This window comes from Dama dama, chromosome 29, assembly GCF_033118175.1.
Source record: "Dama dama isolate Ldn47 chromosome 29, ASM3311817v1, whole genome shotgun sequence".
In the NCBI taxonomy this organism is placed as follows: domain Eukaryota; kingdom Metazoa; phylum Chordata; class Mammalia; order Artiodactyla; family Cervidae; genus Dama; species Dama dama.
In genome coordinates, this window is record NC_083709.1 from 31,321,259 (window position 1) to 31,393,173 (window position 71,915).

Consider the following 71,915-nt stretch of genomic DNA (forward strand, 5'->3'; position numbering starts at 1 on the left):
CCAGGAGCCACCTGCTAAGACTTTATTTGAATAAAATAATCTAATAAGAAAAGTCCAGGTTTCAAAACCATTATGTCAAATTCCAAACTCCACCTCCCTATCCATACCATAAACACCTGTGCAAATTGTATGTATTGAACCATTGCTTATTTTCCTATTTCACTAACACACGTTGTGCCTTTGTTTTCTATACCTTGCTGTTACAGTACTCTATATTTTCATTAGTTTATCATCTACCTCCAAATTTCTAGATGAATTGAGCAATTTACAAATTATCCTGATTATTTTATGTAATAAGCAAAATGAAATTATCAACTGGGAATTCTTTCTGAGAGTCTAAATGTGATGGACAAAATTAATAATTCTAATAATTATGAAATAATCATATTTAACTGTCCAGGATGATTCATATAGATTGCTCAATTAACTGTCACCATAAATTTGAGATGCATGATAGAAGACCCTTGAGAATTATAGCCACTATAAGAGATTGGATTACAAACATTTCAGTGAGTCTCTGTAGAAAACAGGCTTCCCTGTTGGGAAAGAATCTTTCAGTGGATAAAAGAATCCACGTGTCCATGCAGGAGAGGTGTGTTAGATCCCTGGATTGGGAAGATCCTCTGGAGGAGGAAATGGAAACCCACTCCAGTATTGTCTGGGAGATCCCATACAGAGAAGCCTGGCAGGCTTCCATGGGGTCACAAAGAGTCGAATGAGACTTAGCAGCTAAACAATGAGAACAACTGTAGAAAACACCAAGCTGACAGGGCTCTTGTGGATTTAGGTTAAAAATACTTAATGCTACCAAATTACATGAATGTGGGAAATGACTGGAAGAAGAGAAGACGACACTTGCTAACCGGTGAAACGTTAGGGATGGAGCAGAGCATCCCCACTGCCATCAGCAGGGAGACCAGAGTTTCAGAAATTCAGCACTTCACTTGGGTCTCAGTGAAACAGCTCAGGTCTTGCACTAAGCTAAGTCCTCCAAGCTCCCTTCGCTGCGCCCCAGCGGCCGGGATGAGCACCTGAACTCTGAGTAATGGACCAGACGCGCCTCCAGGTCCAGCGCCGCGAACTCCCGCGCAGGATCCAGGGGAGAACTGAGGAGTCCGGTCGACAATAGCCTTGACTCCGGCGGCGAGGCGCCGCCATAGCCCAGGAGCGCGTGTGGCCGCGGGAGCAGTCAGGAAACTTCCTTTTGGGTCCCACTGCCAAGGGGAGCTTTGCCACTACTTCGCTCAGATCCTTAGATTTCTGCACTTGCCCCCATGTCCACCCTCCCCTTCCTAGGAAGAGATTTTGGCCAGAGAGGTTTATCCCGGTGCCCTTTTATGCTGCGACTGATGGCTGGAAATCAGACCATGTTGTGAAGTGTTTTCAAATTCAGGATTGTTTCTGGGGAGAAAGACTAATTCTTTCAGGGATTCAGGGAAAAGGGAAAGCCACCTGAAGTCTGGACAGGAATCTACTAGATATTGGGACCCTCCAGTGGGAAGACTTGGGGACAAGACTAAGACTTAAAAGGAAAATTATTTCATTTAATATTAATATAAGTGGTTAATTTCTCTTGCAATATTAATTGGTTGAAAAATATTTCAAATTTTATAGTGAAAGTCGTTCAGTCATGTCTAACTCTTTGTGACCCCATGGATTTATACAGTCCATGGAATTCTCCAGGCCAGAATACTGGAGTGGGTAGGCATTCCCTTCTCCAGGAGATCTCCCCAACCTAGGGATCCAACCCAGGTCTCCCACATTGCAGGCAGATTCCTTACCAGATGAGCCATAAGGAAGACCAAGAATACTGGAGTGGGTAGCCTATTCCTTCTCCAAGGGATCTTCCTGACCCAGTCATCGAACTGGGGACCCCTGCATTGCAGGCGGATTCTTATAATTTATAAGTAATTATAAATAACTTAAAATTTAAGTCTTAAATTTAAGTCTTAAATATCGAGTTAAGATATTTTCTTTATGACCAAACCAAACTTTAGTTTAAGTTCTTGGCTTCAGTGTAAACAAAATCATCAGTAACGTTTTCAAAACTGCTTCCTAGCTTATCTCACTTCATTGCGTGAATGCTGCATTTGACTAACCTATGACCCAGTAACTATAGTAAATAATTAATTTCAGTTTACAAAATCCCTTTTTCTCTCATTTCTTTCAACCAAGAGTCTTCCCTAGTGGCTCAGACAGTTCAGAATCTGCCTGAAATGCAGATTCCAGATTCCATCCTTGGTTGGGGAAGATCCCCTGGTGAAGGAAATAGCAACAAACTCCAGTAGTCCTGCCTGGAAAATCCCATGGACAGAGGAGCCTGGTGGGCTATAGTCTATGTGGTCACAAAAGAGTCGGACTTTGCTTAGCAACTAAACAAAAAACAGTAAAAAATTCAAGAAGTTCACCTTGATAATATTTAATAAATAAATTACAGATTTAATGAAATAAAAATGTGAATGTATTTGCTAAATTTTAATACTATGTAAACAAAATATTTTATATGAAAAAATAAATATGAGGAGATAAAAGAATAAATATAACAAAATAAATAAGCAGACAATAACATCAGGGCAGTCTTCACTTCGGGACTGATGCACCTACAGCCAAAAAAATGTATATATATTCATTTACTACTGACAAAGTATTGGCTGAAGTAATTCAATAAATTTTGTGGCTAAAGCAGAAATCAGAGTCTTCTGAAATAACCACAGATGACTGTACAAAGATGACGGGGCATCTTAGTCAGTGAGAGTCATCTCAAGGTGAGTTCTGGTCTCCATCCATCATTCTTAACTTTTCTTGCAAGCTGGTTGATGAAGACAAGGATCTCATTATCTCCACTCTGATGATTTCCCAGGCGCAGTCGCTGTATTCCTTCTCTTGCAGGTAGACCTGGATGCTCTGGAAGTACCTCTTCACGGCCAGGGTGGGGCCCATCCTTCCCAGGGCAGAGTCTTCCTCTCCCATCACCTGCCCCAGGCAGGCATCCAGGTCGTCCAGCTGCTGATGGAGTCAAGTGCGGAGCTGCTCCAGGAGGGTGGTGTCCCAGGCAGCAGAGGAGCGCTCTGTGTGGAAGAGGTTGAAGCTCTGCTGGAGCATCTCGTGGAGCACAGAGATGGCCTGGGCCTCCTGCAGCTGGCCACCCTCCACCATCTCCTGGGGGAAAGCGAAGTCCATTCTGTCCTGCAGACAGAAGCGAGGGGAGAGTCTCCTCATTTGGCCCAGGAGCCTGAGGGTCTTCCTGCCAACCAGCACGTGGTTCTGAGACAGGTCACAGCCCAGGGATCCTCCCGGGCCGTAGCTGACCAGCACCAGGGCCATCAGTAGAGAGAGCACGAAGGCCATGGGGAAGATGAGGCTTCTGCTGGGCTGGCTGAGACAGTGTCTGGTGGAACCTTGAGGTAGGTTCTCTAATGCCATGCTTTCTAAGCAAGGCCATTAAATAGGGAACACAGTAGTTTTCATTTTCTAGTCATTTCTATACATTTTTACTTCCTTTTTTGACTTTCATTTTTGTATTCTGAATATGGTCAAAGAAACTGTCATCAATCTAAACTATTAATTTTATCTATTTCCCAATAACTTCAAATGTACCCGTCCAAATAGATATTTATCAATCAAATGAGAAAGGTTTTTGTCTTACATCAGAAATGATGTAGGTTTCTAAGTACAAACATTATCACTCTTTCTCTTACATATGTAAATGTAGCTCTTCTCTGTTCCATGAACAAATTTTTGGCCCTGATCCTTGGCTCAATTTCTGTTTCTTACTTTACTTAGGAAGGCAGGCTCTGTATTTATCAGGGATTTACCAGGTCACTCTAGCAAATAAACTCTGAAACAAACGCTGGGTTTTCTTTAGTGTTTGATTTAGAGAAGAGGCTGATTATTATGAGTCCATGAACTCCTCCCATGTTTCTCTTCCTTCTAGAACACGTCCCTGCAGGTCCATGTGGTTGTGCTTCAGGGAACCACGAAGTCAGGACTATTACAGACATCACGCTTTCTTTCCACCATTTTCATACTGGAGACCTGTTGTCCTTCGCTGGCTTGGCCATTACCCCTACCAGGAATTTTGGTTCTTCTCAGATAATATGGGTGGGGAGACTCTAATTCCAGGATAATTGTATTTCCCCAGCAGCACCTCACTCACAAGGGAGAGATCGCATGGAGCCACACTCTGTCCTCTAGAGTGACTGAGTCTCCTTACTCACCTGCTGAGGGCAGGCTCACCACAATCTGAGGACTCAAAAATCTGCTTTCTGTGGAGGGCTTGTTTATTTATTGGGAAAATAAATCGTCTTCCTGAACCATCAACTTTTCACCTGCAGTGTTTGTGTGAAGGACCCTAGTTCTCAGTGGTGACCTCCTCTTCTCTGACCCATTTCCCCAGGTGTCCAAAGTGTCAGCAAAGCTCAAATGCTGAGAGCAAAAGTGCATTTGTGCAAGTTGGTGGAGGAGTTTCCAACTGCAATTATTTTGCTTTTAGTATATAAACAATATTTACTCTGCCAAGTATAGTTTTTATTATTCAACTCCTTTACTTAAACTGTTCGACACTTGTTCTGCTCAAACTTTCTGAGCTGGAGGAAGGAGATTCAGTATCGGTGTTGTCTCTTATTGGAAGCTTATGTCACAAAATCTAGTGAGTTACAGTTGTTTATTCAGGCAGTTGATTCCACCAGGCATCTCTGTTCCTCTGTCTGTTCCTCTGAGAATGCAGGGCAGTGAGACCCAGCTTACCAGATCAGGAGAAATAATCTTCTTTCCTTGAGTATAATTTTTCATTTAAACTTTTTATATTCACTTAGTGACTTATTTTGGGTAGGCTCCGGGAGTTGGTGATGGACAGGGAGGCCTGGCGTGCTGCAGTTCAGAGGGTCACAAACAGTTGGCATGACTGAGTGACTGAACTGAACTGAACTGAGTGACTTATTGGACAAGATTTGTCTCATTGCTTCTGCTCTGGTTGTAATTCATGATGACATGAGAACAACAAAGGGAAGTAAAGAAAGGCAGAGGGGCTGCATCTCTATCACTTTCAAGACATTTGATTTTTTTGTTTCTCTTTGCAACTTTTCTAGAAAGTAAAATTGCACAGTTGTTTTGTGGGCAACAAGAAAACAAGGTTAAGTCTCAATGTCATGAATATGAAAGAAGGGAAGTGCTTTTCCCCTGACACAGTGACGTATTCTGAGTTAGAAAACTTCAGTGCAGCACAGCTGGGGACAAGTCTGAGGCAGAGGGAAACTATGAGGCCAATATGAACATCAGAAAGCCTGGGACATAACTGTTTCTTACAGAAGCTCGAAGAAGGACAAATCCTGGCTCTGACTGCCCTCAGCTTTGTAAGACCAGCCACCTAATTTTTCTTTCCTTTAATCAACGTGTGGTCAGTATAAGGGGAGAAGGAAGAAGTCACACTCACCAGCTCACAAGAGACAGGCAATCAGAGCCCCAGTTGCTGGAAAACTAATCCTATCTGGCAGGGTCGAGGAGACCAACCTTGCTGAGTATCTGCTTAGATGATAAATCCACTTGGGCAAAGAGAATATGCTTTGAAATAACTAGAATGAAAGGGAATTAAATGATTCCAAAAGATCCTGATCTTAGTCTAGCTAATAGTAATTATGATATTAAAAATAATAACTGAATTTTATTGATAACCAACTCTAATGATCTCCCTAATATTCCAGCTCTTGATACTATCACATTGATGGGTTGGGTTTCTGAGGGATTTTTAAGAATTTTAAAAATATTTATTTTATGTGTTTGTTTATTTGGCTATGGCATGTCTTAGTCGGTGTATGCTAGATCTTGGATCTTTGTTGCTTCATGCAGGATCTTTACTTGGGCCATGGGAAGTCTTGCTTACCACATGCAGAATCCCTGACCAGAGATCCAACTCAGGCTCCATGCTTTGGGAGCATGGAGTCCTGGCCACTGGACCATCAGGGAAGTCTCAAGGGGTAGGGTTTAAATATATGAATTTGGGGAACACACACATATTCAGTCTGTAACCTGGTAGTAAGGAGATGCCAAGGTATTGTGTTTATGGCAAGGATTCTTTAGGATATATTTCATTCTTGATATTATTGAGGAGTAAGAACACATTCCCTGAGGCTACCTTCACTTTTTATGACACATCCATCCTGAACTGATTACTAATTAAATGTTACAAGACCACTGTGGACATGATTACCAAGGACCTGCCAGACAAATTTCACAGACTATCAGTGTTTATCAAAAATGACAGTGACAACAACTACAAATTCCTTAGCCTTTGTGAGGGACTCACTAAATCCTTTCATAGTTGAAACTGAGTTAATAGTTCTATTTCGAAGAGCCTCCTGCTAAGACTTTATTTGAATAAAATAATCTAATAATGAAATGGCAAATCCAGTTTTAAAAACCTAATATGTCAGATTCCAAACTACTTGTCTAGACCATAACACCTGAGCACACTGCATGTACTGAGCCCTCACTTATTTTCCTATTTTACTTCTAATGCAAGGTGCACCTTTGTTGTTTCATACCTTGATGTTACAAATCTCTTATTTCCATTAGTTAACATCTACATCCAAATTCTAGATAAGTTGAGTGATTTACAATGTATCTTATTATTTTGTATAATAAGCAAAATGAACTTATCAACTGGTAGTTATTACTGAAAGTCTAAATGTGATTGACAAAATTAATAATTCTAATAATTATAAAATATTCATATTTAACTGTCCAAGATGATTCATATAGATTGTTTAATGAATCCTCACCATAAATTGGGGATACATGATGGACAAGATCCTTATGAGTTATGACCCCAGCAAGAGATTGGATTACAAACATTTCAGTGAATCCTCTGTAGAAAGCAACAAGCTGATGGCTCTTGTGAATATAAGTAAAAAAAAATACTTAATGCTTTTGAGAGGGTAACAGGCAGGAAGACCAGAGGTCTCCAAACAGAGGAAATAGGCTGCAAGTGTCAGACATTTTTTTATCTCTCTCTTAAGAGCCAGGAGGAAACAAATTAGTGTTGTATTTTCCCCCCTTCTCTATACAAATTTAAAAAGAGGTTTCTCTTCAAATTCTGTGTTGCCATAATGACACCTGGTTCCACCTGAACTTAACTTTTCCCAAACCTTGAGCTAACCAATGCATCTTTCTTATGGAAATGTTTGTCTTAAGCTGTTAATGCACTGTGTATTTACCCTAGACTCTGTTCAAGTCAGTTCCACCTAAAGGCTTAGAACCAACTTGACAAACCAGTATGTTATACACATACATTGTTCTCGTAATCTGTGTTAATGAAACTATATATTTGTTTGGAAATCTCCTTTCTTCAAGATTCATGTCAATTGTTTTATGGCCTGGGATGACTCACCTGGTGCCAATGTTATCTCAAGGCATGTTGTGAGTGAGGGGCCTGGTGCCATTCTCTGAGTTTTGAGACATTCCCTTTCTCTAATTAGCAGACTGCCGGTAGCTGCATAACATCTGGCTGAAGACTAGCAGGGGGACACTCTTTCTGCCCCCTTCTGATGTCTGTGTCAGTAGGTTTCCCTATCTCTTTTATACTTTAATAAATCTTTATTACACAAAAGCTCTGAGCGATCAAGCCTCATCACTGGCCTTGGATTGAATTCTTCGCCTCTAGAGGCCAAGAATCCCAGCGTCTTTTGTGGTTCAACAGCAACCTTTCATCTTGGGGGCTCATCCAAGATTCTTCAGGACAAGGTAAAGATGCTTGGAGCTCTAATTCTTTGTTCTCCTAACAAACTTGTTTTTTTGTTTTTTTTGGTTTTTTTTGCTGTACTTTACTAACTCTACAGTGTACTTGTGTGAATGAATGACACGCCCTGCACAAAGCAAGTGAGGAGCCCTGCTCTGCAGTTCCTTGGTGACCTCATATGGCTTATGGCAGAAACCCTGTCAGGGGTTTATAACGACCTGCCAATGAACTTTTCTGGTGGCTCAGACAGTAAAACATCTGCCTACAATGCGGAGACTCTGGTTCAATCCCTGGGTCAGGAAGATCTCCTGGAGAAGGAAATGGCAACCCACTCCCATGTTCTTGCCTGGAAAATCCCGTGGATGGAGGAATCTGGTAGGTTACAGTCCATGGGGTCACAAAGAGTTGGACACGACTGAGTGACTTCACTTTCTTTGCCAATGCCAAGAGGCACCCAAAGTCTCCTTTGGGGAGCGGCCAGAAATGGGCAAAGTGTGTGGACCAACCTCTCCTTTCTCAGTCAAAGTTTCTGGTCTCTTTGACCATTTCATAACCTCCTGGGATTAGAACTACTAACCTAATCTGTCAAATCATAGACTTTCAAGGGACTTGTGATCTATGCTGTTACTGTGTACTGCTTACTTAGGTCCCAAACTTGGATTGGTAGTCAGGAAGCGCCTAACCTCGCTAGGAGTTGGAAGTTTAGAAGCTAGGTGGAGCTCTACCTCCAAGAGCATCTCTGAGATTAAAGTTTACTCAGATTGGAAGTGCAATGGGCTTCTTCCTTTGGTAACTCTAGGTCTTAGTGGACCAGTGGAAGCTCTGCAGTGGCTTTTGTCCTAACTCCTTAGATATTCTTTCTGTGGAATCTATGGGAATCAACTGGAAAGACTGGCCCTAATAACTCGAGGACAAAAATCACTCTTTCTTACCTGGCCAGCCCTTCACCATCACTTTTGCTATCACTTATACTGGTGTGGGGACGCTTGGAAAGAACATCTTGGTTTTATGTTCGTACTGGTCTTATTGTGGTCAGGAATATACTCAGGGTCGTGCACAGGCACTCAGGTTATGAATATTTCCCCCAGAGGTTTTAGCTTGGGAGGCAGTCAGAAGGTTACTCTGATTGCACCCCGGGTGGCATCACAGGCAACAAGGTTTTAATGGTGTGGAACTGGACATCAGTCTGGAATACCATCATGTCTACCCCCAGTGGTTCTCCATCCCACCTCGGAGGTAGAACCAGGAGGGATGTGTATGACACGTGCGTTGGTATGGGGGCAGACTAAGTCCGACCAGGTAAGGAAAGCTTTGGTATAAAGTCTGTCTACCCCCATCTAGAGCAGGGAGGGACACCTCCAGTAGAAAGATGGCGCTGGTCACATTTTTTCTTTCACAGATGGGAGCTAACAATTCCAGCCTCACTCCTTTGACCTGTATCCTGAAAAACTGGGATAGACTTGATTCCCAGAGCTTAAAGAAGACACGCCTGATCTTCCTACGTGATACTGCATGGCCACAGTATTCATTGGAGGATGGCGAACAGTGGCTGGTTGGAGGGTCTCTTAATTATAATACTGTTTTACAGTTAGACCGGTTCTGTAGAAAACAAGGGAAATGGGTAGAAGTAGCAAAAACTAAAGGTGAAATACAGGATGAAATGGAGGACAGAAGACAAAGAGATAAAGAAAAGCAGGTTTTGCCAATCTATCTCTGGGATCGTATGCACAGAGCATCCAGAGAGGCTGAGGAACCGCCACACAAGCTGTTGCCTCTTCATGAAGCACCCACCAGGAGAAATAATCAGTCTATGAGAGTTAATAAGCCCATTTCTTATCAAGAAATACAAAGAACCATGGAGGATCTGGGAGACTATTTAGAGGACCCAGAAATATATATTAGAGCTTTTAAAGGTGTTACTCTGCTTTATGACCTTACTTGGAAGGATGTGATGTATATGTTGGGACAAACACTAACTCCTGACTCAAAAACTTGAGTTTTTAGGAAAGCTGTTGCCTATGGAGATGAATGGCCTGGTTATGAATCACTAGGAAAGAGGGAGGGTGAGATAGCCGCCCTCTGCACTGTGAATCAGGCAGTCCCAACTACAGAATTAGATTGGGACTATAACATGGCTAAAGGAAGATGGGATCAGAGTCATTTTGTTAGATGTATTTTTGAAGGTCTCAGGCAAGCGCATGCTAAGACATTAAACCATGCCAAATTTGCAAACATAGAACAGGAAGAGAAGGAAGCTCCTGGTAAATTCCTAGATAAACTGAGAGAAGCCCTTCTCAGATTCACTGAGATTGATCTCGAAAGTGAAGAGAATAGAGTGATCTTGAAAGATAGATTTCTCACTCAGTCAGCTCCTGATACCCACCATAAGCTATTAAAACAGGCTTGTAGACCAAATCAGTCTTTAGATAATCTACTGCATCTGGCTCAGTCTTTTAAGGCAGGGACTATGAGGAAAGGAAAGAAAGGCAGAAAAAGACAAAGGAACAGGCGGAAGCCCTTGTAATGGTTGTCAGAATCATTCTTAAACAGCCTGAGAAAAGTGCCCAGAGGGACCCAGGGGAAAAGGGATGGGCTTCCTATTACTGTGGAAAGGAGGGACATCTCAAGCAGGATTGCCCTCAGGCATCTAAGCTGCCCCCAGCTCCATGTCTGGTCTGCAAGGGACCACACTGGAGAAGAGACTGCTCCCAGAAGTTTCAGGGGTCAGACTCTGAAGAGTCTAATCAGGACTGAAGGTGCCCAGGGGTCCCCACACAATCCCCTGTCCTAAGTACACCTGAGGAACCCCGGCTGTTAATAACTGTAGGGGGCCAACCCATAGATTTCCTTTTAGACACTGGGGCAGCTTACTCTATGCTTACTGAAGCCCCTGGACCACTTTCTTCCTGATCCGCTTCCATAATGGGACTGTCTGGATGAGCCAAACTATTATTTCCTCTAAGCTGCAACTAGGACTCTGTGCTATTTTCACACAAGTTTCTGATCGTGCCAGAGTCTCCCTCACCCCTTTTGGGGAGAGATATACTGAACAAGGTCCATGCCTCTGTTTTCATGAATATGGAGCCCTCCCTTTCTCTCCCTTTAATTGAACAAAATGTACATCCTAGAGTGTGGGTTGATGGAAAACATGTGGGTCGAGCACAAAATGCTATTCCTATAGTTATCAAGCTCAAAGACCCGTACTTATTTCCACATAAGCAGTACCCACTGAAATCTGAGGCTAAGGAAGGGTTAAAACCCATCATTGAAAATTTAAAGTAGCAGGGACTATTAATTCCCTGTAACAGTCCATGCAGCACTCCTATTTTGGGTATAAAGAAATCAAATGATAAATGGAGACTAGTTCAAGATTTATGTATAATAAATGAGGCTGTGGTTCCTTTACACCCCGTGGTGCCTAATCCTTATACTCTATTGTCTAAAATTCCTGAACGAGCCAAATATTTCTCAGTAATTGATTTAAAAGATGCCCTCTATTCAGTGTCTTTGGTGGAGGAAAGTCAATTTTAATTTGCCTTTGAAGACCCTACGCAGCCAGCTTCTTGGTTAACCTGGACAGTTTTATGCCAGGGATCTCGTGACACCCCTCACCTATTTGGGCAAAGTTTGTCACAAGATCTACAAAACTTTAATTGCTCCGAAGCAATGGTGCTACAACATGTAGATGATATTCTGCTCTGTGCTGAGACAGAGGAAACTTGTTCACAAGCCTCAGAAGATTTCTTAAACTTTCTGGCAGGCTGTGGTTACAAGGCATCAAGAGAAAAGGCTCAGCTTTGTCAACAATCTGTTAAATATCTGGGCCTAAGCATATCAGAAGGGACTAGGGCCATAGGCCCTGAAAGAATTAAACCTATAATCATCCCTTACCTATGACTTTAAGACAACTGAGAGGCACTTTAGGAATCACAGGCTACTGCCTGGATTTGGATTCCGGGTCATGGGAAACTTGCCCAGCCTTTATATAAACTTATAACTGAAACTCAGCAGGCCCAAAACGACAAACTGGTTTGGTCTCCAGATACTCAAAAGGCTTTTAAGGCTCTTCAGACTGCTCCCCTGCAAGCTCCCACTTTGAGCTTGCCCACAGAGCCAGAATTTAATTTGTTTGTCACTGAAAGAAAAGGTATGGCTTTGGAAGTTTTGACACAAGCCCGAGGACCTCACCAGCAGCCTATAGGAGTGGAATCTTAAACTCTAAGGATAATATTAGAGTTTTAATATGACAAACAGTAGGATTCTTAAATATCAGTCATTGTTGTCAGACAGACAGTAGGATTCTTAAATATTAATCATTGTTGTTAGAAAGACCAATAACTAAGTTTAAAGTTTGTGGAAATTTAAATCCTGCTGCATTTCTTCCTGAGAAGGAAAATGAAACACCTGATCACGATTATTCCCAATTTCTAACTTTAAACTGAACAGCTCAGGAAGATCTGATGGATACCCCGTTAGACAATCCTGACATGGAAATATTTAGAAATGGTAGTTCTTTTGTTTGGGATGGGAAGCAAAGCATAAAGCAGGTTACTCCGGGTGACAGCTTTTAGAACAGGTTTCAGAAGCGAAATCTCTCCGCCAGGGAATGAGTGCTTAGCTAGCGAAGCTTGTGGCTCTGACCGGACCTCTAGAGCTAAGCAAGGGCAGTGGGTGAATATCTACACTGATTCTCAGTTCAGTCGCTCAGTCGTGTCCCACCGTTTGCAACCCCATGGACTGCAGCACACCAGGCCTCCCTGTCAATCACCAACTACCAGAGCCTACCCAAGCTCATGTCCATTAAGTCGGTGATGCCATCCAACCATCTCATCCTCTGTTGTTCCCTTCTCCTCCCACCTTCAGTCTCTCCCAGCATCAGGACCTTTTCAAATGAGTCAGCTCTTCGCATCAGGTGGCCAAAGTATTGGAGTTTCAGCCTCACATCAGTCCTTCCAATGAATATTCAGGACTGATTTCCTTTAGGATGGGCTGGTTGGATCTCCTTGCAGTCCAAGGGACTCTCAAGAGTCTTCTTCAACACCACAGTTCAAAAGCATCAATTCGTTGGCGCTCAGCTTTCTTTATGGTCCAACTCTCACATTCATACGTGACTACTGGAAAAACCATAGCCTTGACTAGACGGACCTTTGATTCTAAGTATGCTTATTCTAAGTGTGACTAGACAGACACTGATTCTCAGTATGCTTATTTGACTTACATGATCATGCTGCAATATAGAAAGAAAGACAGTTTAAAACAACAACAGAAGAACCTATTACGCATTTCAGAGAGATCCAGAGACTTTTAACTGCTACCAGTCAGTCAGTTCAGTCGCTCAGTCACGTCCGACTCTTTGCGACCCCATGAATCGCAGCACGCCAGGCCTCCCTGTCCATCACAAGCTCCCGGAGTTTACTCAAACTCATGCCCATCGAGTCAGTGATGCCATACATTGTCCTAAAGAAGTGGCTGTTATGCATTGCAAAGGGCACAGCAGGGATGGGAGTAAAGTAGCCTAAGGTAATCAGCTGGCTGTGAAGCCAGAAAAGCAGCTCTTCAAGAAACCCCTTCACTGCAGATGACTTTGATGTGGACAGGTCATGTGGAACAGGAAAAATCACAATATATTGGGGAAGAATTAGAAAGATATGAGAAAAGAGAAGCAAAGATTACTGATAAAGGATGGTTACAATCCAAGAATGGAAGATTAATAATTTCTGAAAATGCTTGATGGGAAATTCTTAAGGGTTTACACCAGTTTTCATTTAGGTGTAGAGCATACTTACCAGATGGCTTCTTGTTTGTTTGAAGGTAAAAGTGTAATGAAAACTTTAAAGAACATTATCAAAAGATGTGAGGTTTGTCAGAAAAATAACTCAGAGACTGAAAGGCTAACAAAATCTGGATTACAATGAGTGGAAAATATTCTGGAGAGGACTGGGAAATTGATTTTACTCATATGCCCAAAGCTAATGGATATTCTTGCTTACAAGTTTGGGTGGATACTTTTACTGGATGGATTGAGGCTTTTCCCTGTCATAGTGAACAGGCTAAGGAGGTTATAAGAATTTTAATCTGTGAAATTATCCCCAGGTTTGGGCTGCCACGGCAATGGCACCACCTTTAAAGCTGCTGTAACTCAGGGGGTGTCTAAAGCTCTAGGAATAGAATATCACTTACACTGTTCCTGGAGACCCCAATCCTCAGGAAAGGTTGAAAAAGCTAATGACATTATCAAAAGACATCTGCACAAATTAACCCAAGAGATGCAGGACAATTGGATTAAAGTTCTACCCATAGCTTTAATGAGGCCCTGAACTGCCCCCAAGAAGGAGAGATTATCCCTCTTTGAATGTATTTATGGAAGGCCTTTCTTATATACAGACATTGTTATAGACCCCGAAGCCTTGGATGCTGGGGTCCAGCCTCAGCAGGATCCAGGGGTACCCTCAGGATGCATGGCATCGGCAAGAGAAAGAGAGAGAGAGACAGAGAGAGAGACCAGACTGGGGGTGTGCAGCATAGTCTGGCAAATCTTTATTTTTTTACCATAGCTTTTATATTCTAAGTTAGTACATTTTTAAGGGGAAGATAGTTTAATATTACATCGGCTTATCCTTCACGAAACCAGGGTGTTTTCTGCATACTTCTTTGTGAGAGTCTTGTACATTATCTTCTGGCCTTAGGGTCTATTGACATTTTATGACCTAGGTGAATGCAAAGCTGTTTTCCGTAATTTATTCTTTGTTGAACACAGTGGTCAGTCCTTTTGCAGAAGTTATCAGTTAAATTTGTCTAAAAGGTTTACCATACAAAGACTCTGCAGCTCCGGTGAGGCAGCCCCTGTTTAGCATTCCTGGTTAAAATGAACAATTCTAAACTCTTATTTTTCTAAATCTTTAACTATAACCACTTTTAGAATAATATTTTGTGTTCTCTAATAGGGCTTCCTCACCCCCGAAGGGCTCTGTGCCTATTAGGGCCTTTATGTGATCAGGTTCTTTATGCTGTTTATGATTAAGGTATCGTGAGCAGTCATGTGCATTAGTACGCATTTGCCAAGCAGGCTAGAATGCCAGCAAAGGGGTCTAAATTGACACACTCCTTTCATCCTTGATAATCTTATAGGATACCACCGTCCGGGGGACATATTGATCAAAGTTCTAAGTTGATTCTGTTTGGAGAGAGATCGGGGAAGGCCTTCTACCTGTGTCACAGAAATTAGGGAGTAGTCTAATATAGCAAGCATCAGAAAGACAGAGATCATCTTTAAGGTGAGCGCCGGGGCAGCTTTTCGAAATCCCTGAGGTCCTGATCTGCCTTGCTTGTCAGGTCTTCTCCTCATGACCTTGTCATGGGTGGGATCTCTGTGCTGGCTCTTGGAATTAACTAATTATGTAATTCAGCTCTCAGCTTTTCAAAAGACATTAACAGAACTCTGGGAGACAATTCCTGACCCATCCTCTGAATCAAGCAAGCATCTATTTGAGCCAGGAACCGAGGTACTAATAAAAAACATTAGGATCTGGGTGCCAATCCCCTGAACACCTCTGGCAAGGCCCTTACCAGGTTATTCTTTGTTCTCCCAGAGCTGTCAAAGTGTCGAATTGATTCGTGGGTCCATCACACTGGAGTTAAGAGGTGGCACCCTGACCAAATCTAATTGATGTCATTCTGTGTCTTTACTTTCTATGCTCTAACTTTGTACTTTTCAGATGGGTCTGATAATCTATGTGAGCCTACTTCTGCTGACTCCAAAAATCCTGAGTCTGCCATTTGACTCTCAAGACAATGCCTTCCTGTCCTGGGGTCACTCCTACGCTGCATTCCACAATCTAACTGCTGGGTCTGCAGAGCACACCCCTCTTCATCAGTGGAAGGCTTCCCATGGTGGACATCTCCTCTTCAAGGAAAAGACTTTCTCTAAGTCTGCGAGTACCTTCGACAACAGCAATCATATGTGATGCCTCTTCTTAATCTGATGACATCAGACAACCCTGGTGCAACACTTTGTACTTTAACTATGGACATAATGTGACCTTTAATTTTGATTATATATTGTCTTGGTTTAATGACTATTTTGCTACACATAAGAAGGTAAATGGGTCTAGATCTGGTGGCTTTTAACCTGACGTTTATCTAATATGGGCTGAAGTTATACGGCTAACTCCTGAAAAGGGACTTCTAATATCTAGTACCCCTATATGCTGGGAACAAATAGAGCCATCCCCAGAAGTTAGCCAACAACTTAATTATATGATTGGAAACAATTGGGGTTTTTTTCCTCAGGAAATATGCAATGTAATTATTCCTGTGTTTTCCAACCCCAGTTCAGGTCCTCCCTTTGTCTGGCCAGGCACTGATTGGGACTGGGTATCTCAGTCATGCTGGCTTGCTCCAAATGGGACCTACTGGATATGTGGCTCTTACCTAAGGGCATGGCTTCCCCCTGGCTGGATAGGGAGATGCACCCTAGGTCTAGCTTGTACTCACAGCTTCATATTTTTGGAGCTTCCAGAAAAGCCTGCTAATTTACCACACCTTAGAACTCCCTGGGCAAGGTCTGTATTTCACTGGTATGATTATTTGGCTGCAGTATTTGTTCCCTCTCTGGGAACTGCAGATGTTATGCTATGAGTGGATGCTCTGACTAATTTTACCCAACAGGCATTACAAGATTCTCAAAAAGCTATTTCAGCTCTTAATGCTGGACAAATACAAATTAGAAACGTGGTTTTACAAAGCAGATTGGCCTTAGATATTCTGACAGCTGCACAAGGAGGAACTTGTGCCATTATTCATACTCAGTTCTATACATATATACCTGATATGAACACTAATGCTACTCATTTTACTATACACATGAACAAGATGATTCAGGCTATGGATACTCCTGAAGCCTCAATTGCCTCACTTTGGGTGACGTTAACTAGTTCCCTATGATGGAAAACTATCTTAACTGCAATAATTCTGTTTGTTCTGTTTTTGCTGTTTGCTCCCTGCATCTGCAACTGTGTAGCTGGATTTGTTTCTAGTCGCACAAAGGCTTTTAAGTTACAAATGGTTGCTCAAACTCCTGCGACTGCCGCAGCTTCCTCCATCTACTACTTGGGGCCCTAGATCAAAGACCCTCAATATGAGGATTAGGAGAATATGTTGCCTCACCAATTTAGGGACAATGCCGCTTATCAGCTCGGAAGCAGTTATGGAACGAGAACGACGCCTCTTTCCCTAGGCAACATAATTTCATGGGCCATACAGTCTGTGGAATTCTCTAGGCCAGAATACTGAGTGGATAGCCTTTCTCTTCTCCAGGAGCTCTCCATGGGAATGTGATTATAACAGGTAGGAGGCCAGGGGTCTCCAAACAGAGGAAATAGGCTGCAAATGTTCAGACATTTTTTATCTCTCTCTTAAGAGCCAGGAGGAAACAAATTAGTGTTATATTTTTTCCCCTTCTCTATACAAATTTAAAAAGAGGTTTCTCTTCAAATTCTGTGTTGCCATAATGACACCTCGTTCCACCTGAACTTAACTTTTCCCTAACCTTGAGCTAACCAATGCATCTTTCTTATGGAAATGTTTGTCTTAAGCTGTTAATGCACTGTGTATTTACCCTAGACTCTGTTCAAGTCAGTTCCACCTAAAGGCTTAGAACCAACTTGACAAACCAGTATGTTATACACATACATTGTTCTCCTAATATGTGTTAATGAAACTGTATATTTGTTTGGAAATCTGCCTTTCTTCAAGATTCTTGTCAATTGTTTTATGGCCTGGGATGACTTACCTGGTGCCAATGTTATCTCAAGGCATGTTGTGGGTGAGGGGCCTGGTGCCATTCTCTGAGTTTTGAGATGTTTCCTTTCTCTAATTAGCAGACAGCTAGTAGCTATATAACATCTGGCTGAAGACTAGCAGGGGGGCACTCTTTCTGACCCCTTCTGATGTCTATGTCAGGAACTTTCTCTATCTCTTTTATACTTTAATAAAACTTTATTACACAAAAGCTCTGAGCGATCAAGCCTCGTCACTGGCCCTGGATTGAATTCTTCTCCTCTGGAGGCCAAGAATCCTGGTGTCTTTTGCGGTTCAGCAACAAACTTTCACTTCCAAATTATATGAATTTGGGAAATGACAAAAAGAATAGACGACCTACGCTACGCGTGAAATGCGAACGATGGAGCAGAGCATCCCCACTGCCATCAGCAGGGAGACCAGGAGTCCAGAAATTCAGCACTTTACCTGGACCTCAGTGAAACAGCTCAGGTCCTGCACTAAACTCAGGAGCCCTCCAAACTCCTTTTGCTGCTCCCCAGCGGCCGGGAGGGGGCGCCCGAACTCTCAGTAGCTGACAAACACGCACCGCCCACCCAGCGGGACCCGCCTCCTGGTGCAGCGCTGCCCGCTGAGGCGGTCAGATACACCAGGAGAACTCGCGGGTCTCCCTCGGCAGGAGCCGCGACCGGGGCGAGGCGCCGCCGGGGCCCAAGGAGAGTTTGGGGCCGCTGAAACAGAGAGGAAACTTCCTTTTCGGGACCCACTGCCCAGGCGAGCTTTGCGCCGCGTCTCTCAGAGCCTTTGATTTCTGCACCTCCAAATTCTAGATAAGCTACCATTGCGTCCCTCCCCTTCCTGGGAGAAGATTTTTGCCAGAGCGGTTCACACCGGTGCCCTTTTATGCTGCGATTGACGGCTGGAAATCACAGCTTGTTGTGGTATGTTTTCAGATTCAGGATTGTTCTGGAGTGAGTGAAAGTCGTTCAGTCGTGTCTGACTCTTAGCGACCCCGTGGACTGACTATACACTCCATAGAATTCTCCAGGCCAGAATACTGGAGTGGGTAGCCTTTCCCTTCTCCAGGAGATCTTCCCAACTCAGGGACTGAACCCAGGTCTCCCGCATTGCGGGCAGAACTTTACCAGCTGAGCCACAAGGGAAGCCCTTGTTTATGGGGAAAAGGAGTAATTCAGGGAAAGGAGAAAGGTATCTACAATCTGGACAGGAATCTACTAGATATTGGGACCCTCCAGTGGGAAGACTTGGGGACAAAACTGAGACTTAAAAGGAGCTCCTAGGTAAAGGGAAAATTCTTTCATTTAACATTAATATAAATGGTTAATTTCTCCTGTAATGTTAATTGGTTGAAAAATGTTTTAAAATGTATAAGTCTTAAACTCACATCAAATTCAAGTATTTTCCTTATACCACAACAGTACTTTAAGTTCCTGGCTTTAATGGAAGCAAAATCATCAGTAATGATTTCAATATTACTTCTTTGTATATCTCTCTTCATCTGAGCGAAAGCCATATTTGACAAACTTATACCCAGTAACTACTTTGAATAACTCATCTCAATTTACAAAATCCTTTTTTTCCTCTCATTTCTTGTAACCAAGGGTCATCTATTAAACATTTTTTTTAGTCAGTTTTTCATTGGAGAGTTTCATTAACTTTTTCAAAATGTCATCTCATATGGATAAGTTGTTTAAAAAATTGCATTAAATTCTTTTGATTTCAGCATAATGTGTGCTCAGTAGACACCAACTGTGAAATAGGCAGTTGGGTATATGATTCCAGAATGCATCTTTGGAAGACAACTCCATCAAGATAGATTTTTAAAGCCCTGAAAACTAGAACAGGTCATGACCTACTTCATCAGTTTGAACGGAAAACAGTTCTGGGCTTGGAACACAGGAAAACCACAAACTTCTTGGTCACAAACAAAATTCAGACTGGATACCAGCCAGATGGCAGGAGGGCAGTGTGAGTGTGGAGCCAGGGATCTGGTTGAGGACCTTGCAGTCTATGTGTCTTCTAGCTGGAGATCACAGAGTTTGCACAGAAATGAATAATGAACTTCTTTACATGAGTTAAGTGACAATGGAAGAGCAATGGGTGCATTGTGTATGGATCAGAAATTCACAGAGGAAGACTGCACTTCCAGTGGATATGATGGGGAAAGGCTGTCACCTATTCTAGTGCACTGGTCTTAAAACTAAAGTCTCAGCTCCACAGCTCTTCTTCTCAGGTCTACTCTGTGATGCTGGGGCTCTGGTTCCTTCCAGTACATTTCTCCTTTGCCTGCAGATTGTTTTTCTTTCCCATACCAGTTCCAAGAGGTGCACTAGAAGGCTGGCAGGAACTTTCTGTTTTCCTGACTGGAGTATGACTGATAACTTTAAGCCGCCATCAATTAGGAAAAGGAAAACTAATGGTTGCTGCTAGATGCTCTGTGTCACCAGTCAGATTGGCAAAAACTAAAAAAAGATGATAAGATCCTGTTTTGGTCAATGTGTGAGAACATATAAGAGCTCACATGGTCTTGAATATGGATGAATGTAGCCATTGTTATCATGGACAGTTTGCAGTATGAATGTGTAAGGTTTATGTATTTTGACCAATAAAATTGACTTCATGGCCCCTTGTTCAGAGAAAGCTCTCACTTGCTTATAAGACAACTGCATACACTTGTAGCAGTCTCTCCTCTAAAGGCATAATTTCTGAGAAGGACTGACTCTAGGAGGTGACACTGCCAGCACTTAGGGACTGAAGTTTTTAATGGAAAACAGCTAGAATCAAATCCAGGACAGCCCAGGGTTGGAGAGCAGAACCTCACACTTCATGGCCCTTGCTCTTTTATTCCTGCCTCTGCTTTGCTGTTGAAAGACTGAAACCCAACAAAGAGTTGAGAAGGTAATTTTAGAAATATGTTAAAAAGTAGTACAGGACTACTCATACTAAAGAACAAGAAACAATATTAATGAGTAATGTGTGTGATATTCTGCATTCATATGAGATCTCTGTGATTTCCCTATTATTCATTTTTATAGTAGATCAAAGCATTTTCTACTAATCCTTCTTTCTCAAAGAATTTCTATGACTTCCTAAGAATGCTTCCAGAAGTCTGAGACACTGAAATTGGAATTGTCTTCAGCATTGAGCGCAGTAGAGTTCACAAACTAAACTGTGAAACTAGCACCCAAGTTAAATATTTTTACCAAAGTCTTAGCATCTTTCCAGTGTTACCTTCCAGTCATTGCCTCAGGCGAGCTGTCCTGTCTCCTCCCTGTGGGCAGCTACTCTGGGAGTCACTGTCCTGATCATTTCTGCCAGGCACACTTTTATGCTTCTTGTAATATGGGCTCATTGACCCTAACAGTAATCCTATGAAAAACTACTGTTATTTCCCCCATATTAAAGAAGAGGATCAAGACAGCATGCATGCCTGTATGCATTCTAAGTTGGTTCAGTCATGTCCTATTCTTGTGAGCCATGGACTGTAGCCCAAGAGGCTCCTCTGTCCATGGGATTTTCAAGAAAGAATACTGGAGTGGGTTGCCATGTCCTTCTCCTTAGTGTTTGTGACATTTTTCAGGGTCACCCTGCTGTGAAATAGCAGAGCTGCAATTCCAAGGTTTTGAAACTTTGAGAACTCCCCTTTCACTTGTGTTGTCTTCCAGTGATTTCCACTGAGAGAAACTTTGAAACTAGAAACCATCACAGACACAGCTTCTGTGTTGGAGGCAGTGAAGATATTGTGTAAGGAGTGGATTGTTCAGTAAAGCAGGGCTGAGGAGAAGGTGGGAGGGAGAGTAACAGGGGTCAGGATCAGTCAGTCAACACCACATGTTGGCAACTTTTCTGGAGATGAGTCTTCCCCCAGATACTGACACCAACAGTTCTTTGCTGACTGGGTATAAATTAGTTTATTTGTGATTCAGGACTAATCATTTTCCACAGTTTCAGAGACTCCTTTTTCTACCTTGTTTTCTCTTTTTTTTGAAGGGGTGGGATGGAGGGCTGCACTCTGTAGCTTGCAGAATCTTAGTTCCCTGAGCAGATATCCATGGTACCTGAGCTTCTCATACTGGAAGCATGGAGTCCAAACCACTGGACTGCCAGGGAACTCCAGGAATTCCACCTTTTGACAATCAAATCCTGAGAAGTAATAGAACCATTCTAAAGTATAAATGGACAGATGCTATTCCACAATAGGTTTATGGAGACAAAATAAGGATATGGTCTTCAGAATGAATAAACAAGTTTACCTTCATAAGAATTTAATGAAGAAAACAAATTAGAAGATTGAGGAAATGAACATGTTTACTAAATTTTATTATGATGTAAACAAAAATTTTATATGAAAATATAAATATGATGAGATAAAATAATAAATGAAAATATGTACATAAAGAAACATATAAATAACATCAGGGAAGCCATCACTATGGACTGATTCCCATGCAGCTGAATACTTTTTTTATCTACTTGCTTATTACTACTGAGAAAGTATTTATTTATTGAATTCAATAAATATTGTGGCTAAAGCAGAATTCAGAATCTCTTAAATGACCACAGGTGAGCGTACAAGGGTGATGTGGCATCTTAGTCAGTGAGAGTCATTTCAAGGTGAGTTCAAGTCTCCATCCAACATTCTTAACTTTTCTTGCAAGCTGGTTGATGAAGACAAGGATCTCATTATCTCCACTCTGATGATTTCCCAGGCACAGTCGCTGTATTCCTTCTCTTGCAGGTAGGCATGGATTCCCTGGAAGTACCTCTTCACGGCCAGCGTGGGGCCCATCCTTCCCAGGGCAGAGTCTTCCTCTCCCGTCACCTGCCCCAGGCAGGAGTCCAGGTCGTCCAGCTGCTGATGGAGTCCAGTGCGGAGCTGCTCCAGGAGGGTGGTGTCCCAGGCAGCAGAGGAGAGCTCTGTGTGGAAGAGGTTGAAGCTCTGCTGGAGCATCTCGTGGAGCACAGAGATGGCCTGGGCCTCCTGCAGCTGGCCACCCTCCACCATCTCCTGGGGGAAAGTGAAGTCTTTTCTGTCCTGCAGACAGAAGCGAGGGGAGAGTCTCCTCATTTGGTCCAAGAGCCTGAGGTTCTTCCTGCCAACCAGCACGTGGTTCTGAGACAGGTCACAGCCCAGGGATCCTCCAGGGCCGTAGCTGACCAGCACCAGGGCCATCAGTAGAGAGAGCACGAAGGCCATGGGGAAGATGAGGCTGCTGCTAGCCTGGCTGAGACAGTGTCTGGTGGAACCTTGAGGTAGGTTCTCTGATGCCATGCTTTTGAAGCAAGGCCATTAAATAGGGAACACAGTAATTTTCATTTTCTAGTCATTTCTCTACACTTTTACTTCCTTTTTTGATTTTCATTTATGTATTCACAGTATGATCGAAGAAAATATCATCAATCTAAACTATTGATTTTACCTATTTCCTAATAACTTCAAATATACCTATCCAAACAGATATTTATCAATCAAATGAGAAAGGTCTTTGTCTTAAGTCAGAATTGATGGGCATTTGTAATTACATACATTTTTGCTCTTTGTCTCTCATGCCTAAATGTTGCTCTCCTCTTGTCCATGAACACATCTGTAGCCCTGATATTAGGCTCCATTTTTCCTCTTACTTTACAGGGGAAGACAGGCTCCCTTAGCTCTCTGGTTTTTGTATTTATTTAGGCATTTACCAGATCACTCTGCAATTAAGTTCTTTGAAACAAATGATGAGTTTTCTTCAGTGTTTGATTTAGAGAAGAGGCTGATTATTATGAGTCCATGAACTCCTCCCATGTTTCTCTTCCTTCTAGAACACTTTCCTTCAGGTCCACTTGGTTGTGCTTCAGGGAACCATGAGGTTAGGATTGTTACAGATATCATCATTTCTTTCCACCATTTTCTTCTTGGAGACTTGTCGTCCTCCACAGACTGGCCAATACTCGCTCCAGAATCCTGGTTCTTCTCAGAGAACATGGGTGTGGAAGTTCTAAATCCAGGATAATTGTTATTTCCCCAGCAGCACTTCACTCACAATGGAGAGATCACATGGAGCCACAGCCTGTCCTCTGGAGTGACAGAGTCCCTTCCTCACCTGCTGGACTCCCTCCCTGAGAACAGGCTCACCACATCCTGTGGACTCGAAAATCTTCTTTCTGTAGAGGGCTTGTTTATTTGTTGGGCAAATAAATCATCTTCCTAAACCTCCATTCTCTCCCCAGCACTGTTTGTGTGAAGAACCCTGGTTTTCAGTGGTGACCTCCTCTTCTCCTGACACATGTCCCCAGATGTCCAAAGTGTCAGCAGTGCTCAGATACTGAGAGCAAATATGTATTTGTGCAAGTTGGTAGAGGAATTTCCAACTGCAATTATTTTGCTTTTAGTAGATAAATATTATCTGTGTTGCCAAGTATGGTTTTATTATTCAATCCTTTTACCTAAACTGTTCAAGACTTGTTCTGCACAGTTTCTGAGCTGGAAAGAAGGAGATTCAGTGATGGTGTTTTCTCTCATTGGAAGCTTATGTCACAGGATCTAGTGAGTTACAGTTGTTCATTCAGGCAGTTGATTCCACTGGGCTTCTCTGTTCCTCTGTTTCTTTCTCCCTCTGAGAATTCAGGATGGTGAGAACCAGGCTACTTGCTCAGGGAGAAATAGCCTTCTTTCCTTTACTTGAGTGTAATTTTTCACTTAAAGTTTCAACATTCGTTTAGTGACTTGTTGGTCAGGATTTGTCCTGCTGCTTCTGCTCTGGTACTAATTCACGTTGAGGTAAGAACAATAAAGCAAAGAAAGGCAGAGGGGCTGTATCTCTATCATTTTAAGACTTTAGTTTTTCTGTTGTTGTTGTTGTTTCCCTTTGACAGTTTCCTAGAAAGTAAAAGTCCACAGTTGTTTTGTGGGCAAAGAGAAAACTAATGTATTCTGAATGTCTGAAAGAAGGGAAGTGGTTTTCCCCTGATACAATGACGTATTCTGAGCTAGCAAATTCAATGCAGCACAGCTGGGGCGAGGCTGTGGCAGAGGGGAAGCATGAGGCCAGTATGAACTACACAAAGGCTGGGACATGGCTGCTTCTGACAGAAGCTCAACGAAGGCCAAATCCTGGGTCAACTGACTGCCCTTTGTTTTGGAAGATCAGCTATCTCAGTTTTCTTTCAGTTAATCCATGTACGATTAGTTTCAGGAGAGAAGGAAGAAGTCAAACCCACCACCTAACAAGAGGTGGACGACTAGAATGCCAATTGCTAGAACACTAATCCTCTCTGGCAGTGTCTTGGAGACCAGCCTTCCTGAGCATCTGTCTAGGTAACAAATCCACTCAGGCAATGAGAAGATGCTTTGAGAAAAACTAAAAGGAAATGGAATTAAATGATTCCAAAAGACCCTGATCTTAATCAGGGGACTAGTAATTATGATATTAAAGTAATCACTGAATTTTATTGCTTGCTACTAATGGACTAGCCACTTTCCAAGTTCTTTAGAATTTTAACTGAGTCCTCTCACTAACTCTTAGGTCACACTTACATATAATCCTGAAGAAAAATATAAATCTGGACAAATGAACTATTCCAATCGTAGCAAAGATTCAAGGGCAAACCTTGGGGGCTTTGATTTGTCTGAACGATCCCACTGGAAAAAAAAAGGAAGGGTGAAAATCAACATGACATTAAGGAACCAATGAAATAAGTGATTGGATGAGAATGAGATGACAAAGACCCGTTAATCCATTTCAAATGCCAAAGGGTCACTATCTATTGTTTTCTAGGGCCACAGGGTATGGTCTGAAGTCAACAGAACTAAGATCTAATCGTAAATAGACAAAATCACTATTAAGTAGTTAGAAGGGAATAGGGAATAGATTGCTCATTGTCTAGTGGTTAGAATCCAGCACTTTCACTGCTGTGACCTGATTTCAGTCCCTGGTTGGGGAAGTCCAATCACACAAGACTCGCAGAAGGCAGTCTAAGCTTTTATGAAATATAGTGAAATGAAGAAATATGAAATATTTCTTCAATGAAATATAGTGAAATAACTTTATTATCCCTACTAGAAGTGAGCCCTCTTTTCTATGTATTTTAACTCTTGACATTTCTTGTGAGTTTAAATACAAAGCAAAAGCATCCAACAGTTTCCCGCCACATGAGCTCTGATGTTTCTCCTTCAGGATCAGGATGACAACGAACACATCTTTCAGCATCAGGTTCTGCAGAATGAAGTCACTACCTACTGCAGTCCCTGACCTCCAACACACCCTGACAGGAGTTCAGGATGGAGATCAGGAACGAGGCACTCTGTGCTCTGGGAAAACTGACACAGCAGGTCAGCAGAGTTAGATAATGTCCAGAGGAAATTTATGAACCCAATTTTTACAACTTCTCATGGGTCAAAAAGCTGTAAAATCTTTCAGAGAGACATCTGTTCTTCCTGATTCTCAGCCACAATCTCCCAAGATCTGAGCTTATCAGTACGTCACCCCTTCACCACAGTCACATGCATACTGACCTCCCCTATGTCTGTGGAGCAGTCCCTTAGAGCAGAAGAGAGGCTGACCTCCAGCCTGTAGTCCTCAGCAAGTCCTCCCGAGAAAATGAACTCCCACAACCTGTTGTTCTCATTCTAAAGGAAGACACCTGCATTTCTCACTTCCAGTCCAAATGGGTCATCCTCTTGTTGAGTCCAGTGAAGAACCTCTGCTCCTTATTTTCCAACTACTGGTCAAGATGTGGGTGCTGAGGAGCCCTGTGTGTGACAAAGATGGAAAAACATGTGCTTCCTAGATAGGAGCAGTGAAGATTTTTCTCCTTAGCGGGGAGAGACTGGCTTGAATTGTGAAGTAAGCCTCAATGCCTTGTGTAATTATCTTCTTTAAAAATGTCTAGATCAACTTATTAAGCATCATTAAGTAATAGTATAGAATTGACATTAAAAAGTTATTTAGAAAATAATTTGTTAATAAAATGATATGTTGACCAGTAATAAAGGAATGTTTTCTACTTATTTCAGGACTGTAATCATCAAGAAGTTTTCTAAACCTCTCAATGTACTTTAAATGCCCTCTGAGGGGCTTCCTTGGTGGCTCAATGGTAAGGAATCTGCCTGCCAAGGCAGGTGACTCATAGGACTACATGTGGTCTAGAGGCTGTGAAGCCCATGGACCACAACTATTGAGCCTGTGCTCTAGACCCTGGGACCACCTCTACTGAAGCCCGAGTGCCCTAGAGACCATGCTCTTCAATGAGAGAAGCTACTGCAATGAGAAGCCTGTGTACCACCACTAGAGAGAAGACCTGCTTTGGGCAACTAAAGAGAAGTTCATGCAGCTACGAAGACCCAGTACAGAGAAAAATGAATAAATAAATTAAATTATATTAAAAAATGCCCCTCTGACTTTACATGTAGCTATATGTGCTATATGTCCCTACTGGGAAGAAGAGAAAGATTGATTGATCCATCAATGCCCTCCTTCAAAATTGCCTACATTAAATACATGAATTTCCACAAAGATCTTTACTTTGAGAAATTGCAGTCTCCCAGTCTGCACATTACTGACATATGTCCTGGGGGGATGGCTCTGTCCCACTGTTAATAAATGTTCTAAAGACCTGCCTGTGACTCTTTTATTCAAGCTTGTTTGATTTTGTCTCTCAAAGTTGCAAAGACATCATGGTGGAATTTAAGAACTTCCTTGGATTGCATTGTCGACAGGTACATCTTGCTCTGCTCTGAGATACCTTGCTGGGTCCCATGGAGGAAACAAGTCTGAAGCTCTGACAGGAGTGACCCTCTTGCCTGAGTGCAGCTAATCTGTGTTGTTCCGTGTCCTGAGGACCTGCCGCTGTTCCAGGGAACACTTTAGACTTCTCTGTTCTCCTTCCAAGTTCTCAAACGGCTGCTGACTTTCAACTCCAAGTTTCCTGCACTTTGGGCTTTTTGAGCAAAAGAGACTCCTGACCCAGGCAAGCTCCTCCTAGTGTAATCACCACATGGAAAAGCCCAGGTAGAGGCACAGAGGAGCCCCTGGAGTCTCCACCATTGTTCACTGGGGGGCGGGGTTCCCTCTATGTACTGTGTTTCTCTGGGAGCCTGGACAGTCTGGACCTGCAGTGCTTGGCAGGCAGAGCAGGTGAAGTCATAGGAGAGTCTCTGACAGATCTAGAACTTTCTCTCAGGTTCTGCTTTTAGTTGGTGGTTTGCAGTCTTAAGGGGAAATTGACAACCAGAAACCGTAATGGAGAAGGACACAGCTGTCTGAATGGAGAGGACGCCTTCATGCAGAGTGAATGAGGAGAGCATGCTGGGGATTCCTACACTGGGAGGAAGTGAGTAATTGTGATATTTGAGTGTAAAGATAAGATAGTCACCTGACCTCTCCCCAACTGACTATCATGTCTTTAAGCATCTCTACCACTTTCCAGGGAAAAAACTTCGACAACCAACAAGAGGCAGAAAGCCCTTCCCAAGAGTTCATCAAATCCTGAAGCATGGATTTTTTTGATCATTGTTTTTAGGTGACGTTCCTTTTGAAAAAATCAGAGTTACAAAATGTATTGGAGTAGTTATGTGCACTTCGAGGTCCTCAGAGCAACAAACAACACAGGTAGAGCTTGTGTATTTTTTATTTCTAACATCCAAATCCTAAAGAGGGGTCAAGGTTTTATAAAATGCATTTTTTTTTTTTTTTTTGCTGCCATTCAGAATTGGTATCTCCGTTTTAGAGAAAAAACAAAGTAACTTTCTTACACTAAGAATTTAGTGAATGAAGAAAAATCATAAACTGACTAAATACAAAATATACATTTTCCCATAAATATACATACATAATATTATATCAACAAGATCATTTAAATATTTATAAATAGATAAATAATGGGCCAGGTAGTGAATAAGTAGATAGATCAGCTTCAGCATCTGTGAGGAATAAGTGCCTGTAGAGTAGAACATGATGTCACTTAATATTCAAGGAAATGTTCGACAAATTGAATCAATTCAGGGCAGGACAACAGCAGAAATGTGAGCCCTTGACGCGGCCGCGCAGGAGGCATGTGGTCTTGTTGGTCTGTGAGGATCATTTCTGTGTTGAAACAGGTGTGTGTCAGTCCTTCCTCCAGAATCTCTCCTGCAAGTTTGTTCAGGAAGAGAAGGCTCTCATGACTTCTGCTCTGACAACCTCCCAGGCACAAGGGCTGTGTCCCTTCTCTTGCAGATAGAGAGTGACTCTGTGGAAGTATTTCCTCAGAGCCAGGCTGGAGTCCCCCTTGAGCAGGGGAGCCCCTTGCAGCCCCTGCTCCTGCCTCAGACAGGCTTGCAGGTCAGTGAGCCGCTGATCCAGTGCAGTGCGGAGCTTGTCCAGGAGGCTCTGGTCCCACGCAGCGGCCGAGCCCTCGGTGCTGAAGAGCTGGAAGGTGTGCTGGGTCACCTCGTGGAGCACAGAGATGGCTTGAGCCCTCTGCAACTGGCTGCCACCCAGCGCCTCCTGGGGGAATGCGAAGTCATTCCTGTCCTGCAGGCAGGAGGAAGGGGAGACCCTCCTCAGTTGTCGCAGGAGCGTCAGGACCCTCCTGTTGGCCAGGCTGTGGGTGTGAGGCAGGTGGCAGCCCAGAGAGCAGATGGCGTTGCAGCTGAGCAGCAGCAGGGCCAGGAGTAAGGACCAGGCTGGGGCCATCAGGGACCTTGCAGATGCTGCTGGCCTGGGGAGGTGGGTGACTCTGTGAACTTGCTCTTTAGGTTCCCTGAAGACCTTCCTTCAGGCCTGTGTCTTAAATAGGAGCCCATGGTTTCCATTTTCTGAGAGTTCCCTCTTGCTTTCTACTTTTGTTCTTGCTTTTCAATTTGCACTCTCCAGTGTGTTAGGGCAGCACTTCTCAGTCTTTTTTTTTTTCATGTTGCCCTTCTTTCTTATGCCCACAGAGCCTTTTTAGGTATTTTTTCTTAATTGCCCTGCACTGTGAAATTTTGATAGCATAGATATACTGTGTATGTATTTATGTACTCTATGAATATCTTTTCTCTGTACATAGAAAAAGGATGTGAAAATCTTTCTATTCAGTGTAGTTAAGAATGACAGAAAGTTTTAAGCTATAATTTAAATGTAAAAGCTACTGAATTTTATTGTTTCCTTATAAGCTCAGTTTTCAGAGTGACTTTAATATCATATATTTACTTATATAAGTATGTATGTATCCAATTACATATTGAAATAAAATTTACATAAATATTTGATAATAATACCAAGGTATAGACATACTTAAAAGTCATTCAAAGCTGCTCAAATCATTGAATAACTTAAAAATAGTTCTTTATTATTTATTTTCAATATTTATCATTGAATTTTCTTCATGTCAGAAAATAATTTTTAGTTTTACTGCCTACTAGATATTCATCTGGATATTATCAACATTTTTTCTCTTTAGTACTTTGACATGTTGAACCACCTTTGTCGAATTCTGTAAGAAAATATAATATTTTTTGTATTTTATTTGCAAAAACAAGTTTCCATTTTTATTTAATCTGGAGCCCAAATCACACCGAGGTTCAGACATAAGCAACATGCACAAGACAGACAGTGGTTTCTCAGAAGTACAGAAAGGCCACCTCTCACAATATGACTTTGAGATGAAGCAAATGGTGGAAAGTCCTCCAGTGAACCATCTACTCACCTTAGGTTGTACCACTGATCATGTATACAATTTGTTTATATTCCATAAACTCAATCTCAATGTTTCTCTTATGTATGATACACAAGAAAGGCCAAAGACAAATAAATACTAAGGGGTTAGATTTTGTTGTATCAGGTTGAGCTTTGACATGTAATAACTAATCATTGTAATGACAATATTTGTTCAATTCCAGAGAACTAATGTCTGCATGCGTGGAAGCAGCATTATCCCCAGTGAGAAAGCATGATTTAGGAATCACCATCCATTTGGATCTTTCTCTCTGTTCCTTTGCATTAAATTTCAGATTTCCCAAAGACTTTCAAGTTCCAGTATGAGCCTATTATTTTCAAATAAAGGAAGCCATCTTTGTAATGAATTCAAAATGGGATAAATATTGTTTATTTCATGGGAAGATTTAACTTTTGGCTCTGCTCCTGAATTCTTTTGATTTTACATTGAATTTTATGCTGTCAAAGCCCCCTAATATTCTAAACTTCAGATAATAAGGATGTGATTATCTTTGGCAAATCAGCTCTGTAGTAACTGAACCCTGATTTCTTCTCTGTGGTGTCCTCTGTAACCAGGCCCAGTGTAATCGCTCAACAAGTTGTTTTTTGGTTATTTATGTATTTATCCACTTTTGGCTACCCTGGGTCTTCACTGCTTGCCAGGGCTTTCTCTAGTTGTGGCCAGTGGGGCTCACTCTTCCCCGCAGCTCCTGGTTTCCTTCCTGTGAGTCTTCTTCGGGCTTCAGCAGCTGCAGCACGTGGGCTCTAGAGCAGGGTCTCAGGATCAGTGGAGCGCTGTCTTAGTTGTTCTGTGGCAGGTGGACACTTCCTGCACCAGGGATCGAACCTGTCTCTCCTGAGGAAAGATTCTTATTCACTGCACCACCAGGGAAGTCCTCAACAAGTCATTTTAGCCAAAGCAGTTTCTCAGATTTCCTCCTACTACTGGAAGGCATTTACAAATGACCAAGCTATTTTGCCTCATCTGGGCCCTATTTCCCGGAATTATAATAGGCAGTGGCTGGTATTTCCATTCTATTCTTGCTGGTGCCAGTCATGCCGAGTTTGTTGCTAAAACCACTAGTGTCTCCTACCTTGAAGGCACACGTGGTCTGGGATTCAATAGCAAGTCCAACACACTTTTCAGCTTTTGCCCAGCACTATATTAAACTCAAGAGGACGCCTCACCCCTAATTGTCCTCAACTAGGTCATGATTCCAGAAAACATCTACTTCTACTGCATTGACTAGGCTAAAGCCTTTGACTTTGTGGATCACAAGAGACTGTGGAAAATGCTTCAAGAGATAGGAATACCAGAATATCTTACCTGCCTCCTGAGAAATCCGTATGCAGGTCAAGCAACAGTTAGAACTGAACATGGAACAAATGACTGGTTCCAAACTGGGGAAAGGGTACATCAAGACTGTATACTGTCACCCTGCTTATTCAACTTATATCCAGAGTACATCATGTGAAATGCCGGGCTCGATGAAGCACAAGCTGGAATCAAGATTGCTGGGAGAAATAGCAATAACCTCAGACATGCAAATGACACCACCCTTATGGCAGAAAGCAAAGAGGAACCAAAGGAAGACTTTCACTAAAGATGAAAGTGAAAGAGGAGAGTGAAAAAGCTGGTTTAAAACTTAAAACATTCAGAAAATGAAGATCATGGCAACCAGTCCCATCACTTCATGGAAAATACATGGGGAAACAATGCAAAGAGAAACTGACTTTATTTTCTTGGGCTCCAAAATCACTGCAGATAGTGACTGCAGCCAGGAAATTAAAAGACACTTGCTCCTTGAAAGAAAAGTCATGACAAACCTAGACAGCATATTAAAAAGGAGAGACGTTACTTTCCTGACAAAGGTCCATCTGGTCAAAGCCATAGTTTTTCTAGTAGTCATGTATGGATGTGAGACTTGGACTATAAAAAAGCTGAACGCCTAAGAATTGATGCTTCTGAACTGTGGTGTTGGAGAAGACCCTTGAGAATGCCTTGGACTGCAAGGAGATCCAACCAGTCCATCCTAAAGAAAATCAGTCCTGAATATTCATTGGAAGGACTGATGCTGAAGCTAAAACTCCAATACTTTGGCCACCTGCTGTGAAGAGCCAGCTTATTAGAAAAGTCCCTGATGCTGGGAATGATTGAAAGCAGGAGGAGAAGAGGACAACAGAGGATGAGATGATTGCATGGCATCACTGACTCCATGGACGTGAGTTTGAACAAGCTCTGGAAGTTGCTGATGGGCTGGGAAGCCTGGCATGCTGACTGCATGGGGTTGCAAAGTGTTGGACACGACTGAGGGACTGAATTCAACTGAAGTCATGAGAGAGAGAACATGCTGGTGTCATACACAGAGCCATGTATCTGAACTCAGACTCTCCCTGATGCTCACAGCTCACAGCAACCAGGCAATTTACCACAACACTCTTTCGTGGATCTTTACCGACATGGCAATCACTACTACACTGATGCAGATACTTCAGAGAATCCTCACAAGGAATGATGAATGATCATTTTCATGCTCCATTTTATTCCACTGCATCGGCTGTTGAGTTCCATTTCAGGATGACTTCCAGTATTTGACACATAATAATTAAAGGCTTATGACAGGTTGAAACTCTAGAGTTTGGGTATGAATCCCTGATCTCCTATTTCAGCCTACTAACCTGCGTTTTTTTTTTGTTTTTTTTTTTTTTTTTTGCTCAGTGAGACTATATTCTTAGAAGCATGTAGACTTTAAAGCTCTTTATGTTCTGAATGGTTAGGACCCAACAAAATTCATATCTTGAAGTCCTAAAGCCCCAAATCATGATATCAGGTGATAGACCTTTTGGGAAATGCTTAGGGTGTCAGGATGGAGACCTCACAAAAGGAAATAATGCCCTTATCAAAGAGGTGGATATAAACTAGTCCCACACGGACTCTGCAGTGTCAGACCTGAAGCAGGTTCTCACCACAACTGGAACAAGCTGACATCCAGTTCTCAGATATCCAGACTCGAGAACTAACTTGCAGCAATACATTTCTGGTCTTTATAAACTACCCAGTCTATGCTATTTTGTTGAAGAATCTTGAACACTAAGATATATCATGCCCTGTTTTATCCTAAGAATACCTGCAGGAGTCTGTAAAATACCTGAAAGGAGAAATCAACTTCCTCAACTCCGTTTCCTAGACATGTCATCTGGGCCATAACATTTCATGAGCTCAATCAATATTCATGTAACATCAATTCACAAGGATGGTAATGATAGGAGAAAAAATAATACCAACATCTCTTAATAGATATGATGTGATAACACAATAATTTAAATATTCTTCATGGTTCTACAAGGGAGGCTATGATGAAATAATGTGTGAGATGATTTTTAAAGATCATTTGCAGAAATATTTTCTTCAAGTTTGCATTTTCAATATTTGGAATGTGTGGTGAGTGGAAGGCCCACTGTCCACTTTTAGTTCAGTGATTCTCAAGTACTTGCAAGGAGCTGCCTGATCATTCTTTCGTTGTCTCCCTCAGGTAATAAGGAAACACTTTGTCTACACATGTAGATGATTTTCTCATTAGCCTATGCCTTGGGAGTCAATCCGTATGCTTCCTTCAAATAGTCTATGATGCTCTGAACTCTGAGTGACATCTCTGTCATCTTCCCCAAGCTGAAACTGTGACATAAGAGATTGTCAGAGAGTGTGCAAGCAAGAACAATGGATTTCCCCTTGCACACCCACGAAGAGCCCATTAGGACAAATAGTGCAAAAATGAAAAAATAGTCTTGTGCACTGAACTTGTCCTCTCTCTTAATCATCCAGTTATTTTCCACCTTCCTTGCCATGAGACTCCCATGAGGATAAGTCCAGGCCAAGTAATATGAGAAGAAGTGCTATTACCCCATTTAGTCCTGGTCCCTGGAAGCATCCCATGTGATCCACCAGACTTTTCTCTTTGCCTCAGGGAGAATAGACTCAAGTACTACAGGCAAATTTGGAGTCTCAGGTTGATGATGGAAAAAATATCTCAAAACAATGGCACCAATGTTCACAGCTCACTCTTTGGAGGAGAGCAAGCTAGAAGATTCACCTGATCAAGAACGCCTGCATTATGCTCTTCAAAGAAGGAAAGAAAAGTGTCCACTAGAATCAAATGCCTGACACTTTGCTGTTTACCTGTTAAAGAAGCTAAGCATTAGGTGAACAAATACCTTTAACAACATACTCTCTTAAAAACTTTTCCACAAACAAATAATTTCATATGTTGAAAACAGCAAGTACCCTCAAAACACGTACAAAAATCTTCTAAATTATGTTATAATATTATTTATTTAAGAAAAAAGATTGTGTTTCTCTGTCTAAATATTTTTGTACAATTGTGATTTTCATTTCAGACATTTTTCAGACTGTAAATAAACAGATGATCACTTTGGAGGCTTAAGCAAAAAACAGTCTGATTGAATGGAGAGTTGTCACAAGTATAATTTTCATTTTATCTGTTAACTTTTCTTGAAGATTCTTACATGAGGAAAAGGCACTTTTGAATTTCCACTCTGACAACCTCCCAGGCACAGGGGCTGTATTCCTTTTCCTTCAGGTAGAGATGGATTCCTTGGAAATACTTCCGGACAGCAATTCCCAAATCGGGACAATCCAGAGTCACTTCTTCCAGCTGTTCCAAGGTCTGATCCAGGCTAGAGTGGTTTTTGAGGAGGGCGCTGTTCCAAGCACCTCAGCTGCTCTCCGTGGTGAAGAGGTTGAAGATCTGCTGGAGCATCACTTGGTGATAACAGGTGCCTTGAGTCATCTGGATTGGGGTGATATTCTCTCTTCTCCAAGGAATCTTGAAGTCGTGTCTGTGCTCTAGGCATGACTGAGAGGGGATCGTTTTCATCTGTCTCAAATGTATGAAGAATTTGTTGTCAAGAGGACAAGCAGGGATGGAGCAGAGCATGACTCCTGCCACTAGCAGATAGATCTTGGCCACAGAGAGTTTCCGTGAGTCACTGGGAGGCCACCAGGGGGCGCGCGGACACCACTAATCAAAGAGCGAAAGGTTTCTTCCCCCGGTCCTGGCACAGCGCGCTTCCCTGGGCTTTCACAGGAGGGCGGAGGATGTCTTCTTACAGGTTTTATAGTGAGTTTCCCAGTACAGAGACTTCATTTCAGCGGGTTTGGCAGCCTTTTCAGCAGGAAGGGCGTCGCTGTCAGAGACCAAGTTGGTGCTCCTTGGTGGACTACTGTCCACTCAGAAATCTTCAATCCGAGCCCTCACCAGAGACGTTTTGTGTGGTGGCAAGCCCGGAACCTTGCGTTTTCTGCTTTCCCCTGAGTGTCGTGCTTTCTTTTCGCACAGAGACTTGAGAGAGGCCACTTTTACACAGAAAATGCGTTTAGGGAGGCATTTGAAGCGGAGAATCAGCGCGAGTTGGCGCCAATTTTACAGATTCGGGCTCCTTTCTGTCGCAATGAAGGGACCGCTCACGGAAAGGGGAACTTGGCGGCGGCGACGGGACGAAGGGACGGTGTTGGGGACGCCCTGGGGGTGTCGGGGCGCGGTCCCCACCCGAGGACCGGGGACTTTCAGGGTGTCGTTCAAGGAATTGGCCCTGAAGTGGGGGAATAAGTATTGAACAACTGAAAAGTAGGGATATTCAAAAACTCACAGCACTGTATTTTTATGCGTTTAAATTTGGATTTAATTATATTTGTCTCATTAAATAGTTCACATTTTTTATTTTTGAAATATTTTATGAAAACATTTAAATATTATATATATGATATTAAAATATGTGAGTATTGAAATGTTTATTCATTTATGAAAATATTTAATTGTTAGATAATATATTAAAATATGAGTATTAGATGATATTAATATTTATTAGTATTTTATTAAATTCTTTTTAAGCTATGGTTTATACTGAAACAAGAATTTAATATGATTTTACTTTATTGGCTTTAATGGAAGCCAACTCATGAATATATTCAAGCTCACTTCTTTGACAATTTCTTGTGCGTCTGTGACAGTCTTAAATAATTATTATGTAACTCGAGTTTCTGAAACACCGCTGCCAGCACTCCACCTTGAGTGTAGTGTAGCAAAAGGAATTAGTGCAGATGTCCCTGGTCCAATGATTAAGACTGTGCTTTCAATGCAGGAGGTGCGAATCTGATGTGTGGCTGGGAACTAACATCCCACATGCAGTGCTGTGCAGTCAAAAAGAAAGGAAGATGGATGGAAGAGAGAGACAGAGAGAGAGAGAGAGAGGAACCAAAGGAAGAAGAGGCAGTGTCCTGTACAAAGCATTGAGGGCATTTACCAGGTCTGATCTTTTCATTTTCTTTGGGAAGAATTTTGTAAGTGAAATGAAAATTGCCCAGATTTCATTGGCAATGTGAAGCCTTTCTTCGTAAGACACATATGGTCTTGCAAATGAAAGGGCATTTCTTGTCTTTCTTGAACATTTTGATGTTTTGTTTAGCACATATATTTTGGTATTTTCATTTTTTTAATATTGAGTTACAATGTTATTTATCTTGATGTCTTAGACTTGGTGCCTTTTAACATTTCATACTCAAGAGAAGTCCTTTCTTACTATTCCCCAATACTAACCCAAGAAATAGCTTCAGAAGTACTGTTGCCAGCTTCCCTGGTGGCAGGGAAAGTATACGAATGTCCCATTTCTTGTCCTCCTCCGCTCTGTCACAGTTTGTAACCGATTTCCTGGTCTCTTTAACCATTAAAAAAAAAAAAAAAATCTATGTCTTAAAATAATGTCACCAGAGATGGTCTAAGACTAACTGAGGATGATGTTAGGAAATGTTTACCTCATTTGTACTCTTCACAGAGCAGCTAATATTTTGTAAGACAATTTTTCAAGATGCTGGCCACAAGCAAAAGGATTCAAGTGCTGTAAGATTTGTTTTCATAATGTTCCAGGACTGCTGTAAGCGTGGAATCTTGGGATCTGCTCCTTCAGAATCTTTTGGGCAGTCCCCTCTCCTAGACTTTGGTTTTGGTGGGCCTCAAAACACAGCATTTTAGCCAATTTCCTTCTCTCCACATCTTTTATTTTTTTTAAGTCATTTTTGTTTCTTTTAGTAAAAAAACTTTGTTTAACTAACTACAAATTTGGTTTCTTTTTCTCTCAGTATGATTTTGAGGTATAACACAATCTGTATCTTAAAACGTAGTATCAGAGGTGGTCTAAAACTTACTGAGGTTGAAGAAAGGGACTGCTTCTTTTATCTCATTTATTAACAGAGCAATGGTGTTGTATTAGACTAGAATCTGTTTCTCTGCAAAGAACTTAAAGTACTGTCGGATTTCTCTCCATACTGTACCAGGCACTGATCAAAGGAAGGAAACGTGGGCTCCTGGGCCCCTTCAAAGTCCTGCAAGGCAGTCCCTCTCCTGGAATTAACACTTAGGGATTCAACATGCAGATCCTTGACAGTGTTAAGAGCTCTTCAGGCAGAGTTTCTCTTGGTTGGACTCAGGGTGGAGTAAAGAGTTCCTATTGGTCATATTGATATGAAAGACTGCTATCATTCACTACGTTTCACATTCTCAGCCTAATTTGCAAACTTTGTATTATTTGAAGTGAAGGATGTCCTCTGTGGCTGCCACTAAAGTGGTACTGATGTTTTAGAAGAGGAAATGAACGTCTGGTGTTGGCTACACTCAGGAGCCCCAGATAGTGCGAGAGTAGACTTCCTGCCGCCCCCAGGCCCTCCTCTTCATCAGCTCTGAGATCCTGCCCTCAGCTGCTCTGAGCTCCTGCTGCCTCCTTCCTCCTCATCCTGCCTCGATGACCTCTTCCCTGCTCCCAGGAGGGCAGTCACCATTCGTGCCTGACTCTTCTGGAATGCCCATCTCCAAGCACATTGTCACCTATGTGTGTGTGTGTGGTCAGCACACTTTGGTGACAGAATAAAGAAACTGTATGAATTAACCCATGTTCCGTATTATGTCACTGTTATCTGTAGACCATCAGAAAGCAAGAACTATGGTCCTGAAAATCATTGTGGAAAAATTCAAACCTTATGTATTACACCTTAAACAGAAATCCAGAGAGTAGTGGTTAGATATATTTTGGAGCAATTTAAACTGTCACAATAGACTATGTAGTCACACCTTTGAGTTCTCTTTTAGACTAAAGAAGTGAGTTAGATAGAGCTTCAGGTTTTTATTTCAAGCTGAGTTGACTCATATAGATGAATAGCTCCTTTTGGATTAAGACTTTTCCGTGAGTATATTTCATTTCCATTGTAAAAACACAAAAGAAGCATCAAAGCTGTGACATTCTCTGATGGCCAGGATGGAAGGAAAAAGTTTCTCCATGAAAACAAAATTGAGAAAAGTGCAGAAAATGACAATTCTGGCCTATTTAAAGATCTTATATGCGGGAAGTTGCTGGGAACAGCTGGATAAAGGCTGGCAGAGCCCAACATCTGCAGGATCACCAAGCTCACCAGATGCCAACCCCTTCCCTGATGACATGGAGGGTGATGTTCTCCAGCCCTGGAGAATGGTGATCATCACCATTGCCACCCTCTGAGAGACCGGGAATCGCCAAACTCAGCGCTTCAGTGTAACTGAGTCCCAGGGCTCCAGCTCTACAAGGAGCTCAAAGCTGCCTTCCCCCTGCCTCTGCGGCTGGGATGGGCACCGCAGATCTCCCTGTAACAGACCAACTGGCCCTGCCCGCGCAGCGGGCACCACCTGCGGGTCAAGCGCCTTGAGCTCGAGTGCTAGATCCACCAAGGAGAACAGGGGAGTCCCAGTGGGCAGGAGCCCCAGGCCTGGGCAAGGCGCTGCTGGGGCCCCGGGAACACATGGAACCACGGGAGCACTGAGGAAACTCCCTTTTTCCGGCCAACAGCCCAGGGCAGCTTTGCAGTTACTTTGCTTGGAGCCTGTGATTTCTGCACCTGCCTCTGTGTCCTTCCTCCCCTTCCTGGGAGGAGATTTTAGCCAGGGCGCTTTACCCCAGTGCCCGTTTATGCAGTGATTCATGGCTGGAGATCAGAGCATGTTGGGGTGTGTTTTCAGATTCAGGGTTGTTTCTGGGGAAAGGACTGATTCGGGGAAAGGGGATAAGGCACCTACAGTCTGGACTGGCATCTTTAGATATTGGGGCTCTCTTGTGGGAAGACTTGAGGACAAGACTGAGACTTACAAGAAAGGGAAAATGATTTCATTTAATATAAATGGTTAATTTCTCCTTCAATGTTCAACTCGTTGAAAAATATTTTAAAATGTATAAATAAGTTTGAAACTCACACCAAGTTTACATATTTTCCTTATGCCAAAACAAGATCAAATGCAAATGTTTTCAAAATGACTTCTTTGTTCATCTCAGTTCAGTTGAGCAAAACCTGTAGTTGACAAACTTATGACCCAGTAACTACCTAAAATAATTAATCTCAATTTTCAAAATCTTTCTTTCTTTTCTTCTCTTTTAGCCTAGGATCTTATGTTAAGCTTTCACATTTATACATGGTCTTGCATTGGAGAGTTTTATGAACTTTTAAAAATGTCATTTCATACAGATAAATTCATAATCAAGATGTTTTTGTGTTCAACATAATGTAGGTTTCCACTTAATGTACCATTTGCTACTTAATAGGTACCTTATGTGCTAAATGCATGGATTGTATGCTGACTTGATGCCCAGTAAATAGCTGGCCATGCTTGCTACAGCTGTGAGATTATTTCATTTGCTAGTAAAATTTAAAAATGTGTAGATATTCTTTGTACAATCCTAGAGAAGACTAACCTATTCTAATTTGCAGAAGTAGAAGTTTTGCATTAAAAATTAGAGTTGAGCAAGGCACAGATATGGCATAATCCTCTCTAAGGTAGATATGAAATAATGGTCAGAGCTCTGTATACACCTGTCACAGTAACAACTCTCACTTTTAATATGTTTAAATTTAATGTGTTAATGTTTACTGTCCCTGATGCTTTATATAATTTACTCATATATGATAATTTTATAAGTTGTTATATTAACATCATATAGATTAAATAACATGAGAGGGTATATTGAATGGAGTACAGTATTCTCATTATCCCTATTTTGATTTTAATTGGAGAATAATTGCTTTACAATGATGTGTTGGTTTCTGCTGTACAACCATGTAAACCAGCTCTGAGTACACATATATCCACTCCTCCCTATTTTAAAGCTGAGAAAACTGTAGGATAGGACAGAAAAATCAACTGGAGTAAATGATGCAGAGAACTGAGGGAAAAGTAAAGAGATGACGAGATAACAAATACACTGGTCACCTGAGAAGACAACAGTAACCCACAAAAAATGAAAAGAAAAAATGCAGCAGGATTGTTGTTTTCAAGCAGTTTAACTGGTAAAACTATTTTAGGATTCATACTTCATTCATTAATAATGTTTCTCATGTCTTTAGTATGAGGAGGTAACAGTTGGTTTCTGGACTCGTTGTTGGGTTTTGGTCTTTCAGTAGCAATGCAGAGGCTCCAGGAGGTGACATTGCCAGCAATTATAGACAAGGGGCTTTATTGAAAAGAGAACTAGGATCCAACCCGGGACACCGCAGGACTGGAGGGCAGAAATCCATTTCACAGCACCTGCTCTTTCCTTCCTGCCTGTGCATGTGTTTGATTTTCTGCATTGATATGAGATCTCTATTCTTTCCCTATTATTCATCTTTGTACTACATCAAAGCATTTTCTACTAATTCATCTTTCTCAAAGAGTGTTTGATGAACTCATAGGAGTGCTTTCTAGAGATAAGAAACCCAGACATTGGAATGCTTTTCAGCATACAGCCAAGGAAAGTTCTCACACTGAAAGCATTTTGGAACTAGCACCCAAGGTGAAAGGAAAATACCTTTGCGGGGGGCGCAGCACCTTTGCAGTGTCGCCTTCTAGTCACTGTCTCAGGCCAGCTGTCCTGCCTCCTCCCTGCGGGCAGCCACACTGTGATCCTCACAGTCCTGATGATTTCTGCCAGGAGCACTTGATGCTTCTTGTGTGACTGAACTCATTGAATCCAAACAGTAATCCTGTGAAAACTACTCTTATTGTCTGCGTACTAAAGATGAGGAAACTGACCTGTTGTGTTTGTGAGACTTTTCAGGGTCACACTGTTGGTAAATAGCAGGGCTGGGATTCAGAGGTTTTGGAATTTCTAGAACTCTCCTTTCCCTTGGGCTCTCTTCCTGTGGCTTCCACTCTGACTACACCGTGCAGCTAGAAGAAACCAGCACAGAACGGAGCTCCTGAGATGGAGGCAGTGAAGGCGCTGTGTGAGGGGGTGAACTGCTCAGTCCTGAGGAGGCAGGGCTGAGGAGAAGGTGGGAGACAGAGTAATAGGAGTCAGGAGCGGCCATCAACACCGCATGTCCTCAGCTTTCCAGCAGGAGGGGACTGCTTCCCTCAGACATTTATATCAACCATTCTGTAATGAGTGGGTGTAGATTAGTTATGCCTATGACATCAAGATTAACCATTTTGTACAATTTCATAATCTCCTTTCTACCTGTTTTTTTCTTGGCACCCTCGATAGCTTAGAAGATCTTAGTTCTCAACCAAGGCTCCCTGGAGGGAAAACTCAGAGTGCTAAAAACTGCACCACCAGAAAGCTTGAAGAATTCCACCTTTTGACAGACATTTGTTAGAAAGTCATAGAACTGTTCCACAGTATAAAATGAACAAATACTGTTTTGTGATAGGTATATATAGACAAAATAAGGACTTAGTTTTTTAAAATAAAGAAACTCAAGAAGTTGACCTTGATAAGTATGTAATAAATAAAACAAATTACAATTTGAATCATAGAAAGGGGAATATATTTTCTAAATTTCAATACATGTAAGCACACACATCTTTTATATGAAAATATGAAATATTGAGATACAATAACATTAACTAAATAAAATATCAATAAATAACATCAAAGCAGTTGTTGCTTATAGACTGATACTCCTGCACCTGGGTACTTTTATATCTCCTTGCTTATTACCACTGACATGTATTGGCTGAGTTAATTCAATAAATTTGGTGGCTGAAGCAGAATTCAGAGTCTTCTGAAATGACCCCAGGTGGGTATACAAGGGTGATGTGGCATCTTAGTCAGTGAGAGTCATGTCAAGGTCAGATCAGTCTCCATCCTACATTCTTAAACGTTCTTGCAAGCTGGTTGATGAAGAGAGAGAAGGCTCTCCTTATATCCAATCTGACGATTTCCCAGGCACAGTTGCTGTATTCCTTCTCATTCAGGTAGACATGGATTCCCTGGAAGTACCTCCTCACGGCATCTGTGGGGCCCTTCCTCCCCAGGGCAGAGTCTTCCTCTCCTGTCACCTGCTGCAAACAGTAGTCCAGGTCAGCCAGCTGCTGACCCAATCCAGTGCAGAGCTGCTTCAGGAGGGTGGTGTCCCAGGCAGCAGAGGAGCGCGTTGTGTTGAAGACGTTGAAGCTCTGCTGGAGCATCTCGTGGAGCACAGAGATGGCCTGGGCCTCCTGCAGCTGGCCGCCCTCCACCATCTCCTGGGGAAAAGCGAAGTCTTTTCTCTCCTGCAGACAGAGGTGAGGGGAGAGTCTCCTCATTTGGTCCAGGAGAGTGAGGTTCTTCTCAGTGGCAGCCAGCACGTGGTTCAGAGACAGGTCACAGCCCAGGGATCCTCCCGGGCCGTAGCTGACCAGCACCAGGGCCATCAGTAGAGAGAGCACGAGGGCCATGGGGAAGATGAGGCTGCTGCTGGGCTGGCGGAGACAGCGTCTGCTGAACCTTGAGGTAGGTTCTCTGATGCCATGCTTTCTAAGCAAGGCCATTAAATAGGAAACACAGTAGTTTTCATTTTCTAATCATTTCTATACACTTTTACTTCCTTTTTGGTTTTCTGTTACGTATTTTCTATATAGTCAAAGAAATTTTCTTTCTTCTAGACTGTGATAGGATCTGTGTCTTAAGTCAGAATTGATGGACATGTGATATCACACAGGTTATTGCCCTTCATCTCTCATTCATAAGTGTTGCTGTCCTCTCATCCATGAACACATTGTTGGCTTGCTCTTAGGCTCCTTTTTTCCCTCTTAGTTTCCATAGGAAGCCAGGCTCTGTCAGCCCTATCGTTTCCCTATTTGTAAGGGATTTACCAGATCATTCTGGCAGTTAAGCTCTTGGAAACAAAGGATGAGTTTTCCTTAGTGTTTGACTTAGAGAAGAAGCTGATTATTATCAGTCCTTGAACTCCTCCCACATTTCTCTTCCTTCTGGAACACATTCCTGCAGATCCCTGCCCTTCAGGGAACCACGAGGGCAGGTCTATTAGAGACATCACCCTTTCTTCCCACCATTTTCTTATTGGACACCTGTGGTCCTCCACAGACTGGGCCAGGACACCCACCAGAATCCTAATTCTTCTCAGGGCACATGGGTGAGGAGATTTTAATTCCAAGATAATTGTATTTCCCCAGCAGCACCTCACTCACAAGGGAGAGATCACACAGAGCCACAGCCTGTCCTCTGGAGTGAGTGAGTCCCTTCCTCACCTGCTGGACTCCCTCCCTGAGGACAGGCCCACCACATCCTGTGGACAAGAATCTCCTTTCTGTGGAGGGCTTGTTTACTTATTGGGAAGATAGTCTTCCTGAAACCCCACCCGCTCCACTGGAGTGGTTGTGTGAAGGACCCTAGTTCTCGGTGGTGACCTCTTCTTCTCCTGACCAATTTCCCCAGGTTTCCAAATTGTCAGCACTGCTCAGAAGCTGAGAGCCAAAGTATGTTTGCGCAAGTTGGTGGAGGAGTTTCCAACTGCAATTATTTTACTTTTTCGTAGATAAATAATATTTACTTTGCCAAATATAGGGTTTATTATTCAAATCTTTTACTTAAACTCTTCAACACTTGCTCTGCTCAGAGTTTCTGAGCTGGAGGAAGGAGATTCAGTGATGGTGTTGTCCCTCATTGGAAGCTTATGTCACAGAATCTAATGAGTTTCAGTCATTTATTCGGGCAGTTGATTCTACTGGGCATCTCTGTTCCTCTGTTTCTGTCTCCTCTGAGGTTGCAAGGCAGTGAGACCCAGGTCACTAGATCAGGAAAAATAGCCTTCTTTCCTTTACCAGAGCATAAATTTTCATTTAAACTGTTTATATTCACTTAGTGACTTATTGGACAATGTTGGTATTCCTCTTCTGCTCTGATTCTATTTCATGATGAGACAAGAACAATAAAGGGAAGTAAAGAAAGTCAGAGGGGCTGCATCTCTATCACTTTCTTGTTTCTCTTTGCAACTTTCCTAGAAAGTAAAATTGCACAGTTGTTTTGTGGGCAACAAAAAACAAGGGTAAGTCTCAATGTCTTGAATATGGAAGAAGGGAAGTGGTTTTCCCCTGACGTAATGAGGTATTCTGAGATAGCAAACTGCAGTGAGGCATGCCTGGGGAGTAGGCTGTGGCAGAGGGGGAGGATGAGGCCAATATGAACAATAGAAAGCCTGGGACAGGTCTGCTTCTTACAGAAGCTCAATGAAGGCCAAGTCCTGAGTCAGTTGACTGCCTTCAGCTTTGGAAGACCAGCTAGCTGATTTTCCTTTCCTTTAATCCACATGTGATCAGCATAAGGGGAGATGGAAGAGAGATGGGCAATCAGAACCCCAGTTTCTAGGACACAAACCCTTTCTGGCAGGGTTGAGGAGACCAGCCTTGCCTAGCATCTGTGTAGTTGATAAATCCACTTGGGCAATGAGAAGATGCTTTGAAAAACGAGAATGATAGGGAATGAAATGACTCCAAAAGATCCTGATCTTAATCTGGTTAACAGTAAAATTATGATATTAAAAGTAAGAGCTGCATTTTATTGATTGCTAACCCTAATGATTTCTTTAATATTCCAGTTTGTGATATGATCACATTCATGGGCTGGGTTTCTGCAGGTTTTTTAAGAATGTTAAAAATATTTATGTGCTTATTTGGCTGGGCCAGGTCTTAGTTGAAGCATGCTGGATATTGCATCTTCTTTGCTTCATGCAGGCTCTTTACTTGGGCCATGGGAAGTCTTGCCTGCCTCATGCAGGATCTAGTTCCCTGAACAGAGATCCAACTCAGGCTCCCTGCTTTGGGAGCATGGAATCCTGGCCACTGGACCATCAGGGATGTCTTAAGGAGTAGGGTTTCAATATATGAATTTGGGGAACACACACACATTTAGTCTATAACATGGTAATAAGAAGATACCAAGGTATTGTGTTTATGGTAAAGATTCATTAGGATATGTTTCCTTCTCGGTATTTATTTGCAGAAAAAGAACACATTGCCTGATGCTACCCTCACTTTTTATGGCACATCCACCCTGAATTGTTTACTAATTAACTGTTATTCATGTTGTACTGTGAACCTAATTACCAAGGATCTACCAGGCTTCCCTGGTGGCTCAGATGGTAAAGAATCCGCCTGCAATGCAGGAGACCAAGGTTCAATCCATGCGTTGGGAAGTTCCCCTGGAGAAGGAAATGGTACCCACTCCAGGATTCTTGCTTGGAGAATTCCTTGCGCACAGGAACCTGGCAGGCTACAGTTTATGGGGTCACCAAGAGTCAGACTCAACTGAGCGACTAGTACTTTTGCCAGACAAATTCCACAGACTATCAGTGTTCATCAAAAATGACAGTGACAACAACGACAAATTCCTTAGCCTCTGTAAGGGACTCACTTAATCCTTCCAACATAGTTGAAACTGAGTTGATATTCTCCTTTTCAAGAGCCCACTGCTAAGACTTTATTTGAATAAAATAATCTAAGAGTGAATTTGCAACTCCAGGTTTCAAAACCTAATATGTCAGATTCCAAACTCCCTATCCACAGCATAAACACCTGAGCACACTGCATGTACTGAACTCTCACTTATTCCCCTACTTTACTTCTAACACAAGATGTTCCTTTTTGTTTCATACCTCGATGTTACAAAGCTCTTATTTCCATTAATTAACTCCTCCCTCCAAATTCTAGATAAGCTGAGCGATTTACAAAGTATCCTGATTATTTTTTAGAAGAAGCAAAATGAAATTATCAAGTGGTAGTTATTACTGAGAGTCTAACTGTGCTTGTCAAAATTAATAATTCTAATAAATATAAAATAATCATAGTTCACTATCCAAGATCACTCATAGATTGTTAAGTGATCCTCACCATAAAATAGATACGTGATGGACAAGGTCCTTGAGAGTTATGACCACTGCGCGAGATTCGATTACAAACATTCAGTGAATCCACTGTAGAAAACCCCAAGCTGACGGTACTTGTGGATATAGGTAAAGCATACTTAATGCTACCAAATTACATGAATATGGGAAATGACTGGAAGAATACAAGGCGACGCATGCTAACGGGTGAGTTGTGAGGGATGGAGCAGAGCATCACCATGGCCATCAGCAGGAAACAGGAGTTCAGAAAGTCAGCACTTGCCCTGGGCCTCAGGGAAACAGCTCAGGTCCTGCCCTGAGCTAAGCCGCCCTCCAAGCTCCTTTCGCTGCGCCCCAACGGCCGGGAGGGGGCGCCCGATCTCTCAGGAACTGACACACCGGCGCCGCAAACCCAGCTGGACCCGCCTCCAGGTACAGAGCGGCCAACTCGGGCGGCGGATCCGCCGGGAGAACTCGGGGGTCGCCCTCGGAGGGAGCCGCCGGAGCCCAGGGAGCGCCTGGGGTCGCGCGAGCAGAGAGGAAAGTTCTTTTTCGGGCTCAACCGCCCAGGGCAGCTTTGCCGCTGCTTCTGTCAGAGCCTTTGATGTCTGCACCTGCCCTTGTATCCACCCTCCCCTTCCTGGGAGGAGATTTTACCCAGAGCGATTTACAGCGGTGCCCGTTTATGCTGCGATTGATGGCTGGAAGTCCAATGGCACCCCACTCCAGTACTCTTGCCTGGAAAGTCCCATGGACAGAGGAGCCTGGTAGGCTGCAGTCCACGGGATCGCGAAGAGTCGGACACGACTGAAGCGACTTAGCAGTAGCAGCAGCAGATGGCTGAAAATCAGAGCATGTTGTGGTATGTTTTCAGATTCAGGGCTGTTTCTGGGGAAAAGGACTAATTCAGGGACAATGGGAAAGGCATCTACAATCCGGACAGAAATCTACTAGATATTGGGATCCTCCAGTGGGAAGGAAGACTGGGGACAAGACTGAGACTTAAAGGAGCTCCCAGGGTTGAGAAAATTATTTCATTCAATAGTAATATAAAAGGTAAATTTCTCCTGTAATATTAATTGTTTGAAAAATCTTTTAAAATAGATAAGTCTTAAACTCACACCAAGTTGAAATATTTTCCTTATGCCCCAACAGTACTTTTATGTTCCTTGCTTTAATGGAAGCAAAATCATCAGTAATGTTTTCAAAATAGCTACTTTGTATATATCTCTCCTCACTGAAGGAATGCCATCTTTGATAAATTATGACCCAGTAATTATCTTAAATAACCAATCTCAACTTAATCTCAACCAGTCTCAAAATCCTTTTCCCTCTCATGTCTTTTAACCAAGGATCATCTATTAAACATTCCTTTTTCTATGTAGTCTGTTTTTCATTGGAAAGGTTCATTAACTTTTTCAGAATGTCAGATCATATGGATAAGTTGCTTAAAAAGCTGCAATCAAAATGCTTTTGATTTCAGCATCATGTGTGCTCAGTAGGTATCAACTGTGAAATAGACAGTTGGGTATATGATTCCAGCATGCATCTTCGGAAGGCATCACCATCAAGGCTGATTTCTAAAGCCCTGAAAACCAGAGCAGGTCATGATCTAGCTCATGAGTTTGAAAAGAAAACATTTCTGGGCCCTGAACACAGGAAAACCACAAGTGTCTTTGTCACAAATGAAACTCAGACTAGATACCAGCCAGATGGCAGGAGGGTAGTGTGAGTGTGGAGCCTGGGATCTGGTTAAAAACCTTGAAATCTGTGTGTCTTCTAGCTGGAGATCACGGAGTTTGAACAAAAATGAATAATGAACATCTTTACGTGGGTAAGTAACAATGCAAGAGCAAAGGGTGCATTGTGTATGGGTCAGAAATTCACAGAAGAAACCTGCATTTCCAGTGGATATGATGGGGAAAGGTTGTCACCTATTCTAGCATACTGGTCTTAAAACTGAAGTCTCAACTCCACAGCTCTTCTTCTGAGCTCTACTCTGTGATGCTGGGGCTCCAGTTCCTTCCAGTACATTTCTCCTTTGGCTGCAGATTGTTTTTCTTTCAGAGTTCTCCCGAACCAATTCCAAGAGGTGGACTAGAAGGCTGGAGTATGACGGATGACAACCACCATCAATTAGGAACAGGAAAACTAATGGTTGCTGCTAGATGCTCTGTGTCACCAGTCAGATTGGCAAAAACTAAAAAGGATGATAAGATCCTATTTTGGTTAATGTGTGAGCACATATAAGGACTTAAATGGTCTTGAGTATAGGTTAATTTAGCCATTGTTATTGTGAACAGTTGGCAATATGCATGTGCGTGGTTTATGTATTTTGACCAATAAAATTGACTTCATGGCCACTTGTTCGGAGAAAGACACTCACTTGCATTATAAGACACCTGCACATACTTGTAGCAATCTCTCCTCTAAAAGCACTAATTTCTGAGAAGGACTGACTCTGGGGGTGACACTGCCCGCACTTAGGGACTGAAGTTTTTATGGAAAACAGGTAGGATCAAACCCAGGACAGCCCAGGCTTGGAGAGCAGAACCTCACACTTCATGGCCCTTGCTCTTTTCCTCCTGACTCTGCTTTGCTGCTGAAAGTCTGAAGCCCAACAGAGTTGAGAAGGTAATTTTAGAAGTTTCTTAAAGGAGTAGTAGAGTAGTACTCATACTAAAGAAGCAAGAAACATTATTAATGAGTAATGTGTGTGATATTCTGCATTTATATCAGATCTCTATGATTTCCCTATTATGCATTTTTATAGTAGATCAAAGCGTTTTCTACTACTCCTTCTTTCTCAAAGAATTTCTATGACTTCCTAAGAATACTTCTAGAAGTCTGAAGCACAGAAATTGGAACTGTCTTCAGCATTGAGCACAGGAGAGTTCACACACTGAATATACTGTGAAACTAGCACCCGAGTTAAATATTTTTACCGAAGACCTAGCGTCTTTCTAGTGTTGCCTTTCAGTCACTGCCTCAGGCCAGCTGTCCTGTCTCCCCACTGTGGGCAGCTACCCTGGACTCTCACTGTCCTGATTATTTCTGCCAGGCATATTTTATGCCTCTTGTAATATGGACTCATTGATCCAAACAGTAGTCCTATGAAAAACTACTGTTATTTTCCCCATACTTGAGAAGAAGATCAAGACAGCATGCATGCCTGCGTGCATGCTAAGTTGGTTCAGTCCTGTCTGACTTGTGACCCAAGGACTGTAGCCCACGAGGCTCCTCTGTCCATGGGATTTTCAAGAAAGAATACTGGAGTGGGTTGCCATTGTCCTTCTACTTAGTGTTTGTGACATTTTTCAGGGTCACACTGCTGTGAAATAGCAGAGATGCAATTCAAAGGTGTTGAAACTTCGAGAACTCTCCCTTCACTTGTGCTGTCTTCCAGTGATTTCCACTGAGAGAACCTTTGAGGCTAGAAAGCATCACAGAACACAGGTCCTGTGTTGGAGGCAGTGAAGATATTGCGTAAGGGAGTGGATTGCTCAGTAAAGCAGGGCTGAGGAGGAGGTGGGAGGAAGAGTAACAGGTGTCAGGATCAGCCTCTCGGCACCTCATGTTGGCAACTTCCCTGGAGGGGATGAGTCCTCCCCCACTTACTGACACCAACCGTTCTTTGCTGACTGGGTATAAACTAGTTATACTTGTGACTTCAGGACTAATCATTTACCACAGTTTCAGAGACTCCTTTCTACCTGTTTTATTTTGGGGGGGAGGTGAAGGGGTGGCTGCACTCCACAGCTTGCAGAATCTTAGTTCCCTGGACAGATAATCCTGGTACCTGAGCTTCTTACACTGGAAGCATGGAGTCCTAACCACTGGACTGCCAGGGAATTCCAGGAATTCCACCTTTTGACAATCATTTCCTGGAAAGTGTTACGACTATTCTGTAGTATAAATGGACAAATGCTATTCCATGATACGTTTATGTAGACAAAATAAGTATTTATGTCTTCATAATGAAAAAGGCAATGTTTTCCAAGGAAAAGCATTCAATATCACGGTAATCTAAGTCGATACCCCGATGAGTAATGCTGAAGAAGCTGAAGTTGAATGGTTCCTCTTATTTTTTTTTTTTTTTATTAGTTGGAGGCTAATTACTTCACAACATTTCAGTGGGTTTTGTCATACATTGATATGAATCAGCCATAGAGTTACACGCATTCCCCATCCCGATCCCCCATCCCGATCCCCCCTCCCACCTCCCTCTCCACCCGATTCCTCTGGGTCTTCCCAGTGCACCAGGCCCGAGCACTTGTCTCATGCATCCCACCTGGGCTGGTGATCTGTTTCACCATAGATAATATACATGCTGTTCTTTCGAAACATCCCACCCTCACCTTCTCCCACAGAGTTCAAAAGTCTGTTCTGTACTTCTGTGTCTCTTTTTCTGTTTTGCATATAGGGTTATCGTTACCATCTTTCTAAATTCCATATATATGTGTTAGTATGCTGTAATGTTCTTTATCTGTCTGGCTTACTTCACTCTGTATAATGGGCTCCAGTTTCATCCATCTCATTAGAACTGATTCAAATGAATTCTTTTTAATGGCTGAGTAATATTCCATGGTGTATATGTAGCAGAGCTTCCTTATCCATTCATCTGCTGATGGGCATCTAGGTTGCTTCCATGTCCTGGCTATTATAAACAGTGCTGTGATGAACATTGGGGTGCACGTGTCTCCTTCAGATCTGGTTTCCTCAGTGTGTATGCCCAGCAGTGGGATTGCTGGGTCATATGGCAGTTCTATTTCCAGTTTTTTAAGAAATCTCCACACTGTTCTCCATAGTGGCTGTACTAGTTTGCATTCCCACCAACAGTGTAAGAGGGTTCCCTTTTCTCCACACCCTCTCCAGCATTTATTGCTTGTAGACTTTTGGATAGCAGCCATCCTGACTGGCATGAAATGGTACCTCACTGTGGTTTTGATTTGCATTTCTCTAATAATGAGTGATGTTGAGCATCTTTTCATGTGTTTGTTAGCCATCTGTATGTCTTCTTTGGAGAAATGTCTGTTTAGTTCTTTGGCCCATTTTTTGATTGCGTCATTTATTTTTCTGGAATTGAGCTTCAGGTGTTGCTTGTATATTTTTGAGATTAATCCTTTGTCTGTTTTTTCATTTGCTATTATTTTCTCCCAATGTGAGGGCTGTCTTTTCACCTTACTTATAGTTTCCTTTGTAGTGCAAAAGCTTTTAAGTTTCATTAGGTCCCATTTGTTTAGTTTTGCTTTTATTTCCAATATTCTGGGAGGTGGGTCATAGAGGATCCTGCTGTGATTTATGTCGGAGAGTGTTTTGCCTATGTTCTCCACTAGGAGTTTTATAGTTTCTGGTCTTACATTTAGATCTTTAATCCATTTTGAGTTTATTTCTGTGTATGGTGTTAGAAAGTGTTCTAGTTTCATTCTTTTACAAGTGGTTGACCAGTTTTCCCAGCACCACTTGTTAAAGAGGTTGTCTTTTTTCCATTGTATATCCTTGCCTACTTTGTCAAAGATAAGGTGTCCATAGGTTCTTGGATTTATCTCTGGGCTTTTGAAGACCTACAAGTTCATCTAGAACTAACACCCAAAAAAGATATCCTTTTCATTATAGAGGACTGGAATGCAAAAGTAGGAAGTCAAGAAACACCTGGAGTAACAGGCAAATTTGGCCTTGGAGTACAGAATGAAGCAGGGCAAAGGCTAATAGAGTTCTGCCAAGAGAACGCACTGGTCATAGCAAACACCCTCTTCCAACAACACAAGAAAAGACTCCACACATGGACATCACTAGATGGTCAACACCAAAATCAGATTGATTATATTCGTTGCAACCAAAGATGGAGAAACTTTTATACAGTCAGCAAAAACCAGACTGGGAGCTGACTGTGGCTCAGATCATGAACTCCTTATTGCCAAATTCAGACTTAAATTGAACAAAGTGGGGAAAGCCACTAGACCATTCAGGTATGATCTAAATCAAATCCCTTATGACTATACCGTGGAAGTGAGAAATAGATTTAAGGGACTAGATCTGATAGACAGAGAACTTGATGAACTATGGCCAGAGGTTCGTGATATTGTACAGGAGACAGGAATCAAGAACATCCCCAAGAAAAAGAAATGCAAAAAAGCAAAATGGCTGTCTGAGGAGGCCTTACAAATAGCTGTGAAAAGAAGAGAAGTGAAAAGCAAAGGAGAAAAGGAAAGATATACTCATTTGAATCCAGAGTTCCAAAGAATAGCAAGGAGAGATAAGAAGCCTTCCTCAATGATCAGTGCAAAGAAATAGAGGAAAACAACAGAACAGGAAAGACTAGAGATCTCTTCAAGAAAATTAGAGATACCAAGGGAACATTTTATGCAAAGATGGGCTCAATAAGGGACTGAAATGGTATGGACCTAACAGAAGCAGAAGATATTAAGAAGGGGTGGCAAGAATACACAGAAGAACTGTACAAAAAGGATCTTCATGACCCAGAGAATCATGATGGTGTGATCACTCACACTCAGCTAGAGCCGGACATCCTGCAATGTGAAGTCAAGTGGGCCTTAGGAAGCATGACTACAAAGCTAGTGGAGGTGATGGAATTCCAGTTGAGCTATTTCAAATCCTGAAAGATGATGCTGTGAAAGTGCTGCACTCAATATGTCAGCAAATTTGGAAAACTCAGCAGTGGCCACAGGACTGGAAAAGGTCAGTTTTCATTCCAATCCCAAAGAAAGGCAATGCCAAAGAATGTTCCAACTACCGCACAATTGCACTCATCTCACATGCTAGTAAAGTAATGCTAAAATTCTCCAAGCCAGACTTCAGTAATACGTGAACCATGAACTTCCAGATGTTCAAGATGGTTTTAGAAAAGGCAGAGGAACCAGAGATCAAATTGCCAACATCCGCTGGATCATCAAAAAAGCAACAGAGTTCCAGAAAAACACCTATTTCTGCTTCACTGACTATGCCAAAATCTTTGACTATGTGCATCACAATAAACTGTGGGAAATTCTTCAAGAGATGGGCATACAAGACGACCTGACCTGCCTCTTGAGAAATCTGTATGCAGGTCAGGAAGCAACAGTTAGAACTGGACATGGAAGAAGAGACTTGTTCCAAATAGGCCAAGGAGTACATCGAGGCTATATATTGTCACCCTGCTTATTTAACTTATATGCAGAGTACATCATGAGAAATGCTGGGCTGGAGGAAGCACAAGCTGGAATCAAGATTGCTGGGAGAAATATCAGTAACCTCAGATTTGCAGATGACACCACAATCACATGCATACTGACCTCCTCTACGTTTGTGGGGCAGTTTCTCAGAGCTGAGAAGAGGCTGACCTCCAGCCTGTAGTCCTCAGCAAGTACTCCCAATTAAATGAATTCTCGGGAGTCTGGTTTTGGGTTTTTGAGGTTTTTTTTTTTTTTTGGTTGACCAGGACCCCTTCCAGTAGACCTCCTGACGTAACCTGCTGTTCTCACCTGCATTTCTCACCTCCAGTCCAGACGGGTCATCCTGTTGTCTCCTGATGGAGTCCAGTGAGGAACCACTACTCCATCTTCCAAATTCTGGTCAAGATGTGTGTGTTGAGGAGGCCTGTGTGAGACCAAGATGGAGGAACACGTGTGCTTCCTAGACAGAAGCAGTGAAAATGTTCTTCTTAGCAGGGATAGACTGGCTCAAATTGTGAAATAAGCCTCAAAGTCTTGTAGAGTTATCTTTTTTAAAATATCTCTAGCTCAACCTATTAAACATCATTAAGTAATACTGTAGAATTGAGATGAAAAGTTTATTTAGAAAATAATTTTTCAGTGAAATGATATTTTTAGCACTAATATAGGAATGTTTTTTACTTGTTTCGGACCCTAATCCTCAAGAAGGTTTCCAAACCTCTCAATGTACTTTAAATGTTCTCTGAGGGGCTTCCATGGTGGCTCAGTGGTAAGGAGTCCACCTGCCATTGGGACCACATGTGGTCCTAGAGGAAGCCACGTGCTGCAGAACAGCTGAGCCCGTGTGCCGCAACTACTGAGCCTGTGCTCTAGACCCTGGGACCACCACTACCAAAGCCAAGTGCACTAGAATCTGTGCTCCCCAATGAGAGAAGCTACCAGAGTGAGGAGCCTGTGCGCCCCAACTAGAGAGGACCCACCTTTGCCACAACTGGAGAAAAGGCCGTGCTGCAATGAAGACCCAGCACAGTGAAAAATGAATAAATAAATAAAATTATTTTAAAAGTCCCTCTGACTTTACATATAGCTCCTGAGTGCTATATGTCCCAACCAGAAAGAAGAGAAAGATGATTGATCCGTCAATGTCCTGAAGGTTGCCTACATTAAATACATGAATTTCCACAAAGATCTTTGTTACTTTGAGAAATTGTGATCTTCCAGTGTGCACGTTACTAACATATGTCCTGAGAAGAAAGCTCTGACCCACTGTTGCTAAATGTATTAAAAGTCCTGCCTGTGTCCCTTCTATTCAGTCTTGTTTGATTTTGTCTCTCAAAGATGCAGACACCATGATGGAATTTAAGAACTTCCTTGGATTGCACTGTCCCCAGGCACCTCTTGCCCTGCTCTGTGATAACTTGCTGGGTCCTAGGGAAGAAGCAATCTGCATGAGGGAGTGACCCTCGCCCCTTCCAGGACTCTGCAGGCTGCTGTGGTGTGAACGTCACCCGTGCTGGGGACACAGCTAGAGGCCAGGCATCGTGCTCTGTCTCCGTCCTCAGCATCCACGTCAGTCTTCTCATTCTCTGAAAAGGAGTGCTGTGGAGAAGCACTTGCCTCAGGGTATTTCAGGTGTTGTTCCGTGTCCTGAGGACCCGCTGCTGCTCCAGTGAACAATTAAACATCTTTGTTCTCCTTCCAAGTTCTCAAGCTGCTGCTGACTTTCAACTCCAAGTTTCCGGTGCTTTGGGCTTTTTGAGCAAGTGAGATTCCTGAATGAGGTGAGCTCCTCCTAGTGCAATCAGCATGGGCGAGAGCCCAGGTAGAGGCTCAGAGGAGCCCCTGGAGTCGCCACCCTTGTTCACTGGGGGGCGGGGTTCCCTCTATGTACTGTGTTTCCCTGGGAGCCTGGACAGTCTGGACCTGCAGTGCTTGGCAGGCAGAGCAGGTGAAGTCATAGGAGAGTCTCTGACAGATCTAGAACTTTCTCTCAGGTTCTGCTTTTAGTTGGTGGTTTGCAGGCTTAAGGGGAAATTGACAACCAGAAACTGTAATGGAGAAAGACACAGCTGTCTGAATGGAGAGGACACCTTCATGCAGAGTGAATGAGGAGAGAAATAGGGATTTCTACACTGGGAGGAAGTGAATGATTGTGATATTTGAGTGTGAGGATAAGATATTCACCTGACCTCTCGCCAACTGAATACCACGAATTCAAGCAGCTCTCCAATTGTTTTCCGGGGGAAAATGTTCCACAACCAACAAGAGGCAGAAAATCCTTCCCAAGAATTCATGAAATCCTGAAGAATGGATTTTTTTTTCATCATTGTTTTTAGGTTACTTATTTTGAAAAAAATCAGAGTTACAAAAAGCATTGGAGTGGTTATGTTCACTTCAAGTTCCTCAGAGTAAGAAACAACATAGCTAGAGCTAGAATATTTTTGCTTCTAACTTGTAAATCCTAATGAGAGCTCAAAGAATTGTAAAATGCATTTTTTAATCAGGTTGCCATTCAGGATTGGTGTTTCTGTTTTAATGAAAAAACAAAGTAAGTCTTTTAGGGTAAGAATTTAATAAAGGAAGAAAAATCATGAACGGACTAAATACAAAATATCCATTTTCCCATCAGTATACATACATAATATTTTATCAACAAAATAATGTAAATATTTATAAATAGTTAAATAAATATTAAAATAGATAAATAAATGTCCAGGTAGTTAAATACATAGATAGATCAGCTTTGGCATCTGTGAGGAACCAGTGTCTATAGAGTAGAACATGATGTTACTTAATATTCCAGAAAAGATTTGACAACCTGATTCATTTCAGGGCTCAGTGACGGCAGAAATGAGAGTCTTCCCCGAGGCCGCGCAGGAGGCATGTGGTCTTGTTGGTCTGTGAGGATCATTTCCGTGTTGAACCAGGTGTGTGTCAGTCCTTCCTCCGGAATCTCTCCTGCAAGTTTGTTGAGGAAGAGAAGGCTCTCATGACTTCTGCTCTGACAACCTCCCAGGCACAAGGGCTGTGTCCCTTCTCTTGCAGATAGAGAGTGACTCTGTGGAAGTATTTCCTCAGAGCCAGGCTGGAGTCCCCCTTGAGCAGGGGAGCCCCTTGCAGCCCCTGCTCCTGCCTCAGACAGGCTTGCAGGTCAGTGAGCTGCTGATCCAGTGCAGTGCGGAGCTTGTCCAGGAGGCTCTGGTCCCACGCAGCGGCCGAGCCCTCGGTGCTGAAGAGCTGGAAGGTGTGTTGGGTCACCTCGTGGAGCACAGAGATGGCTTGAGCCCTCTGCAACTGGCTGCCACCCAGCGCCTCCTGGGGGAATGCGAAGTCATTCCTGTCCTGCAGGCAGGAGGAAGGGGAGACCCTCCTCAGTTGTCGCAGGAGCGTCAGGACCCTCCTGTTGGCCAGGCTGTGGGTGTGAGGCAGGTGGCAGCCCAGAGAGCAGATGGCGTTGCAGCTGAGCAGCAGCAGGGCCAGGAGTAAGGACCAGGCTGGGGCCATCGGGGACCTTGCAGATGCTGCTGGCCTGGGGAGGTGGGTGACTCTGTGAACTTGCTCTTTAGGTTCCCTGAAGACCTTCCTTCAGGCCTGTGTCTTAAATAGGAGCCCATGGTTTCCATTTTCTGAGAGTTCCCTCTTGCTTTCTACTTTTGTTCTTGCTTTTCAATTTGCACTCTCCAGTGTGTTAGGGCAGCACTTCTCAGTCTTTTTTTTTTTCATGTTGCCCTTCTTTCTTCTGCCCACAGAGACTTTTTAGATATTTTTTAGATATTTAGATATTTTTTCTTAATTGCCCTGCACTGTGAAAGTTTGATAGCATAGATATACTGTGTATGTAGTTATGTACTCTATGAATATCTTTTCTTTGTACATAGAAAAAGGAAGTGTAAATCTTACTCTTTGTATCCAGTGTAGTTAAGAATGACAGAAAGTTTTAAGCTATAATTTAAATGTAAAAGCTACTGAATTTTATTGTTTCCTTATAAGCTCAGTTTTCAGAGTGACTTTAATGTCATATGTTTACTTATATAAGTAGGTATGTATCCAATTACATATTGCAATAAAATTTACATAAATACTTGATAATAATACCAAGATATAGACATACTTAAAAGTCATTCAAAGCTGCTCAAATCATTGAATAACTTAAAAATAGTTCTTTAGTATTTATTTTCAGTATTTATCATTGAATTTTCTTCATGTCAGAAAATAATTTTTAGTTTTACTGCCTACTAGATATTCATCTGGATATTATCAACATTTTTTCTCTTTAGTACTTTGACATGTTGAACCACCTTTGTCGAATTCTGTAAGAAAATATAATATTTTTTGTATTTTATTTGCAAAAACAAGTTTCCATTTTTATTTAATCTGGAGGCCAAATCACACCGAGGTTCAGACATAAGCAACATGCACAAGACAGACAGTGGTTTCTCAGAAGTACAGAAAGGCCACCTCTCACAATATGACTTTGAGATAAAGCAAAAGGTGGAAAGTCCTCCAGTGAACCATCTAGTCATCTTAGGTGTACCACTGATCTTGTATACAATTTGTTTATATTCCATAAACTCAATCTCAATGCTTCTCTTATGTATGATACACAAGAAAGGCCAAAGACAGAAATAAATACTAAGGGGTTAGATTTTGTTGTATCAGGTTGAGCTTTGACATGTAATAACTAATCATTGTAATGACAATATTTGTTCAATTCCAGAGAACTAATGTCTGCATGCGTGGAAGCAGCATTATCCCCAGTGAGAAAGCATGATTTAGGAATCACCATCCATTTGGATCTTTCTCTCTGTTCCTTTGCATTAAATTTCAGATTTCCCAAAGACTTTCAAGTTCCAGTATGAGCCTATTATTTTCAAATAAAGGAAGCCATCTTTGTAATGAATTCAGAATAGGACAAATATTGTTTATTTCATGGGAAGATTTAACTTTTGGCTCTGCTCCTGAATTCTTTTGATTTTACATTGAATTTTATGCTGTCAAAGCCCCCTATATTCTAAACTTCAGATAATAAGGATGTGATTATCTTTGGCAAATCAGCTCTGTAGTAACTGAACCCTGATTTCTTCTCTGTGGTGTCCTCTGTAACCAGGCCCAGTGTAATCGCTCAACAAGTTGTTTTTTGGTTATTTATGTATTTATCCACTTTTGGCTACCCTGGGTCTTCACTGCTTGCCGGGGCTTTCTCTAGTTGTGGCCAGTGGGGCTCACTCTTCCCCGCAGCTCCTGGTTTCCTTCCTGTGAGTCTTCTTTGGGCTTCAGCAGCTGCAGCACGTGGGCTCTAGAGCAGGGTCTCAGGATCAGTGGAGCGCTGTCTTAGTTGTTCTGTGGCAGGTGGACACTTCCTGCACCAGGGATCGAACCTGTCTCTCCTGAGGAAAGATTCTTATTCACTGCACCACCAGGGAAGTCCTCAACAAGTCATTTTAGCCAAAGCAGTTTCTCAGATTTCCTCCTACTACTGGAAGGCATTTACAAATGACCAAGCTATTTTGCCTCATCTGGGCCCTATTTCCCGGAATTATAATAGGCAGTGGCTGGTATTTCCATTCTATTCTTGCTGGTGCCAGTCATGCCGAGTTTGTTGCTAAAACCACTAGTGTCTCCTACCTTGAAGGCACACGTGGTCTGGGATTCAATAGCAAGTCCAACACACTTTTCAGCTTTTGCCCAGCACTATATTAAACTCAAGAGGACGCCTCACCCCTAATGGTCCTCAACTAGGTCATGATTCCAGAAAACATCTACTTCTACTGCATTGACTAGGCTAAAGCCTTTGACTTTGGCACAACAGACTGTGGAAAATGCTTCAAGAGATAGGAATACCAGAATATCTTACCTGCCTCCTGAGAAATCTGTTAGATTAGCAACAGTTAGAACTGGACATGGGACAAATGACTGGTTCTAAACTGGGGAAAGGGTACATCAAGACTGTATACTGTCACCCTGCTTATTCAACTTATATCCAGAGTACATCATGTGAAATGACAGGCTGGATGAAGCACAAGCTGGAATCAAGATTGCTGGGAGAAATAGCAATAACCTCAGACATGCAAATGACACCACCCTTATGGCAGAAAGCAAAGCGGAACCAAAGGAACACTTTCAGTAAAGATGAAAGTGAAAGAGGAGAGTGAAAAAGCTGGTTTAAAACTTAAAACATTCAGAAAACGAAGACCATGGCATCCGGTCCCATCACTTCATGGAAAATATATGGGGAAACAATGCAAAGAGAAACTGACTTTATTTTCTTGGGCTCCAAAATCACTGCAGATGGTGACTGCAGCCAGGAAATTAAAAGACACTTGCTCCTTGAAAGAAAAGTTATCACAAACCTAGACAGCATATTAAAAATCAGAGACGTTACTTTTCTGACAAAGGTCCATCTGGTCAAAGCCATAGTTTTTCTAGTAGTCATGTATGGATGTGAGAGTTGGACTATAAAAAAGCTGAATGCTGAAGAATTGATGCTTTTGAACTGTGGTGTTGCAGAAGACCCTTGAGAATGCCTTGGACTGCAAGGAGATCCAACCAGTCCATCTTAAAGGAAATCAGTCCTGAATATTCATTGGAAGGACTGATGCTGAAGCTAAAACTCCAATACTTTAGCAACCTGATGTGAAGAGCCAACTTATTAGAAAAGCCCCTGATGCTGGGAATGATTGAAAGCAGGAGGAGAAGAGGACGACAGAGGATGAGATGATTGCATGGCATCACTGACTCCATGGACATGAGTTTGAACAAGCTCTGGGAGTTGGTGATGGGCTGGGAAGCCTGGCATGCTGAGTGCATGGGGTCACAAAGAGATGGACACGACTGAGGGACTGAATTCAACTGAAGTCATGAGAGAGAGAACATGCTGGTGTCATACACAGAGCCATGTATCTGAACTCAGACTCTCCCTGATGCTCACAGCTCACAGCAACCAGGCAGTTTACCACAACACTCTTTGGTGGATCTTTACCGACATGGCAATCACTACTACATTGATGCAGATACTTCAGAGAATCCTCACAAGGAATGATGAATGATCATTTTCATGCTCCATTTTATTCCACTGCATCGGCTGTTGAGTTCCATTTCAGGATGACTTCCAGTATTTGACACATAATAATTAAAGGCTTATGACAGGTTGAAACTCTAGAGTTTGGGTATGAATCCCTGATCTCCTATTTCAGCCTACTAACCTGCGTTTTTTGTCTGTTTGTTTGTTTGTTTTTGTTGTTGTTGTTCAGTGAGACTATATTCTTAGAAGCATGTAGACTTTAAAGCCCTTTATGTTCTGAGTGGTTAGGACCCCACAAAATTCATATCTTGAAGTCCTAAAGCCCAAAATCACGATATCAGGTGATAGACCTTTTGGGATATGCTTAGGGTGTCAGGATGGAGACCTCACAAAAGGAAATAATGCCCTTATCAAAGAGGTGGATATAAACTAGTCCCACACGGACTCTGCAGTGTCAGACCTGAAGCAGGCTCTCACCACAACTGGAACAAGCTGACATCCAGTTCTCAGATATCCAGACTCGAGAACTAACTTGCAGCAATACATTTCTGGTCTTTGTAAACTACCCAGTCTATGCTATTTTGTTGAAGAAGCTTGAACAATAAGATATATCATGCCCTGTTTTATCCTAAGAATACCTGCAGGAGTCTGTAAAATACCTGAAAGGAGAAATCAACTTCCTCAACTCCGTTTCCTAGACATGTCATCTGGGCCGTAACATTTCATGAGCCCAATCAATATTCATGTAACATCAATTCACAAGGATGGTAATGATAGGAGAAAAAATAATACCAACATCTCTTAAAAGATATGATGTGATAACACAATAATTTAAATATTCTTCATGGTTCTACAAGGGAGGCTATGATGACATAATGTGTGAGATGATTTTTAAAGATCATTTGCAGAAATATTTTCTTCAAGTTTGCATTTTCAATATTTGGAAGGTGTGGTGAGTAGAAGGCCCACTGTCCACTTTTAGTTCAGTGATTCTCAAGTACTTGCAAGGAGCTGCCTGATCATTCTTTCGTTGTCTCCCTCAGGTAATAAGGAAACACTTTGTCTACACGTGTAGATGATTTTCTCATTAGCCTATGCCTTGGGAGTCAATCCGTATGCTTCCTTCAAATAGTCTATGATGCTCTGAATTCTGAGTGACATCACTGTCATCTTCCCCAAGCTGAAACTGTGACATAAGAGTTTGTCAGAGAGTGTGCAAGCAAGAACAATGGATTTCCCCTTGCACACCCACGAAGAGCCCATTAGGACAAATAGTGCAAAAATGAAAAAATAGTCTTGTGCACTGAACTTGTCCTCTCTCTGAATCATCCAATTATTTTCCAGCTTCCTTGCCATGAGACTCCCATGAGGGTAAGTCCAGGCCAAGTAATGTGAGAAGAAGTGCTATTACCCCATCTAGTCCTGGTCCCTGGAAGCATCCCATGTGATCCACCAGACTTTTCTCTTTGCCTCAGGGAGAATAGACTCAAGTACTACAGGCAAATTTGGAGCCTCAGGTTGATGATGGAAAAAAAGTCTCAAAACAATGGCACCAATGTTCTCAACTCACTCTTTGGAGGAGCGCAAGCTAGAAGATTCACCTGATCAAGAACGCCTGCATTATGCTCTTCAAAGAAGGAAAGAAAAGTGTCCATTAGAATCAAATATCTGACACTTTGCTGTTTACCTGTTAAAGAAGCTAAGCATTATGTGAACTGACAAATACCTTTAACAACATACTCTCTTTAAACCTTTTCCACAAACGAATAATTTCATATGTTGAAAACAGCAAATACCCTCAAAACACATACAAAAATCTTCTAAATTATGTTATAATATTATTTATTTAAGAAAAAAGATTGTGTTTCTCTGTCTAAATATTTTTGTAAAATTGTGATTTTCATTTCAGACATTTTTAAGCTTGTGAGCAAACAGATGATCACTTTGGAGGCTTAAGCAAACAACAGTCTGATTGAGTGGAGAGTGTCACAAGTATAATTTTCATTTTATTTGTTGACTTTTCTTGAGGATTCTTACATGAAGAAAAGGCAATTTTCAATTTCCACTCTGACAACCTCCCAGGCACAGGGGCTGTATTCCTTTCCCTTCTAGTAGAGATGGATTCTTTGGAAATACTTCCGGACAGCAATTCCCAAATCGGGACAATCCAGAGTCACTTCTTCCCGCTGTTCCAAGGTCTGATCCAGGCTGGAGTGGTTTTTGAGGAGGGCGCTGTTCCAAGCAGCTCAGCTGCTCTCCCTGGTGAAGAGGTTGAAGATCTGCTGGAGCATCAGTTGGTGATAACAGGTGCCTTGAGTCATCTGGATTGGGGTGATAGTCTCTCTTCTCCAAGGAAACTTGAAGTCGTGTCTGTGCTCTAGGCATGACTGAGAGGGGATCGTTTTCATCTGTCTCAAATGTATGAAGAATTTGTTGTCAAGGGGACAAGCAGGGATGGAGCAGAGCTTGACTCCTGCCACTAGCAGATAGATCTTGGCCACAGAGAGTTTCCGTGAGTCACTGGGAGGCCACCAGGGGGCGCGCGGACACCACTAGTCAATGAGCGAAAGGTTTCTTCATCAGGTCCTGGCACAGCGCGCTTCTCTGGGCTTTCACAGGAGGGCGGAGGATGTCTTCTTACAGGTTTTATAGTGAGTTTCCGAGTTCTGAGAGTTCGTTTCAGCGGGTTTGGCAGCCTTTTCAGCAGGAAAGGCGTCGCTGTCAGAGACCAGGTTAGTACTCCTTGAGTAGTGCACTCAGAAATCTTCAATCCGAGCCCTCGCCAGAGACGTTTTGTGTGGTGGCAAGCCCGGAACCTTGCGTTTTCTGCTTTCCCCTGAGTGTCGTGCTTTCTTCTCACACGGAAACTTGAGCGACGCCACTTTTACAAAGAAAATGCGTTTAGGGAGGTGTTTGAACCGGAGAATCAGAGCGACTTGGGGGCCGATTTTACAGATTCGGGCTCCTTTCTGTCGCAATGAAGGGACCGCTCACGGAAAGGGGAGCTGGCGGCGGCGACGGGACGAAGGGACGGTGTTGGGGACGCCCTGGGGGTGTCCGGGCGCGGTCCCCACCCGAGGACGGGGGACTTTCAGGGTGTCGTTCAAGGAATTGGCCCTGAAGTGGGGGAATAAGTATTGAACAACTGAAAAGTAGGGATATTCAAAAACTCACAGCACTGTATTTTTATGCGTTTAAATTTGGATTTAATTATATTTGTCACATTAAATAGTTCACATTTTTTATTTTTGAAATATTTTATGAAACCATTTAAAATATTATATATATGATATTAAAATATGTGAGTATTGAAATGTTTATTCATTTATGAAAATATTTAATTGTTAGATAATATATTAAAATATGAGTATTAGATGATATTAATATTTATTAGTATTTTATTAAATTCTTTTTAAGCTATGGTTTATACTGAAACAAGAATTTAATATAATTTTACTTTACTGACTTTAATGGAAGCCAACTCAATATATTCAAGATCACTTCTTTATTTGTTTGACAATTTGTTGTGACTCTGTGAAGTCTTAAATAATTATCTTTAACTCGAGATTCTGAAACACCTCTGCCAGCACTCCACCTTGAGTGTAGCGTAGCAAAAGGAATTAGTGCAGATGTCCCTGGTCCAATGATTAAGACTATGCTTTCAATGCAGGAGGTGCGAATCTGATGTGTGGCTGGGAACTAACATCCCACATGCAGTGCTGTGCAGTCAAAAAGAAAGGAAGATGGATGGAAGAGAGAGACAGAGAGAGGAACCAAAGGAAGAAGAGGCAGTGTCCTGTACAAAGCGTTGAGGGCATTTACCAGGTCTGATCTTTTCATTTTCTTTGGGAAGAATTTTGTAAGTGAAATGAAAATTGCCCAAATTTCAATGGCAATGAGAAGCCTTTCTTCGTAAGACACATATGGTCTTGCAAATGAAAGGGCATTTCTTGTCTTTCTTGAACATTTTGATGTTTTGTTTAGTGCATATATTTTGGTATTTTCATTTTTTTAATATTGAGTTACAATGTTATTTATCTTGATGTCTTAGACTTGGTGCCTTTTAACATTTCATACTCAAGAGAAGTCCTTTCTTACTTTTCCCCAATACTAACCCAAGAAATAGCTTCAGAAGTACTGTTGCCAGCTTCCCTGGTGGCAGGGAAAGTATACGAATGTCCCATTTCTTGTCCTCCTCCCCTCTATCATATTTTATAACCGATTTCCTGGTCTCCTTAACCATTAAAAAAGAAGTCTGTGTCTTAAAATAACATCACCAGAGGTGGTCTAAGACCAACTGAGGATGATGTTAGGGAATGTTTACCTCATTTGTACTCTTCACAGAGCAGCTATTATTTTGTAAGACAATTTTTCAAGATGCTGGCCCCAAGCAAAAGGATTCAAGTGCTGTAAGATTTCTTTTCATAATGTTCCAGGACTGCTGTAAGTGTGGAATCTTGGGATCTGCTCCTTCAGAATCTTTTGGCAGTCCCCTCTCCTAGACTTTGGTTTTGGTGGGCCTCAAAACACAGCATTTTAGCCAATTTCCTTCTATCCACATCTTTTATTTTTTTTTAAGTCGCTTTTTCTCTTTTAGAAAAAAAAATTCGTTTAACTAAGTACAAATCTGACTTCTTTTTCTCTCAGTATGATTTTGAAGTATAACACAATCTGTATCTTTTTTTTTTCCATTTATTTTTATTAGTTGGAGGCTAATTATTTCACAACATTGCAGTGGGTTTTGTCATACTTTGACATGAATTAGCCATGGAGTTACATGTATTCCCCATCCCGATCCCCCCTCCCACCTCCCTCTCCACCCTATTCCTCTGGGTCTTCCCAGTGCACCAGGCCCAAGCACTTATTTGGTTTCTTTTTCTCTCAGTATGATTTTGAGGTATAACACAATCTGTATCTTAAAAAGTAGTATCAGAGGTGGTCTAAAACTTACTGAGGTTGAAGAAAGGGACTGCTCATTTTATCTCATTTATTAACAGAGCAATGATGTTGTATTAGACAACTGCCTAGAATCTGTTTCTCTGCAAAGAATTTAAAGTACTGTGGGATTTCTCTCCATACTGTACCAGGCACTGATCAAAGGAAGGAAACGTGGGCTCCTGGGCCCCTTCAAAGTCCTGCAAGGCAGTCCCTCTCCTGGAATTAACACTTAGGGATTCAACATACAGATCCTTGACAGTGTTAAGAGCTCTTCAGGCAGAGTTTCTCTTGGTTGGACTGAGGGTGGAGTAAAGAGGTTCCTATTGGTCATATTGATATGAAAGACTGCTATCATTCACTACGTTTCACATTCTCAGCCTAATTTGCAAACTTTGTATTATTTGAAGTGAAGGATGTCCTCTGTGGCTGCTACTAAAGTGGTACTGATGTTTTAGAAGAGGAAATGAACGTCTGGTGTTGGCTACACTCAGGAGCCCCAGATAGTGCGAGAGTAGACTTCCTGCCGCCCCCAGGCCCTCCTCTTCATCAGCTCTGAGATCCTGCCCTCAGCTGCTCTGAGCTCCTGCTGCCTCCTTCCTCCTCATCCTGCCTCGATGACCTCTTCCCTGCTCCCAGGAGGGCAGTCACCATTCATGCCTGACTCTTCTGGAATGCACATCTCCAAGCACATTGTCACCTATGTGTGTGTGGTCAGCACACTTTGGTGACAGAATAAAGAAACTGTATGAATTAACCCATGTTCCGTATTATGTCACAGTTATCTGTAGACCATCAGAAAGCAAGAACTATGGTCCTGAAAATCATTGTGGAAAAATTCAAACCTTATGTATTAGACCTTAAACAGAAATGCAGAGAGTAGTGGTTAGATTTATTTTGGTGCAATTTAAACTGTCACAATAGACTATGTAGTCACACCTTTGAGTTCTCTTTTAGACTAAAGAAGTGAGTTAGATAGAGCTTCAGGTTTTTATCTCAAGCTGAGTTGACTCATATAGATGAATAGCTCCTTTTGGATTAAGACTTTTCCGTGAGTATATTTCATTTCCATTGTAAAAACACAAAAGAAGCATCAAGACTATGACATTCTCTGATGGCCAGGATGGAAGGAAAAAGTTTCTCCATGAAAACAAAATTGAGAAAAGTGCAGAAAATGACAGTTCTGGCCTATTTAAAGATCTTATATGCGGGAAGTTGCTGGGAACAGCTGGATAAAGGCTGGCAGAGCCCAACATCTGCAGGATCACCAAGCTCACCAGATGCCAACCCCTTCCCTGATGACATGGAGGGTGATGTTCTCCAGCCCTGGAGAATGGTGATCATCACCATTGCCACCCTCTGAGAAACCAGGAATCGCCAAACTCAGCGCTTCAGTGTAACTGAGTCCCAGGGCTCCAGCTCTACAAGGAGCTCAAAGCTGCCTTCCCCCTGCCTCTGCGGCTGGGATGGGCACCGCAGATCTCCCTGTAACAGACCAACTGGCCCTGCCCGCCCAGCGGGCACCACCTGCGGGTCAAGCGCCTTGAGCTCGAGTGCTAGATCCACCAAGGAGAACAGGGGAGTCCCAGTGGGCAGGAGCCCCAGGCCTGGGCAAGGCGCTGCTGGGGCCCCGGGAGCACATGGAACCCCGGGAGCACTGAGGAAACTCCCTTTTTCCGGCCAACAGCCCAGGGCAGCTTTGCAGTCACTTTGCTTGGAGCCTGTGATTTCTGCATCTGCCTCTGTGTCCTTCCTCCCCTTCCTGGGAGGAGATTTTAGCCAGGGCGCTTTACCCCAGTGCCCGTTTATGCAGTGATTCATGGCTGGAGATCAGAGCATGTTGGGGTGTGTTTTCAGATTCAGGGTTGTTTCTGGGGAAAGGACTGATTCGGGGAAAGGGGATAAGGCACCTACAGTCTGGACTGGCATCTTTAGATATTGGGGCCCTCTTTTGGGAAGACTTGAGGACAAGACTGAGACTTACAGGAAAGGGAAAATGATTTCATTTAATATAAATGGTTAATTTCTCCTTCAATGTTCAACTCGTTGAAAAATATTTTAAAATGTATAAATAAGTCAAACTCACACCAAGTTTACATATTTTCCTTATGCCAAAACAAGATCAAATGCAAATGTTTTCAAAATGACTTCTTTGTTCATCTCAGTTCAGTTGAGCAAAACCTGTAGTTGACAAACTTATGACCCAGTAACTACCTAAAATTATTAATCTCAATTTTCAAAATCTTTCTTTCTTTTCTTCTCTTTTAGCCTAGGATCTTATGTTAAGCTTTCACATTTATACATGATTTGGCATTGGAGAGTTTTATGAACTTTTAAAAATGTCATTTCATACAGATAAGTTGCTTTAAAATTCACAATCAAGATGTTTTTGTGTTCAGCATAATGTAGGTTTCCACTTAATATACCATTTGCTACTTCATAGGCAGCTTGTATGCTAAATGAACTGATTGTATGGTGACTTGATGCCCAGTAAATATCTCGGCGTGCTTGCTACAGCTGTGAGATTATTTCATTTGCTAGTAAAATTTAAAAATGTGTAGATATTCTTTGTACAATCCTAGAGAAGACTAACCTATTCTAACTTGCAGAGGTAGAAGTTTTGCATTAAAAATTAGAGTTGAGCAAGGCACAGACATAGCATAATCCTCTCTAAGGTAGATATGAAATAATGGTCAGAGCTCTGTATACACCTGTCACAGTAACAACTCTCACAGCTATGTTTAATGTGTTCCTGATGCTTTATGTAATTTACTCATATATGATAATTTTGTAAGTTGTTATATTAACATCATATAGATTAAATAACATGAGACGGTATATTGAATGGAGTACAGTATTCTCATTATCCCTATTTTGATTTTAATTGGAGAATAATTGCTTTACAATGTTGTGTTGGTTTCTGCTGTACAGCCATGTAAACCAGCTCTGAGTACACATATATCCACTCCTCCCTATTTTAAAGCTGAGAAAACTGTAGGATAGGACAGAAAAATCAACTGGACTAAATGATGCAGAGAACTGAGGGAAAAGTAAAGAGATGCCCAGATAACAAATATACTGGTCACCTGAGAAGACAAGAGTAACCCACAAAAAATAGAAACAAAAAACGCAGCAAGATTGTTGTTTTCAAACAGTTTAACTGGTAAAACTATTTTAAGCTTATCGTTAGGACTATTATCATTATTAGAGTTACACTTTTATTGATACCCCTGAGGACCAGCAGATTCCTACCATTGTGCAGGATGCTGGGTGGGAAGAAGAAATGGAGACTTGCTCCTGCTCTGGGGAGTCAATTCCTCCCCATTTAAGGGACTGTCAGTTAGAAGGTCCTCATGGAGGATTGTGTGGGGAAGGGGAGTTCAAAATGAAAAGCAAGACTTTGATCTTGAAAACTACAGGCTATAAGAAATTCTTAAAATAATAAAAGTTGAAAAAAAGTGAATGAAATGTATAAATTTGTGGGATTTTTGTTGATCAATTTTTATCAATGAACCCTGTGGAACTTGTTACTGTGGGCACGTGTTACTGTGGGAGCTTGTTACTGCGGGAACTTGGATATAGCTCAATAACAGTATTTTCTGTGCAGCACATTGACATATCAATTATCAAACTCCTTCTTAGAAAATAGTACTATTTGAAGATAAAGAACATACATGTTTGCAGTAATGAACCTCCTGTTCAAACCTCAGCCAAGATATGGTGGGGGTGCATGAGATGCTTCACCGTATTTCAAATGGTCTAATGTCAAAGTTTTGGCTTAGCTTCTGGTCCAAGATGGCAGAGTAGAAGGACATGCACTCCCCTCCTGCAAGAGCACTGAAACCGCAAATGCTGTTGAAAACCATCCACAGGAGGTCTCTGGAGCCCACCCAAAAAGACACTCCATGTCCAAAGACAAAAAAGAAGTTATAATGAGATGGTAGGAGGCGCTCAAGCACAATAAAAATAAATTCCATACCTGCCAGTTGGGAAACCAACAAACTGGAAAACAATACAACGACAATGTTCTCTCCCTGTTGTGAAGGATCTAAGACTCATGTCAGGCTTCCAGGTCTGCGAATCCAGCAAAGGGCCTGGGAATGCCCAGGAAATCTGACTCTAAAGGCAAGTGATATTTGATTACAAGACTTCCACAGGACTGTGGGGGAAAGACTCCATTCTCAAAGGGGACAAACAAAAACTTGCGAGCACCAAGACCCAAGGGAACTGAGCAGCAGTGACCCCACCGGAGGCTGAACCAGACCTACCTGCTAAGGTTGGAGTCTCCTATGGAAGTATGTGTCAGCAGTGGCTTGCCGTGGGGACAAGGGCACAGGCAGCAACAATCCTGGAAGGTGCCCCTTGGCTGAGTCCCCTTGGAGTTTGCAGAAAATCACACTTCGTTCACGAATAATGTTTCTGATGTCTTTAGTATGAGGAGGGTAACAGTTGGTTTCTGGACGCTTTGTTGGGTTTTGGTCTTTCAGTAGCAATGCAGAAGCTCCAGGAGGTGACATTGCCAGCAAGTATAGACAAGGGGCTTTATTGAAAAGAGAACTAGGATCCAACCCGGGACACCGTAGGACTGGAGGGCAGAAATCCATTTCACAGTACCTGCTCTTTCCTTCCTGCCTGTGCATGTGTTTGATTTTCTGCATTGATATGAGATCTCTATTCTTTCCCTATTATTCATCTTTGTATTACATCAAAGCATTTTCTACTAATTCATCATTCTCAAAGAGTTTTTGATGAACTCATAGAAGTGCTTTCTGGAGATATGAAACCCAGAAATAGGAATTCTCTTCAGCATACAGCAAAGGTAGTTCTCACATTGAAAGCACTATGGAACTAGCACCCAAGGTGAAAAGAAAATACCTTTGCCAGGGACCTAGCACCTTTCCAGTGTCTCCTTCCAGTCACTGTCTCAGGCCAGCTCTCCTGTCTCCTCCCTGCGGGCAGCCACTCTGTGATCCTCACAGTCCTGATGATTTCTGCCAGGAGCGCTAGATGATTCTTGTGTGACTGAACTCATTGTATCCAAACAGTAATCCTGTGAAAACTACTCTTATTGTCTGCGTACTAAAGATGAGGAAACGGACCTGTTGTGTTTGTGAGACTTTTCAGGGTCACACTGTTGGTAAATAGCAGGGCTGGGATTCAGAGGTTTTGGAATTTCTAGAACTCTCCTTTCCCTTGGGCTCTCTTCCTGTGGCTTCCACTCTGACTACACCGTGCAGCTAGAAGAAACCAGCACAGAACGGAGCTCCTGAGACGGAGGGAGTGAAGGCGCTGTGTGAGGGGGTGAACTGCTCAGTCCTGAGGAGGCAGGGCTGAGGAGAAGGTGGGAGACAGAGTAATAGGAGTCAGGAGCGGCCATCAACACCGCATGTCCTCAGCTTTCCAGCAGGAGGGGACTGCTTCCCTCAGACATTTATATCAACCATTCTGTAATGAGTGGGTATAGATTAGGTATGCCTATCATATCAAGATTAAACATTTTGTACAATTTCATAATCTCCTTTCTACCTGTTTTTTTCTTGGCACCCTCGACAGCTTAGAAGATCTTAGTTCTCAACCAAGGCTCCCTGGAGGGAAAACTCAGAGTGCTAAAAACTGCACCACCAGAAAGCTTGAAGAATTCCACCTTTTGACAGACATTTGTTAGAAAGTCATAGAACTGTTCCACAGTATAAAATGAACAAATACAGTTTTGTGATAGCTATCTATAGACAAAATAAGGACTTAGTTTTTTAAAATAAAAAACTCAAGAAGTTGACCTTGATAAGTATTTAATAAATAAATCAAATTACAATTTGAATCATAGAAAGGGGAATATATTTTCTAAATTTCAATACAATGTAAGCACATACATCTTTTATATGAAAATATAAAATATTGAGACACAATAACATTAAATAAATAAAATATAAATAACATCAAAGCAGTTGTTGCTTATAGACTGATACTCCTGCACCTGGGTACTTTTATATCTCCTTGCTTATTACCACTGACAAGTATTGGCTGAGTTAATTCAATAAATTTGGTGGCTGAAGCAGAATTCAGAGTCTTCTGAAATGACCCCAGGTGGGTATACGTGGGTGATGTGGCATCTTAGTCAGTGAGAGTCATGTCAGGGTGAGATCAGTCTCCATCCAACATTCTTAACCTTTCTTGCAAGCTGGTTGATGAAGAGAGAGAAGGCTCTCCTTATATCCATTCTGACGATTTCCCAGGCACAGTCGCTGTATTCCTTCTCATTCAGGTAGACATGGATTCCCTGGAAGTACGTTGTCACGGCATCTGTGGGGCCCGTCCTTCCCAGGGCAGAGTCTTCCTCTCCCGTCACCTGTTGCCAACAGTCATCCAGGTCTGCCAGCTGCTGAAGGAGTCCAGTGCAGAGCTGCTTCAGGAGGGTGGTGTCCCAGGTAGC

At 42.3% G+C, this 71,915-nt stretch overlaps 3 protein-coding genes, 1 long non-coding RNA gene and 4 pseudogenes across 4 annotated transcripts; 1 reads left to right on the plus strand and 7 right to left on the minus strand.

Annotated features, from left to right (window-relative positions):
• Positions 1-2,384: 2,384 nt before the first annotated feature.
• Positions 2,385-4,064, minus strand: LOC133048517 (interferon omega-1-like; annotated as a pseudogene).
• Positions 4,065-22,139: 18,075 nt separating this feature from the next.
• On the minus strand, positions 22,140-22,727 carry LOC133048524 (interferon omega-1-like). Its single transcript, XM_061132222.1, has one exon. It carries the CDS (start codon positions 22,725-22,727, stop codon positions 22,140-22,142), a length of 588 nt encoding a protein of 195 aa, XP_060988205.1.
• A 5,923-nt stretch (positions 22,728-28,650) lies between these two features.
• LOC133048620 (interferon alpha-1-like) lies at positions 28,651-29,184 on the minus strand. Its single transcript, XM_061132367.1, has one exon. It carries the CDS (start codon positions 29,182-29,184, stop codon positions 28,651-28,653), a length of 534 nt encoding a protein of 177 aa, XP_060988350.1.
• A 13,159-nt stretch (positions 29,185-42,343) lies between these two features.
• Positions 42,344-42,914, minus strand: LOC133048811 (interferon omega-1-like; annotated as a pseudogene).
• A 4,112-nt stretch (positions 42,915-47,026) lies between these two features.
• Positions 47,027-48,652, plus strand: LOC133048708 (uncharacterized). Its single transcript, XR_009691107.1, has 3 exons — positions 47,027-47,219; positions 48,141-48,191; positions 48,425-48,652. It is a non-coding gene; the product is annotated as an uncharacterized LOC133048708 (long non-coding RNA).
• Positions 48,653-56,463: 7,811 nt separating this feature from the next.
• LOC133048616 (interferon alpha-1) lies at positions 56,464-57,033 on the minus strand. Its single transcript, XM_061132363.1, has one exon. The coding sequence runs from the start codon at positions 57,031-57,033 to the stop codon at positions 56,464-56,466; it is 570 nt and encodes a 189-aa protein (XP_060988346.1).
• A 5,550-nt stretch (positions 57,034-62,583) lies between these two features.
• Positions 62,584-64,263, minus strand: LOC133048467 (interferon alpha-7-like; annotated as a pseudogene).
• Positions 64,264-71,626: 7,363 nt separating this feature from the next.
• Positions 71,627-71,915, minus strand: part of LOC133048828 (interferon omega-1-like) — a 583-nt pseudogene continuing 294 nt past the window's right edge.

Coding starts and splice junctions, on each gene's coding strand:
- LOC133048524 (XM_061132222.1), bottom strand. CDS start 22,727: ATGGCCTTCGTGCTCTCTCTACTGATGGCCCTGGTGCTGGTCAGCTAC.
- LOC133048620 (XM_061132367.1), bottom strand. CDS start 29,184: ATGGCCCCAGCCTGGTCCTTACTCCTGGCCCTGCTGCTGCTCAGCTGC.
- LOC133048616 (XM_061132363.1), bottom strand. CDS start 57,033: ATGGCCCCAGCCTGGTCCTTACTCCTGGCCCTGCTGCTGCTCAGCTGC.